The sequence below is a fragment of the Camellia sinensis genome, chromosome 3 (genome assembly GCF_055761805.1).
Source record: "Camellia sinensis isolate YWXY chromosome 3, ASM5576180v1, whole genome shotgun sequence".
Lineage (NCBI taxonomy): Eukaryota > Viridiplantae > Streptophyta > Magnoliopsida > Ericales > Theaceae > Camellia > Camellia sinensis.
In genome coordinates, this window is record NC_138963.1 from 186,159,139 (window position 1) to 186,231,227 (window position 72,089).

The 72,089-nt window shown below is 36.5% G+C and overlaps 3 protein-coding genes and 2 long non-coding RNA genes across 18 annotated transcripts; 3 read left to right on the forward strand and 2 right to left on the reverse strand.

The window, feature by feature from the left end:
- The first annotated feature begins 12,372 nt into the window (after window positions 1-12,372).
- Window positions 12,373-14,168, forward strand: LOC145820869 (uncharacterized). Its single transcript, XR_014362908.1, has 2 exons — window positions 12,373-13,050; window positions 13,098-14,168. It is a non-coding gene; the product is annotated as an uncharacterized LOC145820869 (long non-coding RNA).
- A 790-nt stretch (window positions 14,169-14,958) lies between these two features.
- On the forward strand, window positions 14,959-15,372 carry LOC114268424 (uncharacterized). The gene has a single exon (XM_028209599.2). The coding sequence runs from the start codon at window positions 14,959-14,961 to the stop codon at window positions 15,370-15,372; it is 414 nt and encodes a 137-aa protein (XP_028065400.2).
- Window positions 15,373-19,340: 3,968 nt separating this feature from the next.
- Window positions 19,341-20,860, reverse strand: LOC114283876 (VQ motif-containing protein). The gene has a single exon (XM_028226744.2). It carries the CDS (start codon window positions 20,628-20,630, stop codon window positions 19,746-19,748), a length of 885 nt encoding a protein of 294 aa, XP_028082545.2. The 5' UTR covers window positions 20,631-20,860; the 3' UTR covers window positions 19,341-19,745.
- A 9,658-nt stretch (window positions 20,861-30,518) lies between these two features.
- LOC114283875 (mediator of RNA polymerase II transcription subunit 15a) lies at window positions 30,519-40,548 on the forward strand. 14 transcript variants are annotated; one of them, XM_028226738.2, is made up of 7 exons: window positions 30,519-30,720; window positions 30,814-30,883; window positions 31,012-31,113; window positions 34,704-34,815; window positions 35,084-35,204; window positions 39,839-39,873; window positions 40,357-40,548. In XM_028226738.2, the coding sequence occupies exons 2-6, from the start codon at window positions 30,843-30,845 to the stop codon at window positions 39,865-39,867; spliced, it is 405 nt and encodes a 134-aa protein (XP_028082539.1). In that variant the 5' UTR covers window positions 30,519-30,720; window positions 30,814-30,842; the 3' UTR covers window positions 39,868-39,873; window positions 40,357-40,548. The 14 variants fall into 14 exon arrangements, with proteins under 14 accessions (XP_028082539.1, XP_028082541.1, XP_028082542.1 ...); XM_028226739.2 differs by having other exon boundaries at window positions 30,578-30,720; window positions 31,015-31,113; XM_028226742.2 differs by having other exon boundaries at window positions 30,583-30,720; window positions 35,114-35,204.
- On the reverse strand, window positions 37,802-38,976 carry LOC145820872 (uncharacterized). Its single transcript, XR_014362909.1, has 2 exons — window positions 38,844-38,976; window positions 37,802-37,879 (listed from the first exon to the last, which is right to left on the reverse strand). It is a non-coding gene; the product is annotated as an uncharacterized LOC145820872 (long non-coding RNA).
- Window positions 40,549-72,089: the final 31,541 nt, after the last annotated feature.

Here is a 72,089-nt window from a genome sequence, read left to right on the forward strand (position 1 = left end):
TTGCACCTGCATCCGAAGCGATTCGCAGACATACCATAGAAATAGCCTAAGAAGAAGCTGCGAATGTTAGGGTGGATCCACTTGGTGATGATGATGCAGTGGAGTTAGCACAGCAATATAGGATGGAGAGGGTGGGGGAGTCGATGGTACAATCCCATGGTTCCACCATGATAGCAGCTCCAAAGCCAATCAGCCAGGCAGAACCAGATCACTGGCATACAAAAGCAGATAGATCAACGGTTACTGCAGCGGATTTGGAGGCTATTCGCGAAAATACTAGGTGCTAGCTGAAATAGAGTTATTGTTGCCGATGTCGACGGAGAGGCCATTCGACGCCAGGCCAGGAGAGTTTGCCCTTTATGAGGAAGCATTGAAGGGAGGACTGAGGCTACCCCTACCGCAAGTGGTGATACATGTCCTGAACCGTTTGGAGGTAGCGCCGGGCCAACTAATGCCCAATGCGTGGAAGATCTTACTGGCCTGTGCAAGTGCATGGCCGAAGGCGAACGAAAGGGCGGCTATGACAGCAGACGAATTCTTCGCATGTTACAAGGCCTCAGGGCAGTAAGAGACTTGGGTCACTCTGCAGGCAGCAGCAGGGAAAGGGCTGGTGGCGGGGCTGCCGTCGTCGATCAAGGAGTGGAGACCACGGTGGTTCTATGTGTCTGCCAGTGAAGGGGTTGGAGTGCGCACCATTTGGAAAGTGTCCACCAAGTCTGTGGAGCCAAAGCTGGGAGTAGCAGCAGCAGAGAAGATGGTGAAGAGGGTAAAGGAATGGAGGGAAAAGGAAGGGGCCAGATGGGACGAGCTCGTTCAGCCGTCGGCTTTGTTTGAGGCAGGGTTGGGTACACAGCCGAGTGGTAGGGACCTCGACCGAACGGAGTTGGAAGCAAGAAGAAAGGCTCAAAAGGCGGAGGACCAGACCATCTTGGCCAAAGCCCAAAAATTCAAAGAGTCGCAGGCAGATCGACCGCCAAAGCCGGTTGCGAGGGAGAGGATCCGACCTCGCCTCAAACCCTTGGGAAAAAAAGAATTAAGTGAATTTGTGCCACGACCGCCCCCAACAGATCCCTTGAAGGAGAGAGCTTTGAAGGAGATGGAGGTGGGGGGCGTAATGAAGAAGAAGAGGAGAGTGAGGAGAAGTGAAGAAGAGCCTACCTTGAAGAGAATGAGGGAAGTAAGGGCAGAAGAGACCAGTGTGGCCAAGGAGGCAGAGAGGGGGGGAGTGGAGGAGACCCTAGGAAGGGTGGCCGTCCCAGAATTGGTGGACATCGCGTCGGAGGGGATGGAGGTCGTCCCAGCAGTGGTGGGGATCGCCATAGAGGAAACGAGGGCCGCCTCCGAAGTGCAAGTAGAAGGTGGGGCAACTGGCCCTGAGCCAAGGATGAGAGAACAGCCCCAGGGGGGTCCTGCACCCCAAAGAAGGGGAGTCAGTCTGACTACTGCGATCTACCACGCTCGTGCAGTGGCTGGGCAGCTAGAGGGAGAAGAAGGCCCAACCAAGGCAGGGGCAGACCGCCTTATGGGGATTGTGGAAGAGGCAGCCTTGCGCTCAGCAGCCAAATTCAATGAGGCTGAGCTGCTGAGGGGGTTATGCTCTGCTCAAATTGAGGTAACCACCTTAGTAGGGGCTCTGCTGAGAAAGGCGGGGGCTGCAAAACTCAAGGCAGATGAGGCCAAGGCTCAACTTGCAAGGTTGAAGAAGGAGAGTGTAAACTGGGAGAGTGCCCATGCTGAGCTGCGAGCGGTCAAGTTGGAGCTGGAGAACGAACGCCGCCAGGTTGTGTCGCTCGAGTTCCACCAGGTTGGCAAGCAGAGGAAGCTGGAGAAGGCCCAAAAAGCCTGCGCGGTCGCGCTCGAACAGCATGAAGAGGCGATGACCAGTAATGAAGAGCTGGTTAAACAAAAGGATGCGGCAAACGTGAAGATTGACGGTCTGCAGAGGGAGTTGGAGGGAGAGCACACGAAGGCAATGGAGGAGAGGGACGACCTACAAAAGGAGTTGGAGAAGGAGAGGACCAAGGCATCTGCTGAGAGGGCGAGCGTGCTGAGAGAGTTGGCTGAAAAGAGGGCCAAGGCAGCCTCTGAAATGGCGACCCTACAGAAGTAGTTGGAGGAAGAGAGGGCTAAGGCGGCCTCTGAAAGGGCGACCCTGCAAAAGGATCTGGACAAAGAGAGGGCCAAAGCAGCCTCTGAAAGGGCGGCATACCCCGATCTATGCATTGCAGCAGTGGATCAGTTCAAGGGGTCTACTGAATTTCAGATGGCAGTTGATGCCGCCATCGCCAGCAGCTTGGCGAGGGAGGAGTCTGGGGGGGCGAGCCCATCGAGGACGACCGCTGGGGGCAGGACTGAGTCGGAAGTGATTGAGAGCTTTCGGAGGTCAGACTTTTAAAAACACGAAATGGCTGAGTTCTGGGACAGTGGTTGGAAGATGTTCAAGAGTAAAGCTGAGGAGCTGTTCCCAGACTTGGACCTGAGTAGTGTGAAAATTGATGACGACGATGTGGCCCAGACCAGACCCCCCTGGATGAGGGTATTGAAGAAGAAGACCTTGTGTCCAGCGAAGATGAGTAATTGAAGAAGAAGAAGAAGACCTTGCACAGACATTGTGTGGTTATTTTTGTTTTGTTTTGTTTTGTTTGTGTTTTTTTTTTTTTTTTGAATTGCTGTAATGAACTTATGTACAAAGTTGTTAATAAATAAAATTTCAGTTGTGTTTTGCATTTGATTGTTTTTGCTTGTGCATCTGAAATGGATGAGAATGGTGGCTTGTGTGTGGAGCTTGTGTATGAATCATTGTGAAGTGTAGAGTAGAGTTAGACTTGTAATAAAAACTGAATTTAGGAATTCCTCAAGACAGAGTGGGATTGAAGTTGTAATAAAAACTCAATGCAGAGTAAAGTTAGGAACTCCTCAATGCAGAGTGAAATTGAACTTGTAATAAAAACTCAATGCAGAGTAAAGTTAGGAACTCCTCAATGCAAAGTGAAATTGAAGTTGTAATAAAAACTCAATGCAGAGTAAAGTTAGGAACTCCTCAATACAGAGTGAAATTTAAAATGTAATAAAATTATAAGTTGGTGTTTGCCACGCTGCTCAAGTAGGTTAGTGGTTTTTGGAGTGAGGCTTGGCTTGTAAGGAAAGAGGCTGACTTGTAAGAGTTTGATTGAGAAGAAAATAACCTGACTTGTAAAGAAGACGTGTAAGAACGTCTTTGGAATTTGACTGAGCAAAGAGTGGTGTAAAGACTTGGAGCTGGAATTGTGACTAAGTGTGTCTACTAATTCCACAAGCATGAAGTTTGCATGGGTGGCCTTGACCGAGCCCTGCATGCGTGCTCAGTTGGGGCTAAGCTATGATTCACTGACGTTGTAAGTAACTCAGTCTGAACCTGAAATTGTGGCGTTCAGTCTTGGCGGAGACTTGTTATGCTTAGGCTGGCTGAGGTTTGGTCTGGCCGAGTGCTTCATGCTCAATCGGGCTGAGACTTTTTGGCACTCTTCTGGACGAGGCTGTTGGTGCTCAATCTAGCTAAGGCTTGTGGTGCTCAGACTGGTTGAAGCTTTTTGGTGCTGAGTCTGGCTGAGGCTTGTTGTGCTGAGTCTGGCTGAGGCTTCTGGTGTTCAGTCTGGCTGAGGCTTGCTGTGCTCAGTCTGACTGAGGCTTGTTGTGCTCAGTCTGGCTGAGGCTTTTAGTGCTCAGTCTAGCTGAGGCTTCTGGTGCTCAGTCTGGCTGAGGCTGTTAATAAATACTGCCAATGAAAATGTTATTGAGACAACACACAGATAGCTAAGATATAAAATTGTTGTCATGGACAGTGTAGTCCAGTCGATCAAAGTTTACATTATACATCAAAAAGAAAATACAACAACTGAGCAATACAACAGTAGGAATTTATTGAAAGTAGCGCTTCAAGTGTTCAGTGTTCCAGGGGTGGGGAAGGTCTCGACCTTCCATGTCCTGAAGTCGGTAGATGCCCGGACGTGGTCGGGCTTGCACAACATAAGGTCCCTCCCATTTGGCTGCTAGTTTACCCTCAGTCGGATTTTTGGTGGCAAGAGTTGCTTCTCTCAAGACAAGGTCCCCTACAGCGAACTCCCTTGGTCGGACTTTGCGGTTGTAGTGTGTTCTCATCTTCTGTTGGTATGAGGCCAGTCTGACAGCAGTGGTCTCTCTGAGTTCTTCAATTAGATCCAAGTCTGCCCGACGGAGCCCTTCCGTTAGTGCTAGATCCAGATGTAAAACCCTAGGAGTAAGCAGACTGACTTCCACCGGAATAACCGCCTCAGCGCCGTATGTTAAGCGGAAATGGGTTTCTCCAGTGGGAGTCCGAGCTGTAGTTCGGTAAGCCCAGAGTACATTTGGTAGTTCTTCAGCCCAAAGTCCCTTAGTAGCTTCTAGCTTGGTTTTGACGATCTTCAGAAGAGAACGGTTAGTGACCTCAACTTGGCCATTAGCTTGGGGATGACCGGGGGAAGAGAAACATGGTTGAATCTGGAGGTCTGCACAGAACTTCCTGTACTTGGCGTTGTCGAATTGTTTGCCGTTGTCGGAGACGATGGCTTGGGGGATGCCAAACCTGCAAACGATCGACTGTCAGATGAACTTGGTTGTTTTCCGCTCGGTAATGGTGGCAAGGGGTTTTGCCTCTACCCACTTAGTGAAATAATCAATGGCAACAATGGCAAATTTGGTCTGGCCTCAGCCGGTGGGTAAAGGACCAACTAGGTCGATCCCCCATTTGGCGAACGGGTACGGGCTGCAAAGTGTGATCAATTCAGTAGGAGGAGCATGGGGGATGTTGGCAAAACACTAACACTTATCACATTTGATCACGAAGTCAGTCACATCTTGGTTGAGAGTAGGCCAGAAATATCCAGTGCGAAGTATCTTGTGGGCCAGGGACCTGCCGCCTGAGTGATTGTCGCAGATACCCTCATGAATTTCTTGTATCACATAGGTTGCGTAAGCCGGATTAAGGCACCGTAGATAGGGGCGTGAGAAACTACATTTGTACAAAATGCCATTGACGAGGATGTAATTGGACGACCGGGCCCTGACTTTGGCGGCTTGCTGTTGGTCGTCTGGAAGTTCTCCCGTTATTAGAAATAGCAAGATGTCCGACGCCTAAGAGATGGGTTCATTTTGGAGGAATTGTATTTCGTGCTGGTCGGGGGAAATGGCGGGATGGGTTAGGTGTTCGAGGCGGACACCACGGCTGAGGTCGGACTAGTCTGCGGAAGCCAACTGAGCCATCTCATCTGCCTTAGAGTTTTCCGCCCGAGGAATGTGCTTGATGTAGAAGGTATTGTAGAGGCGAACAAGGGGAAGTGCAATGTCCTTGTAAGCCCGCATTGTGTCCTCCTTGGCATCGAATTCTCTCATGATTTGTCCGACGATGAGCTGGGAGTCGCTGAACACTCGGATGTGGCTGACACCAATATCCCTAGCTAGGCAAAGACCTGCTATCAATGTCTCGTATTCGGTCTCATTGTTACTGGCCTCAAGCAAGAAACGGAGAGCACATTTGAAATAACCACCCTCAGGGGCGGTGAGGATGAGGCCAGCCCCACTACTTTCCCTGTGGGATGATCCGTCGACGTTGAGAGTCCAAGAATGAGGGTCTTCTGGCTCGATGGGAGCTGGTGGGGGTGGAGAGGCAGTGGTTGGGGTAGGATTAGTGAATTCCAGGATAAAATCGGCGATAGCCTGTCCCTTAATTGCTGTTCGAGGCCGGTAAAAGATGTCAAACTAGCTGAGTTCCACTGACCACATAAGTCTGCCAGAAAGTTTTGGTTACTGCATGACCTTCTTCAAGGGGTGGTCAGTGAGGACCACTATGGAGTGGGCTTGGAAGTAAGGACGGAGTCGTCTGGAGGCGGTGACCAAGGCCAAAGACAATTTTTCTAACAGTGGGTAGTTATGCTCCGCTTCCCTGAGCGCCCGACTAATGTAGTAGACCGGTCGTTGGACAGAGCTGTCTTTCCTAATAAGAGCTGCACTGACAGCGATGCTTGATACGGCTAAATAGAGGAAGAGGGGCTCGCCCGTAATTGCCTGTGAAATGAGGGGGGTTGGCCATGCACTGCTTCAACTGTTGAAAAGCCTCTTTGGATTCAGCCGTCTATTCAAAAGTTTGCCGAAGAACTTTGAAGAATGGTAGGCACTTATCCGTTGCGTGGGAAATGAAGCGATTGAGGGCTGCAACTCGGCCAGTGAGTCTTTGAACCTCCTTAACTGTTCTGGGTGACTGCATCTCGATCAAGGCCTTGATCTTTTCAGGGTTAGCTTCAATGCCCGCTGACTGACCATAAAACCCAAAAACTTCCCAGATCCTACGCTGAAGGCGTACTTCTCTGGGTTGAGCTTCATTTGGTACTTGCGTAGGGTGGCGAAGGTCTCTCGCAGGTCGATCAGATGATCAGTGGAGAGTTTGCTCTTGACTAGCATGTCGTCGACATATACTTCCATATTCTGACCTATCTGGTGATGAAAAACAGCATTAACCAATCGTTGGTAGGTGGCCCTAGCGTTCTTCAATCCGAATGGCATCACACGGTAGTGGTAGATACCTCGGTCAGTAATGAAGGATGTATGTTCTCGATCGGACGGGTGCATCAGGATTTGGTTGTAACCAGAGAAAGCATCCATGACGCTGAGCATTTGATGACCGGCCGTGGCGTCGACCAACAGATCTATGCGGGGAAGAGGATAGCTGTCTTTGGGGCAAGCTCGGTTCAGGTTAGAGTAATCGACACAGAGTCGCCATTTGCCATTGTTCTTGTGGACTAGGACCACGTTTGACAACCATTTAGGGTAGTCTACGTTTTTGATGAATTGGGCCTCAAGGAGCTTGTCAACCTCTGCGGCTATAAGAGTATTGCGCTCTGGATGAAAGATGCACTGCTTCTGGCGGTAAGGTCGGAAATGGGGTTCAATACTGAGGCGGTGAGTTATGAAAGAGGGGTCGATGCCTGCCATGTCTGAATGAGTCCAGGCAAATACATCATTGTGCTCGGTCAGAAGGGCAGTGAGGTCGGCCTTAGCTTAGGGGGATAGTTAGCTGCCGATCTTGGCAGTTTTCATTGGGTTGGTGGGATCGATGGGAATCTCAACGAGCTCTTTCACCGGTTCTCCTCTGACCAGCTCGTCCTCATCTCGGACGTCAAGTCCTTCAATGATCATGGCCTCCTTCAGCTTGACTTCCTTGAGTGAGGCGACATAACATTCCCTGGCTACGATCTGCTCTCCCCTTACTGTCCCGACGCCCAGGTCGGTAGGGAACTTTATGGCGAGGTGGTAGGTTGAAGTGATAGCTTGGAAAGCGTTGAGGGCAGTGCGACCAAGGATGATGTTGTAGACAGAGGAACAGTCGACTACAAGGAAAGTGAGCAACCCGGTAGTCTGCCGTGGGTATTCGCCGATAGTGATGGAGAGATCGATGGAGCCGATGGAGGTCACCCAGTCGCCAGTGAAACCGACCAAAGGGGTTTAGAGGGGGGACAGACTTTCTTCCCCAATTTTGAGCTGGCGGAAGCAGTTGAGGAATATGATGTCTGAAGAACTGTCGTTGTCGATGAGAACCCGTCTGACCTTATAGTTGGAGAGGAGGGCAGAAATGACGAGAGGGTCATCATGAGGATAACGGATGCCTGTACAGTCGGCGTTCGTGAAGCTGATGGGCTCTGTCCACTGCTTGGGATGTTTGAAGGGTCGGTCTACCGTGGCAACTGCTTTGTCTGAGCCTTGCTTTATCTTTCTGAGTTCTGCCTTCTAAGCCGAGCGGGATGGTCCCCCATAAGCAAGGCCACCTAAAATGACTCGGATTTCACCAACTGGCGGAGGGGGATTACCTGGCGGCCGAGGCTGTTGTGGAGGGTGATCATGGCCTTGGTTAGGTTGGGCTGGCTGCCGAGGTGGGGTACACCGGCGGTTGTTTCTGAGGGGCTCGGTTCTTTGCCTCTGCTGAGGGCGGGTGTCCGTGAACCGGCTGAGACGCCCTTGACGTATTTGGGTCTCGACCTGATCCTTGAGGTTGATGCAGTCATCAGTGTTATGGCCATGGTCCTGGTGGAAACGACAATATTTGGACTGGTCTTTCCGATTAGAAGGGGTCCGTGAAGGTATGGGCCATTTGAGGGGGTAGTCCCGTTGAATCTGGTTGAGGACTTGTTCCATGGGAGAATTAAGGGGGGTGTATCGCTCGAACCGACCGGGCAGTCGGGCTGGTGCCGACCAGTCAGCGCGGGGAGATCGGTCTGTATAGTGGGGTGTTTGGCTATTATACTGGGTGTTTCTGGGTTCTGAGTCTTTTCTCTTTTCTCTGGGGGTTGGGTTTTTAGCTATTGGATCTTGCCGAACAGCTAGTGAATCTTCAGCATTCATATATTTCTGGGTTTTGGAGAGTAGGGCTGCCATAGAGGTCGGGGGGTTTTTGGAGAGGAAGAAGAGGAAATCGGACGATCGTAGCCCGGCCATGAAAGCCATGAGGATGACCTTGTCATCGTTTTCCACTACTTGCAGGGCTTCGGTGTTGAAGCGAGTAACGAAACTGCGCAGCAACTCCCCCTCGGTCTGACGGATGTTGAGGAGTTGGGTTGCCGAGCGGCGTTGGCGCTAGGCTCCAATGAAATGGCTAAGGAATGAGTCGCTGAGGTGTTGGAAAGTGGAGACAGAGTCTGCTGGTAACTGGCTGAACCATAGTCGAGCTGACCCCTTCAGTGTCACGGGAAAGCCCGACACACGATCTTGTCAGGGAAGGCATGGAGGATCATGAGGGTTCGGTAGGTCTCCAGATGGTCGACTGGGTCCGTCATACCGTCAAAAGAGTCAATGGTGGGCATCTTGAACTTGGCGGGCAGAGGTTTGTCCCGGATAGAGGCAACAAATGGTGAGTTTGCCGTGGTAGAGGGCTTATACTGAATGTTCTGCATGACCCCTTAGAGTTGGAGCTTCATTGCTCGGAATTCAGCGTCCTAGAGGGGAATGTTGTCATCACGGTCAGTCAATGGGGGCTGGACGCTGCTGGCTTCCCCTTTAGGGGTTGGTGCCACGACCGACGGGTGTGGGGGTGGAGGTGGTAGATTTATATATGGGGGAGGAGGTTGCAAACCTTCCAAGTTGGGTGGATAGGGTTACAGAGCAGTATGGCTCGGGGCTCTTTCTTGGTTGGGTGGAATATCTGGAGGTGGTGGAGGAGGCATCGGAAGGTTTCTTTGGAGTAAAGCATTTATCAGGGCTTGGTTTTGCTCGACCATGCGGTTAATGCTGTTGGTAAGCTCGATAAAATACTGTGGTGGGTTGTTTGGATTGGGGGGGTTGGCCTGATGGTTGGCAGCATTATTGTGAGAAGCCATAGATCTAGTCGTGACCATACACTTTGATGGGTAGGAGGAAGAGTTTGTTGGGATAGGGTCTCCGGAGACAATGAGCATAACTGGCGCGCGGAGCAAAGTCTTTCCCACAGACAGCGCCAACTGATGATACAATTCAGATTGACAATACATTTTTTTTGGACAAATTACACTAATGATCCTTATAGTTGGATCTTGTATCACTTTGATCTCTAACTTTTCAATTGTGACGCATTTGACCTTGAATTTTGAATCTTGTTCCAAATAAGACGATTGAAGATTTCATTGCTCAATTTCAAATTTCAAGAGTAAAGTAGTTAATTTGATAAAATATAAACTACTTTGACAAAAATAAATGTCAAAAAAATATTTTTAAATTTTTAAAAATTATTCCTACCTACTAAAGATAAAATTATGTAAAATTAATAAATCTTTTAGACATTTATTTATTTTATCAAATTAATTTTTTTTATGTGTTTGGATGATAATCATGTAATGGGTAGTTGTTTTATTTTCATTAAATTAGTTTCTATTTTTCCAAAAGTCAAATATTGCGACAATTTTGATATCATTATTAAACCAATCCATTAAATCAAAAAATTCAAAACTAAAAATATTTCATATATTAAATATATCGATTACATATTAAAAGCCTAACAACCACCCATTCTATAATTATCATCCAAACACATAATTAATTTGGTAAAAAAAATAAATAAATGACTAAAAGATTTATCATTTTTACATAATTTTATTTTTGGAGGGTAGAAAATATTTTTAAAATTTTAAAAATATTTTTTTGACATTTATTTTTTCGAATTAATTTATGTTTTATTGAATTGATTATTTTACCTTTGAAATTAAGCAATAGTATTTTCAATTGTCCTTATTTAAAATAAAATTTAAAATTCAAAATCAAATATGTCACAATTAAAAAATTAAATACCAAAGTAATACGAGTCCTAAATTATAAAAACTGTTAATATAATTAACCTAATATGAGCAATGGCTGACTAGGGATCTACATTACATTTTAATCTTTACATGTTTGCATATGTTTTTCTACATGATGTTTTGAGAAGTTGGTAAAAAATTAATTTTTAATTTTTTGAGCGAAAAAAATTATCTTTTTAAATAATGACTTGAGTAAAAAAATTAACATTTTTAGTTAAAAAAATTAAAAATTGACTTTTAACTTGCCAAAACTAAGTTCACCAAATCTTACTATTTATGATTTGAAAAAGGGATAATTTTGATTAGGAAAATGGGCCCTAGTTTTCCAAAATTCTCATGCCATGCTATCTTATTTCCATTAACTGTGTCTAGTAAAATTCGAAAATGATCCAGAGCTCGAAACTCTACGGCTCGAAACGGCTCGAAATTTTGTTTCCCTTTTCAAGCAAAGGAGCTCTACACAAACAGAGGGAAGAGGAGAGGAGAAAAAGGGAGAGAAGAGAGGAAGAAGAGAGGAAGAAGAGAGGAAAAGAGAAAGAGGAGGAGGCAGCACCACCGCCGTCGCAGTCGCCTCGCCGCCGTCGTCGCAGCACCACCTCCTCACCTCCTCGCCGATCGTCGCACCACCGCCTCGCCGATCGTCGCAGTCGCAGTCGCAACCCCCTCCTGTCCAGTTCGTCGCAGCAGCTAGCTCGGCGCAGCTCCGCCTCCTCCTCCAGCCCGATTTTTATGGCCCCCTCCCCTCCCTCCTTCCTCCTCCTCCCGATCTTCTTCTCCACCCTTCTTCTTCTCCCTTCCTTTTCTTCTTCCTTTTCTTCTTCTTCTCCATTCTCCTTCTCTGCAAACAACACAGGAAAAAAAAAAAAAAAAAAAAAAGACACCAAAACGACATTGTTTTGGTGTCGAGTTAAATTCGTACCAAAAAAATTTCGAGCTACGTGGGGTCGAGTAAAATTAAAAAAAAAAGCCTATTGTAGTTGGTTTCTGTCATTATGGTGAGAGCTTGACAGGCATATCTATCTAGGAATTCCTAGTGTAATGTGTGACATTATTGTCATCTGTGTTTGGAACCTGTCTCTGTCACCTTATCTATAAAAACAAGATGCACAAGAGAAATCACATATTGCTTCTTGTTAAAGACAGTTTTTATTTTAATCTTATTATATTTGTTGTTAAGTTATTGTGAGCAGTTGCTACTTAAATATAGGTAAATTATAATTATATTCCTTACAATTTGTTTAAAGTACAAATTATCTCTTATAATTTGCAAAATTATAAATATCTTTTTGTTAAATTTTTTTTATCTAATATAACTAACTAAAAAAATAAAATTCATAATTATTCTTTTATATAATAATAAAATTATATAAATTATTAATCGAAACATATTTTTAATATCATTAAAAATTATTAATTGACTTAATAATTTATTAATAAAATGAACAATTTATTATAAAATTAAAAATCCCAAAAGGTGGCATGTAATTTCAAATCTCAGGGTGCATTTGTAACTTATCCTTAAATATAATTAGAAAGTTATTTCGAACAGTTGGCAACACGTGATTGGTTCCTTAAAGATTGAATAGGAAGGTCTGTATGGTACATTGAATTGGGATAGGATTATTTATTATTATTATTATTTGTTTTTTTTTTGAACAGAATTGGGATAGGATTGACGAGGTGAAGTTGGCAGCTTCTTTAGGATGTGTTTGGATTTTGATAGGGATTTGTGAGGGGAAAAGCAACAACAAAAAAAAATGTGGCAAAATTTAGGGTTGGTTTGGGATGTTTTAAAAAATATACTTTTTGATTTATTAGTTTATATGGGTTGGATTTGGGTTGGATTTGATGTGATGTATTAGAGAAGTGATGTGATTTAAATAAGATAATATGACTTAAATAAGATAATGAATTTTTAACTTTTTATATTATTTAAATTATGTCAAACTTGACCTTAGTTTAATTGGTGTTGTCAGGATGCGAGTCTGGAATGTTCTGTTGGCTTTTTAGTTGGCCGAGAAGATTTTTTTTCTTCTTATATATATAAAACAAATCATTTGGTAACATAGAAAGTCATGTTTCTATTGCATTAAACAATATCTAACTAAAACCCTTCTTCAAAACATCCTTTTGCCAAAAAAAAATTAAAAAAATGCATTAAGATCAAATGGGCTCTATGCGGTGTGCACTTACAGGTAACAGATCATTCACAACTGCACAATACAGTATGCACTTGCAGGTAAACAGATCACTCAAAACTGTCTTCAATGAATTTTTAAATGTTTTACATATATATTTTTTTTAGAACATAGACATATGTTAAAATAGATGTATTATTGATTGATTTATTGATTCTTGATTCTGTTACAATTGATTGATTATATAGATGTAGGTTAGGTGGTGGTAGGTGAGGAGTAGGTGAGTGTAGTAGGTGAGTGTGTGGTAGGTGATGGTAAGTGTGTGGTAGGTGATGGTAAATTCTAACAACCCCCGCAAACTCAAGGAGGATAGAAACTAACCAACTTGAGTTTGAAGAGAGGAACAAAACAAGAAAATACATAAAAATAAACAAGAAAATACATAAAAATAAAAAAGGATAGGAGACACTGTATGGTCGTGTCAGACCATTGGTGAAGACACTGAATGGTGGTGTCATAACGTTGTAGAGGACACTGTATGGTGGTGTCAAACCGATGTAGAAGACAGTTTATGGGGTCATGTCGGACCGTTGTAGAAGACAGTTTATGGGGTCATGTCGGACCGTTGTAGCAGACAATGCTGTGACAGTTGTTGTGACAGTTTACGGAGTCTTGCTGGACCCTTGTAGAAACTAACCGGAATCAATGTCGGGACAGTTTACAGAGTCTTGTCGGACCCATAAAGGAGCTAACCGGAATCAATGTCGGGACAGTTTATAGAGTCTTGTCGGACCCTTGTAGAAACTAACCGGAATCAATGTCGGGACAGTTTACAGAGTCTTGTCGGACCCATAAAGGAGCTAACCGGAATCAATGTCGGGACAGTTTATAGGGTCATGTCGGACCGTTGAAAAAGTTGCACCCTCAAAAGGTGTGCCCAATTTTGTCAAAAGGCGTGCCATCAAAAGGCGTGCCCAATTCATCAAAAGGTGTGCCGGATATGATGGCGAGGCACGTGGGCGCCTTGGCTTGCGTGCCCGGTTGTCGGCTGGTGGCAAGAGGCGCGCGATGCGCGTGGCTGCCTTGGCTATTTAACCAAGGTTGATGCTGAGGCTGAGGCAGAGAAAAGCTGCGAAAAACCTCTGAAAAAAAAAACTTCGTTGTGCTGAGAGAGAGTCTGAAAAACTCTTCGTTGTGCTGAGAGAGAGAGTCTGTAACACTCTGTTGCGAGAGATATTCTGTAACACTCTGTTGCCCAGAAAATGGCCTCGTCCTCGTCTTCCCGTGGACTGCTCACCCTCTTTCCCGACCTCAACGAGTCAACGAGAGAGAGAACTGGTGCGGTGGCACTGGAAACTCAACCAAGCGCCCCGGAGTTTGCTCCGTTGAACTTTCCGATGCGGTCGGTGGAGCAAAGAATGGCAGTGCAGTCGGATGTGGAGGCCAATCAGTATACTCTGAAGGCATGTGTGGAAAGCATGACGGCGGTCACAAACTTGTCGAACCGGCTGCAGAGTAGGACAAATGAGGTGCAGCATTTAAACTCCCAGCTGGCTCTGCTCCAACGCATGTATAAGGATGCGCGAGCAGAGATAAGCGTGCTAAGGGCAGAAAACAAGGAGCTGAAGCGGAAGGCCACCGTGATGTTCCGATTTGGAGGGCCGCCATATGCTGCAGTGGAGGAGTATGGGGGAGTGAACGTGCTCGGCGGCGTGGGAAACACGGAGGCAGCACCGGCAAGGGCTGTCCAGGACGGAGGCAAGAAGAAGAGACCTGCAGCAGAGTAGAGAAGAAAAATCCCACTGTGGGTGTGGGTGTGGGTGTTGTGTTTGTTTTTTTTTTTTTTTTTGGTGTGGTTGTAAAATGGTGATCAGGGTGAGCCCCAACATGAATAAAATGAGTGTGGTAGCAGTTCTTCTTCTTCTGCTGTTTTTTGGTGTTTTGTTTTTGTGCCATCAACATGAATTTTGGTGTTTTGTTTTTGTGCCATCAACATGAATAAAATGATTTTGATTTTTTTTTAATGTAAAAAATAAATAAATAAATAAGATAAAAGAAAGAAAGTGGAGTGTATTGAGTGGTGTCTGCCAGCTGGGGTAGGAGCACATGCATAAAGAATTATACAGATAGATATATATAGATAAAAGATAAAGAGGGTTTGGTCGGTTGATTAAAAAAAGAATGTGTGGGTTTGATTATTAGAGAGAGAGAGAGAGTGACAGTGTAAAGAGGGTTTGGTCGGTTGATTAAAAAAAGAATGTGTGGGTTTGATTATTAGAGAGAGAGAATGACAGTGTGTGCCATGTCCCCCCCTGTGTGATCTAACCCGAAGGAGAGTACAGTGGATCAACTAGTGAATATCGTTTGAATCCGTCTGGCTCAAGTATCGAACAAACCACTCGAGAAATGGAGATGGGAAAGATGAAGAAAAACAGTCGTGGTCGCAGCGGAAGCTCATGAAAACTGATACCCTGCTGGAAAGAGAGTGAGAGCTGTGGAGAGTTCCGTCAATGGCGGATTTTCGCAGTTGCAGAGTTGTGGAGATAGCAGCGAAGAAGAGCTCTCTGTTCTGCCACGTCATACCACGTCACACCAAGGTCGTTGTGACTGGTAACAACCGGACCAAGTCGGTGCTCGTTGGTCTCCGAGGCGTGGTTCTTACAAATGGCATAGAGGTAAAGCTACAAAGGAAGGCCCTTAGTGTGATTGAAGCTCCTACTGGTAATGAGGATGATGATGACCTTGAATTTGAGAATGTGCAGTGGAATGGCTCAGATTTGGGCGAGTTAGCATCCGATGATACTCAAAAGTCCTACAGATCAAGGCATCGCATGCATAAATTATCATGGTCGTCCCACAAGACTACGAGCAGGTCCCTCTCTTGTGAATCACAATCAAAGGGATCATCTGTGTCTACTCCTTAGGGGTCCACGAAGGTTGACCTAAATCTTCGAACATGTGACCTGAGGCATTTGAAGTACATCCAAAGCCACATTGGCTCCTCGGTCGCCGTGTGAGGACCATCCCATAAACCCATCTGGGTGTCGAGACCGAGAAACGCAGGGGTTCGAGTGGTGTGGAGTGAGAGAGGCGGCGAAGCCGTGGTAGGCGGTGGTGATTTTTGTTGATGAGCTGGAAGATGCAGGAAAGTGAAGGTATGTGTAAAAACAATAAGCGGATTAGGTTGAGGTCCGGCGGGCGACCAAGGCGAGGTTGCCGCCCGCCGGTGAAGCGAAAAAAAATACTAAGTTCTTAACCTTGCTCTGATACCATGTTAAAATAGATGTATTATTGATTGATGAATTGATTTATTGATTCTTGATTCTGTTACAATTGATTGATTATATAGATGTAGGTTAGGTGGTGGTAGGTGAGGAGTAGGTGAGTAGTGAGTGGTGGAGGTAGGTTTGGTGGAGTGGGTTAGGTTTAGTGGGTTTAACAGCCCCCCTCAAACTCAAGGAGGTTAGACACAAACCAACTTGAGTTTGGAGAGAGTTACAAAACAGAAAAATAAACTGAAAAATTGGGACACTTTTTAGACACTTCTAAATTGGGACCTCTGAAAAATTCTAAAAATTAAATTTGGAAAAGTCCAATTATGACCCCCAAGTCGAACTCCTTTTCTATTAGAAGGCCTCTAGCATTTTTACAGACTCTGGAAATCAATCATAAAACATTTTAATAAACTGCTTACGGTATTGAATGTGTCAAATGAAATGTCAAAACTCAAAACCAAATGTTAACCTATTAAGTACTCGAAATATTAAAATTTGGAAACTTTACCTCAATAATTAAAATATAATTTTGTTAAAAAGTTAAATATAAATAAGATTTAAGGACCCATCAAGAAAAAGGAAGCTCTTATCAACATTTAACAATTAATCAAATCTTATGTCATATAAGACATAGCAATGTCCAAATTTAACTGCTTTACCTGCCATTAGAACTCTTCTTTTTGCCCAAGTTATTATATTATAGCAATGACAACTAATATACCGAGTTTGATTTTGAATGAAACACAAGTTTGATTCAAAAAGTAAAGTTAATACATTTTCTTGAATATAGGGTTTACAATTTTAGACTAAATAGATTTTATGCTATGTTCACATACTCCCAAAATGTGTGGACAAATTTAAATTCCTAGTATAGTTACTGCATTTGAGAGGCTTTTATGCTGTGTTTGGTTGAGGGATTTAAGGAGGGATTTGGAAAGGGAAATGGAAAAAGTAGGTGAAATGTGAATAAATCATGCCTATATTTCACATAATTTCACACACCTTTTCCCTTTTCCTTTCCAAATCTCTCTCCAAATCCTCTAACCAAACACAGCATTAGACATTTTTGAATTAGTTTCATGCTTTCCATTTCCAGAAACCAGGATACTTTGAACCCAACCCTCTACGCTGTGTTTGGTAGGGGGATTTGAGGAGGGAATTGGAAAGGGAAAGAGAAAAGTTAGGTGAAATGTGAATAAAATATATCTACATTTCACCTAATTTCACACATATTTTCTTTTTTCCTTTCTAAATCCCTCCCCAAATCTCCCAACTAAACACAGCACTAGAGTAAATCTTGGACACAAACAATCGCGAACCACATCTATCAAGGCCGAGCACATCATCAAAAAAGATTGCCCAAAGTCGCTATGGAGGCCTTGACAACTGGACCACCCATGGGAGGTAGTAATAAGAATTTCCAACACATTCCACTCCTACGCGTGACCTCTGAGAAAAAAAAGTCACGGTGGCCAATGGATTGTCTATAAACCACGTGTAAGAAACAAAGGAAAACTCAGGGCGGACTTATCATCTGGAATTTTCTGAATAGTAGGGAATTGTATGATGAAAATTAAATTTATATAATGTTAGGTCTATGTGTAAAATAAATCTGAATTATAAGATGAAGATTTTGGATTGATAAGGGTAGATTTGTAGTATTACTCAGAAAGAAAATACTGACACTAAGGCTTGAGAAGTTGATTAAAAATCACTTTTTGACTTTTATACTCTTTTAAATCACATTAACTCTATTTTTTTACATATTTTGTCCAAAAAAAAATATCAAAAAATTAATTTTTAACTTACTTCCCAAAATAACCCAAACACAACCAACCACAACATTTATTTTTTTTTACACATAATATATCTAATGCAAGTTTCTTATAAACAAATGAACCAAGGATATTAGTTAACAATGTTTAAAATGATTAGTAATTTTTTTTTTATATAAAAAGCTGAAAATAAAAAAATAAAGAAAAAAGAAAAAAGAAAAAGAATACCAGAATCCATATAAAATACTTTAAAAAGATTCTCTACGCCAACTGGCGTTTAAAATCAAACCTCTCAGTTTGTCTGGAAGAAACTTTGGCAAAGTCATCCAATAGATTCCAAGTTGGACCAGAAACTAAACGAAAAACTAAAGATTATGATTCAGATTGAGAAGTCACCAGGGATTTAGACCATTCCAACTGCTTGATGATGTAGATGCATACGTGCAAAGTTATCTCCAACCCAAAAAAAAGTGCCAAGGCCAACAGCATCAACCTTTTAACCCCACTGGAGGAATGATGCACCATATCATGTAAAAAGCCCTCAAAGAAACTAGAGGGTTTGGTTACATACGAAAATCAATCTGCCCCCACCACCATAAAAATAAAAATAAAAATAAAAAAGACATGATAGATAAATGCATGAAGTGGCTTGAATCATACACTTCTCATCCATTTCTCCTAGAAATATAGTTTTCCATTAACAAACAACATAGAGGACAAAAATGCTTTTCTTTCTAATTGATTGTTTTAAAAATGGCATTCGTGAGTTAATAAAAGCTGGATAATCTTTGTAAATGAACACTTCCATCAATCAAGAACTTCAATAAGAAAAGATCAGACTCGACTCCTAGTTAAGTAATATACAATCCTATTATCACTTGCACACAGTTTAGATCCAATTATGCGCAAGCATGTCATATAGGAGTGCAAGAAGGGAAAGTCTCTAACAACCTATAAAACAGAGTCAAGTATTCATATGCACACCTTAGAAAAAGCTATAGCACACATTTCATACTCAACAAAGCTATCTCAAAATAAAAGAAAGGTTTTTTTTCCTCCGATTCAAGTAATACCAGTAATATAACATAGCCAAAGATATCGACAATAATAAATCCTTGCTGCAGAATGGTGAGGTCCATAAGCTCCCATATCAGGAGACTAGAATTGCAATTTCAGAAAAAAGTATCATATAGTATACAAGTTTCTTGCAGCTAAAGCACTCTGTGACTTCATCAAAACCTAACTAAGGCATGTTTTCAATATTTCAAAATTAAAACAATCACATAGTATACAAGTTTCTTGCAGCTAGAGCACTCTGACTTCATCAAAACCTAACTAAGGCACATTTTCAACGTTTCAAAATTACAACAGTCCCACCTACAACGACAATTTACAAATAATCAATGGCTAAACTGGATCCCCGACAAATTTTGTGAACTAAAATCTTCACATTTTCATGAAAGGCTTAACCAATTTAACAAGTTTCATCTCGACCCCAACTACACACGTAAGTCTTCTACAGGCACTGGATAAGAATAACTAAAAACAAAAAGTTTCCACGAACTATATAACACATTGTTCTCTCATAGCATCCACCTGCAATGTGTAATTTAACATAGTAATACACACATCAAGAACTACAATCACTAATACATGTGAGCAGCACATCCACTTGCTTCACGGAGATGCACATCTATCTTGTAATGTAATGAGCGACCAGTCTGTAGTGGTTCTTCTACATGCTTCAAGAACCCAAATCCAAAACCCCCAAGTTTTACAAGCTAATAAAGACAAGACAAATCCAAAACTTGTACAAAGAAATCAAAAATGCAATGTAGCTAATTTATCAAATAGCTTTTAGGCATGTATGTCTATATTAATAGGCAAATATATAAAGAGAACTACTACAAGTTTATATATCTATTTCACTACCGCATCCCAACAAAACAGAAGAATTCCAATTACTGTCTACTCCAAATTTGAATCAAGAAACAAAAAAGAAAGAACAAACCCAGGATCCTTTTCTAAACATTTCTAGCTGTAATGTAAAAACAACCAACAACCATTTACAGTACAAACACTCTAATTAACCAGGTCAGGTGTCAGCTATCAATTTCTCCAACAACTGGCCATTGAATTTAAACCCCCACCATGTATATATATATATATACACACATATGTATAACCCTTACAAACCCTAAAAAGACTTTCCTTTCCAACTCTTGGAGTGTGGAGTTCTACACCATTTCAAAGATCTTTCCACCTAGGGCTCGGAACTGGTAGAGTTGGCGACAGAGGAAACGGTTGAAACCCTAATTGACCGGTCGTCGAAGGCGAAATCAGATGATATGGAGACCGCGGCGAAGGAAAGCAACCGAAAGGCAGGGGCGAAAAGGGCATCGGAAAGGGTGATTGAGCCATGGAACCTGATGTCGGTGGCGGAAGAACGTGCTCCTGCTGTGGCGGCGGCTGAGGGAGATTGTTCCATCGGGGAGAAACCAGGGGGGCTAGAGGCGAGAGTCCAGGGAATCTCTTCGGATCGGAATCGAATGAGCTCTGAAGGAAGCGCATGTAGGCGGAGATCGGCGATTCAGCCGCCGCGTGCACAGCCGGGAACGGCGGAAGAGGCGAGAGAGGCGCCAGCTGGCTCTGAGTTGGTGGTGGTGGTTGTGGGGGGACGGCGTTGTTTAGCAAGGGAGGGGGGCGATTGGTAATTGGGGCGAGAGGGGGAGGGCGGATTCGCTGGAGACGAGAGCTAGGAGGCTTGGGTGGGTGAATAGGGGGAGGAGTAGAGAAACGCTCGTGAGACGGAGACCCAGTGAGCTTCTGAACCACATCTCTGAAATCGCTCTTCTTGATGTTGTACACCGGCGGCTGCTGCGGTAGATTCTGCGTCTGCTGCTGCGGCGGTGGCGGTGGCGGTGGTTGTTGAATAACATCATCCTGCTGCTGCTGCTGCTGCTGCTGCTGGTGATCAAAAGTGGGTCTCCTGGTGGGTTTAGAGATCCTGTGAGAGATTTTGTTGAGATGTCTGATGTATTGATCTCTGTTATTGTTGTTGTTGGAGTTGGTGGTGGTGGTGTTACTGCTACTAGTAGAGTCACCAGAGGAATGACAGCTTTTATCCATCATCTCTCAGCTTCTCTCACTCCCCCAGATCTTATCACTTCTCTCTCTGTTTGTGGATATTTTTGTGGTGTGTAAAGTGAGGAAGTCGGAAGTCCAAGTCCTTTTCTTCTTCCTTGTTATTTTGCAGACTTGAAGGGTCGGGGGGTGAGTACGGACAAACGACCGGTCAAAATGTCTTCACTGCTTATATACTATTTTAGCGACAAATTATTGGTTGATTAAAAGAGAACGTTACGTTACGTGATATTTTGGCAGAAGGGAAAAATTTATTATTTTTAAGTTAAGTAATTGAAAAGTATAAAAAAAATATGATAATTTATAATTGGTCTGAAATGTAATTCTTTAAAATCAACTGATAATTTTTTATTTTAACAGTCTCTCGTAATAATTACACAAAGAAAAATGTCTCGTAACTCAAATTTTGTGACTCAAATATTTATGTTGTTCTGTACTCAAAACGACGTCGTTTTGGCCATTTGAGCCACTTTTGAGCCACAAAATTTGAGTTACGTAGCATTGTCGTTACACAAATTACTTATTTTAAATAATAGACATTAATGATTTTACCATTATAAAAAATAAAAAATTAAATCATCAAAAAGTGAATTTTATTAAATAATTTTAAAAACTACACAATTTTATTTTTTGAATTAAAGTGATTTTTATAAATTAATATTGCTGTTAAAAATATATTTAAAACTTACTTCAATAACTTTAATTGTCAAGATTTTACTGTCTATATATGTATAATTAATAATAATTTTTTTAGATGAATTACGTTAGTAGTCCTATATTTTGTTCCTTTATATTGGCACTGTTTTTTTTTTTCATAAATTGTTTTCTAATTTTTTTTGAAAAAATAGAAAATAGTTTAATAACAATATACACCAAAAAGTTTTTGTTTTTTTGTATTTTAAGAAATTATTTCTATCCTCCTAAAATATAAAATTATATGAAAATGATGAGCATTTTTAATTTTTTTCATCAAATTAAATTTTAATTTTTTAAAAAGATTTGTGAAAATATATAATGATAATTAAACCAAACATAACCATTATTTTGGTCTAATTGATAACTTCTATTAGAGTTTTTAATTATTTTTTTATAAAAATAATATAAAAAGAAAGACGCACACAATACATTTGTTGTTCTTTTTAGTGATAAAATGATAAATTTACTTTTATTCTATTTAACTTAGCAATATCAAATTGATACAAAAATTTAAATTAAAGTAATTAAACTTGGGAAGCTATTGGGTACTCTTAAAATACAGTCACATGACCATTAAAATTATATAAACTAAAATAATATAGAAAAAATTAATGCAAAAAATAAAGTGTAAAAATTATGAGCGTAATTTGCCAAAAAAACAATTCTAAATAATAATAAAAAGGTGTACAAATTCTTAAAAAAAGATAGACAATCAAAGCTCTCATGCCCCCAAGGGATGGTTGGGTTCATGAAAATCACTGACTATTATTAGCCCATTCGTCTGATTAGTATGTTTGTTACAAACAAATAAATTGAGTCAAGCCGGGTTTGTAGGATTGTTGGTTTGTTTATTGAGCTAAATTATTTAACGACAATGCTACGTAGCTCAAATTTTGTGGTTCAAAAGTGGTTCAAATGGCCAAAACGACGTCGTTTTGAGTACAGAACAACATAAAAATGGCCAAAATGACGTCGTTTTGACCATTTGAGCCACTTTTGAGCCACAAAATTTGAGCTACGAGACATTTTCCATTATTTAATTTGAGTTCGGTTTGATATTTTTTGAGGGAAAATGATTGGTGGCCCTAAAAAATTTGCCCCTAATGCCCCTAATTTCCATTTTTAGAAACTGTTTTCTTTTTTCTTTCTTTTTTCCTTTTTTTTTTTTTTTTTTTACCTAAAGTGGAATTTTCGGGGCATTCGAGCCCCGAAATTCGGGCCCTCAAGCAGCGCCCTTTTTTGAGTTTGATTCGACTCGTTAATATTAATCAAATTCGAATTCCGCTATAAGCTTGATAGTATTTTTTTATTTACATTATTTAAATAAAAATAATATTTAATATATATCATATATGTATACTATTATTCATAATATTTATATTTATTCTATAATTTAAATAAAAATGAACTAATCGAGTTTAATCAAATTTGAACTTAGTTCGTTTACTAAACGAATCAAAAATTTAAGCCCAAATTCATTTATTTATTTATTTAACGAATTAAACTCAGTTCAAACACATAATAAATAAATAAGTAAATAAAACAAAACAAAAATAAAAAACAAAAGAGCGGAGTTAATAGCTTGCAAACAATTCGATTGATTTCCAATCCCACTGATAAGGGATTGCGTCAACAAAGTTTATGTTGTTGTTCACAAAGCCAAGATTGGAAGAGACTCATAAAAAATGTCTTATGACTTTAGTTGTCACTTTCACACTAAGATGTCATAAAATGAAACAAAACGTTGCATTATTTTTAAAATTATGGACAAATTACACTTTGTGCCTCCTTAATTATGGATCAATTCTCACTTTACACCATTAACTAAAAATCATTACATTTTACGTTTGTTTTAATTTAGGCCTATTTTGAGAAGATAGTAAAAAGTAATTTTTTAGTTTTTAATCAAGTTTTTGACTTTTTTAGGCAAATGATTTGAAAAGTTGGTAAAAAGTGACTTTTGACTTTTTTTATTAATATTTGTTTATAATGTCAAATCATAATAAAATGACCAAACTACCCCTATTTAGTTTAAAATAATTACAACTTCACCCATATAATAGAATTATAATTTCATTATTGACTAAAAACCAACTTTCCAAATGAAAAAAAATTCAAAAAAATTAACTTTTAACTTTTATTACAAACCAAAAAAAATGACTAAAAGCCAACCTCCCAAAATAAGCTTTAAACACTTTCGGTTGACTCCATTAACTCACTGACAAACCCTAGTCCTGTTTGCATCACCTACTAACAACCCGAAGTGACGAAAATGATTAAGCACCAATTTTTGATTGTCCTCCAATTAGCAACAATGATTGATCAGCTGCGTAGTAGAAAATATAGGTTTATTTTGATAATTAGGTTAAAAGTTAATTTCTGATTTTTTTTTTTTTTAAGTCACATCATTTCTTTATGTTTTTTTTTATATATTTTTTTTAAAAAAAGAATAAAAAAAATTAAAAAAAAAATTACTTGTAGCTTATTTTTCAAAGTGAGTGTTTGGAAAGTGGGTTTTTTTAGTTGTAGGATATTATTGGAGAAAAAAATTTTGTGTTTGGAAAGATAGTTAGGTTTTTTTGTAATTAGATGTAATGTTTGTGAGAGAAAAAGTAAACTGATTATAGAGTTTGATATGATATTTTGTTTAGATTTGTTTTTTTAATTATTCTGTAATCAATTTGTCTTTTAATGAAAAAAAACAGTAACAAAAAAACAAATAAACCTCCTTTCCAAACACCGCCAAAATGTGCCACGGTGGATGAAAGAGAGCAGTGGTCCATGACCATGGTGGCGTAGTAAGAAATGATGGAAGAGACTAGTGGCCGGTGGTGCCTTTATGTTCTTCACTTGTAGGGTTTATAATCTTTGAGATATTCATCTGTCTAATTTTGATTGAGATAGAATAAAATTATAAGAGAGAGGAAAACATATGCAATAATTAGTAAATTTGGTATTTCAATAAGTAATTGCTTACATCAACAATTTTTTATGAGTTTGACCTTAATTGATTAACAAATGGAACATTTTGCAATGTGATTATAAATTTAAGGGGTGTAGTGTAATTTTATTAACATAATCTATAGTAAACCAAACCTCAATATGTAGTGTAATTTTATTAACATAATCTATCTTTGTTTAGGATGTGAATTGACTTTTTAGTTTTTAGACTATTTTTGTTTAGGGTTAAAAAGTTTCGTTTGGGATGGACTTTTTAACTTTTTTAATTTTTGTAAGAGAAAAAATAAAATGATTATAATTTAAATGTGACATTTTGTTTTATTAATTTATTAATTTTTTTTTTGGACTAAAAAAAAAAAAAAACTTATGCCAAACATAAGAAACTAAGGCCAAGTTTGGCATCTACTAAATAATAAAGTCACTATCCTATTTAAGTCACACCATCTTATTTAAATCACATCACCTCTCTAGTACATCACATCAAATCCAACCCAAATCCAACCCATATAAGTCAATAAGTAAAAAAGTACACTTTTTTAGAACATTCCAAACCAACCCTAAATCTCAACATATAGCGATGTACTTTATGCAAAAACTAACCACTTTTAAGTTGATCCTTGGTAATGTGGACTGTTGCATATTATTGATTTATTAAAAAAATTAACTAATTACATTTTAACTATTTTCCATATAATATGGATAAATTTAAAAATAATTGTGTTATCAACGTATGAAATGTTTATAAAATAAAACATAGGTGAGACAAAAAGTGATACTGTTTACTCTTTCATCACTCAAGTCTCGTTGTTCAGTTTGATTTTAGTGTTATTTTAGTTAAAAAATTAAAATTTTAAATAGGTTATTAAAAAAATTTAAAATTATTTTAAAAAATTAAACGTCACAGTAATACATTATTTTTTTTAATACAGTTAAATAAAGTTATTTTAAAAAATATTAACATTTTTGTCACCTCATAAAAAGTCAAAAAGTTTTAAAAAATCATTAAAAAATTCAATTCTTAAACAAGACCTCAATATGTATAACTTATTTGTTAGGTTTTAACGAAAAGACATGTAAATAAGTAATGAAGTAATATGATAGAAATGAGTAGTTATTAAGTGCTCTTGCAACACGATTACGTTATACTTAAAGTTGTTATAATTGGTGAAAAATGTAGAACTCATAATTTTGTATTGAGTAATTGAGAAACATAAAGAGGCATATGATGATTAGTCCTAGAGCATGAACACATGATATTCTAAGAGTATTGAATAGTTTTTCAGTAGGAATAAGCTAATAAGTTAATAATATATGAAATAATCTATAAATAAGTATATTTTTTAAAATTTTTACAAAAAAATATGTAAAAAAATGATATAACTCAAATAAATGCACTTAAATAAGTTATATTGCCTCTCAAAATCCCCAAAAAATATATATATATTTACCTTGTTTGGTTTTAATTAATGTTTTGAAATTTGAGTTTTTTTTTTTTTTTTAGTGAATTTTTTAAAATATTTTGAGTAAATTCTTTATTTTCTAAATGCCACATAATTTAGATACACCTAAAAACTAAAATATTTATGAAAAATATTAAAAATTTCAATAAATATGTAAGAATAGAAAAATACTGAATTTTTATATTTGATAAATTTTTAAATTTCAATAATAAATATTTATATTTTAAGTGTATCATTTAAAAATATTAACATTTTTGATAAACAACAAAAAAAATAAAAAACTCGAAGTGTGTGACACAATTTTTTTTCTTTTTATCTGTAAATAAGGGGTACTTGTTAGTGATATCATTGTAACCCTTACCAGACTTATGCCAATCCAAAGAAAGGGACCAGATAAAAGAGGAATGCACCAACCTAGCACAAGTAGTAATGTCACAATTGACATACAACATAATCAATTTTATCGTTTAAAAAACGAACTGTTAGTCGCACCCAATAAGCCCTATTCAATCATGTAGAATGGTGACACATTTCGACTTCACCGCCACCCCTGTGGTACATAACACACTTGTTGGGCAGAAGTCAAATTGCGCGACACACTTGTTGGGCACCACATATGTGACACACTTGTTAGGCACAAACTCAAATTGTGTGACACACTTGTTGGGCACCACATAGAGTTGGTTTGGGATATAGGTTAACTTTTGAACTTTTTAATTTTTTAACTATTTTAGTTTGGGGTTAAAAAATCTCGTTTAGAATAGGTTTTTTTGGTTTTTTTTTTTTTTTACTTTTGTGAGAGAAAAAATGAAATGATTATGAATTGAATATGACATTTTATATATAGTTATTTTAGCCCAAATTTACTTCTCAAACGGACCCATAATATGCCAAGATCCCACATAAGAAACTCAAAGTGTATGACACTTGTTGGGCAATGAGCAACACATAATTTTTCAAACGAAAATTGCTTTATAGCTTGAAAATTTGGAGGCTCAAGTGGCCTGAATGCTCTTTTTTTCCTTCTCTTTTCTCTTTGAAATAGAGAGGCGAGATAAGAAAGAGAGAGGGAACAGAGAGAAAATGAAAGAAGAGAGAAGAAGAAAAGAAGAAAGGGGAAACAGAGAGAGAGAGATATATACAAAGATCTATGTGTGTATACACACAAAGGAGGGTTGCGATGGGCGACGTTGATGGCAGCGCTGGTGGGGGAAGGGTTTGCGACAGTGATGGCGACGCCTGTAGGTAGGAGTTCTGGCTGTCTCTCTCTTTTTCTCTCTCTCCCTGTTCATTTCTCTTCTCTCTTTTTCTGTTCCCCCTCCATCTTCTCTATTTATTCTCTCTTCCTTCATATTCTCTCATTCTCTCTTTTTCCTCTTTTCATTTTTCTTTCTGTTTCAGAGAGAAAACATATAGAAAAGTTAGGAGGGAAAAAGAAAAGAAAATGAAAAAAAAAAAAAGTACCAAAATGACGTTGTTTTAGCACCTCGAGCCATTCGAGCCACAAGTTATTCGAACTACATAGCGGGATTGTTTTTCAAACACACACACCCTATAAAATTTCAAACTAGTGGTGAAAATTACCAATTGCGTCGATATCAGCAAAACCCCTCTCTCTCTCTCTCTCTAGGTTTCTCTATCAAGGTAATTCGTCTTTCTTTGCCCCCCCTCTCTCTCTCTCTCAGTGGCAAAATGGAATCGATCTAACAGCTCTTCTTCCTTTTCATGTAGCAAAAATTTGTTGATCGACCTCTATATACATGGTCTTCAGCTTCCGATCAGCTAGCAATTCTGAGTTTCAACATCCGAATTTGATTATTGAGTTTCTAGGGTTTTTTTAATTTTTTTATTGTGTTTGGTTTTAATTAATGTTTTGAAATTTGAGTTTATTCTTTATTTTTTTAACGTATTTTTTCAAATATTTTAAGCGAATTTTTTATTTTCTAAATGCCACATAATTTAGATACACCTAAAAACTAAAATATTTGTGAAAAATATTTTAAAAATTCAATAAATATACAATAATAGAAAAATATACTGAATTTTTATATTTGATGATTTTTTAAATTTTTTTTTTCACAAATATTTGTATTTTTAAGTGTATCATTTAAAAATATTTTCATTTTTGATAAAATACCAAAAAATAAAAAAATCAAAGTGTATGACACACTTCCTTTTTTTTCTTTTCTTTTTTTAATTTGTAAGAAAGGATACTTATTGGTGATATCATTGTAACCCTTACCAGACTTACACCAATTCAAAGGAAGGGGCTAACACTAAGGTAAAAGATGAATGTATCAACCTAACACAAGAGGTAAAGTCACAATAGAAATGCAACATAGGGCTCGTTTGGCATGCTCCTTGGGGCTAAAATAGCCATATAAAACAAAATAGATTATTTTAGCTAAATAGGACAAAGTGCCTGTTTGGCAGAACTTAAAAGCAGCTTATTTCAGCTTTCAGCTTAATTTAAGCTATTTTGATGTGTTTGGTTTAGCTTATAGCTTATAGCTTATAGGTTTTTGGAAGTCAGAAATCAGCTTATTCTTTGAGTGGGGCAGAAGATGCTTAATTTATAAGTCAGAAATCAGCTTATGTTCATAATTATAACCTATAAGCTGTTTAGGCATAAGCTATAAGCACTTTCCCACAGCTCTACCAAACAGGGCTAAAATGTTACATTCAACCCATAATTATTTCATTTTTTCTCTCACAAAAGTCAAAAAACTATCACAAACGAGACTTTTTAGCCACAAACTAAAATAATCAAAAAAAATAAAAAGCTAAAAGTCAACCCACATCTTAAACGAACTCATAATCAACTTTATCGTTTAAAAAACGAACGGTTAGTCACACCCAAAAATTAAGCCCTACTTAATTATGTAGAAAGGTGACACATTTCGACTCCACCACCACCCCAGCAATACATGACACATTTGTTGGGCAGAACTCAAATTGCATGACACACTTGTTGGCCACTACGTATGTGATACACTTGTTAGGTACAACTCAAATTGTGTAACACACTTGTTGGGCACCACATAGAATTTGTTTGGGATGTGAGTTAACTTTTTTATTTTTTAGTTTTTTAATTATTTTAGTTTTGGGTTAAAAAATTTCGTTTGGGATTGATTTTTTTGACTTTTGTGAGAGAAAAAATAAAATAATTATAGGTTAGATGTGACATTTTATCATATTTAGCTAAAATGATCTATTTTGTCCTTGGGAAGTAAGTTTATGGGTTTTTTTGGCTATTTTAGCCACAAAAGACAAAATAGGCTATTTTAGCCATAACAAACAAAAATCACATCCAACCCATAATCATTACACTCTTCTCTCACAAAAAAAGTCAAAAAGCCAAAAAGCCCTTCCCAAACCAAGCTTTTTAGCCCAGGCTAAAATAGCCAAAAAAGCCAAAAAGTCAAAAAGCCAACCCACTTCCCAAACGGAGGCATAATTATTCAATCGTGTTACGTAGCTCGAAAAATCAAGTCTCGAATGACCCGATTTTTTTTCCTTTTTCCTTTTCCTTTCTTGCCTTCTACACAGTTTCCCCCCCTCTCTCTCAAACAGAATTCCACATAGTTTCCTTTCCTTGCCTTGATTTTTTTGTTTTGTGCTTCGATAAAGTAGATACAAAATGAGGGAACAAAATGGGTTTGAGTTTTGAACAAAATAATCCCAAAATCACTATCCAAATCCACAGAATCAAAATCAAAATCAATCTACAGAATCAAAAACACCAAACCCAAAAATCAAGATCTAGCTTCGGCCTCTCTTTCAGCCTTTTTGTCTATGGCAATCTCTGTCCTCTGTTCCTCTACTGGCGCCGATCACTGTCTCCTCTGTGTATACACACATATTTGTTCTTTTCTCTTTTTCTCTTCCTCATCTTTCTCTCATTTTCTCCTTCTTCTCTTCTCTTCTCTATCTTCTCTTCTTCTTCTCCTTCTTTTATTCTTATTCTTCTGTCTGTTCTATAGAGAAAACAAAGGGAAAGAGGAAGGGAAAAAAAAAAAAAAATCCAAAATGACATTGTTTTGGATAATCGCACCATTCAAACTAATTTTTTTCAAACTACCAAGCTTTATTCATAATTATGTTAGTCCAAATTTACTTGCCAAACGAATCCATAAGAACATTCACAATGGGATAGCTAAATTGTTTGTTAAAGTGTGTTATATGACAAAAAGTGATAAAAGTGGAGCCCAAAAATATGTTAAGGTGTGTTAAGAGTTTGTTAATTTTAGAGAGTGAGTGGTGGTAAAATCGATGTGCTAAGGTGTGTGTTAAGATATATATTAACTGTATATACATATAAATAGTAAATAAATATATATATATATAACCATGACGATGGATCGAATATTATATATATATAAATAACTCCATACATGTCTTCTTCTTTAGAGCTCTTTTGATAGATCGAATATATTATATATATATGTATATATAAATAACTTCCTACCGGTCTTCTTCTTCCCTCCAATTTTTTTTTTTTATTTGGTTCGGGCGTCCAGACATTCGGAGGGATGACCGGCCGGATGACCCCATGGTACTTCCTACGTCCCCTCTCTTTCTCATTCGCTGGCTAAAATGCTAACCACAGTTAATACACAAAACTAATAATTGACACTAACAGACCATTTAGCTAGTCCATTACAACACAAAATAGTATTTTGAACTAATTAAAAATTAGCAACTGACGCTAACACAATATTTAGCTACTCCATACAACATTTAGCTACTCCATTACTGTGCTCTAATATGCTAAGATCACCAAATAAAAACTAAAAACTCCTGTGTGTGACACTTGTTGGGCAATGGGCAGCACATAATTTTTCACACACAGCCACCCTATAAAATTCCAAACAAGTGAAAATTACCAATTGCGTCGATATCAAGCAAAACCCCTCTCTCTCTTTCTCTGTCTCTCTCCCTCTCTAGGTTTCTCTGTCAAGGTAATTCTTCTTCCTTCGCCCCCCCCTCTCTCTCTCTCTCTCTCTCTCGGCAAAATCGATTCAATCTAACAGCTCTTCGTCCTTTTCATGTAGCAAAAATTTGTTGATCGACCTCTATATACATGGTCTTCAGCTTCCGATCAGCCCGTAGTTCTGAGTTTCGGTATCCGAATTTGATTATCGAGTTTCTAGGGTTTTTTGGAAATTACTTTTTGTTATTGTGTTTAATTAAGGAGTGTGGTCTGGGTGTGTTTGATTAATTGGTTTTGTAATTGTGATGGATACCATCAGCAGGAGGAGGACTGCTCAAGGCTGCTCTCAACCCACCATGGACGCGGGTGATTGGAGGACCCAATTGCGACCCGATTCTCGACAAAGGATTGTCAATAAGATGTGAGCTTTTCTTCCCCTTTTCTACTTTTAATTTTGTAAATAACAGTTTAAGATTGTGTTGGATTGTGATTTTGTGTTGGGAATTGTAAGAAAAAAAAGGGGGGAAATTACAAATAATAGTGTTACTCTAAATTTTTAGTTTTTGTCAATTTAAATCCTAATTTTTTGATTTGTTTTTAATTGAAATTATTTGTCTATTTTTATTAAGTAAAATTCACGGAAAAAAGTGATATTTTAGTGATTAAACTCAGCGGAAAATGTTATTTAAAACATTTTATGTAAACTAAATTGTGTTTAATAATTAAAATACTATTTTTGTGCGAGTTTACTTAACAAAAATAGACAAATGATTTAAATTAAAAATAAATTAAAAAAATAAAAATTCCGAGTTTATTTTATTACAAAGGTGAAACCGTAGTTTTTATTTTTGTTTTTGTTTTTTTTTTTTTTTGTAATTAACCCAAAAAATGAAGGAAGAAAAAAGTGGATGAAGTATATGGTAATGTTATGGTACACATCCCTCAAAAGGTGTGTACCATATGCATGCATTTTTGTGGTATATGTTACGTATTTTTGTAATAAATGTCAAGTATTTTTTCTGGTAGAGTTACATCAATTTGTGGCAGAGTTATGTCAATGTTACGTATTTTTCTGGTAGAGTTCCATCAATTTCTGGGCAATGACACATCAAGTTGCCACAAAATGTGTAACTTTATTTTTGAATCACAAATTGCCGTAACTCTATCAAAAAATTACATAACATTTACTACAAAAATACATAATGTGTTGCATATTGTACTCACCATTTATATATATATATATATATATTCCGAGTTTCCTTTTTTTTTTTATTCCACAAACTCAAGATCCAAGCACAACATAAAGGAATTCATAATTGAGATGTGAGTGTGTTTATGCTGGGATTTTTTTTTGGATACTGAGTTGAAGCATTGCATTGAGTCTTCTTTACTATTTTTGTTGCCAATTTTGGTCTTTCCCCCTTATTACTACTTTCAAGTTTTTATGTTGACAATGTTACCATTTTGTAATACAGTTAGTCTTTGTTGCTTATGGTCAAACTATCTTATTCATTTTTCTTTCATTTTGTGGCTAATAGTGGTTGCTATTTGTGCAAATAATGTCAAAAGGGTTAGTTAAGTACTCAATCAATCCTCCGAACCCGAACCCTATCCAATGAGGACTGAATTGTGCGTCCTTCACTTTGTTTGATCATATATCCATCTCAACATTCCCATTTCACCCAAGCTAGTTTTATTAACATGTTTCTTACTTGTTTGACATTGTGTCCCATATGGTATGTTGTAAAGCTTATATCATAAAATTTTTCTTTCTACTTTGTTGGTTTACATTCTTCACTAAATACTATTGAGGCATAACACTCTACTTAACCATCCTTTTTTTCAAAACAATGAATGATATCTCCAATTTTTTTCCTCCCTGAATAATTGAGTTTAGTATGAAAATTGTTCACTCTTTGGTTTTTGTTATTCTTAAAACTTTATCTACTTGTATTTCTAGCTTTAGTCAATTTAAAAACTATGCAAGAGTATTTTAGCTTTGGATGAAATATTCATATATATGGTATGTAAATATATTGTGTTCTACATTTTAAAAAAATGGTTATGTTAGTGTGTCTGTGTTTCTTAGTGCATTATTGTAGTTGTTGTGATCAACAATTTTCATCCCCTAAACACTTCCTAGCCTCAATAAGATTATTTTCAGATCATAAAAGCTTCTATGTGCTTCTTACTCAATACAATTCTTATTTTGCATACCCTAATTTCATGAAGGAATTTGTTATCTCCAGTCTCTATATGGTCGTTATAAACTTAAGGTTTCCAAATGATTTTCCTCCAACAAGCAGCTTCTCCAACTCTCTTTCATTTCCTTACCTACATATCATTGTTTTTATACACTTCTCCTTTGGCTTAGCAAGTCTACACATTCTTTTCTCCATCCTTTTTATCTAGCTTGGTATATGAATTTTCATATCTCATATGCTTTAAAATTAATGACTCTTACTATCTTTCTGTTTTTTTTTTTAATACACATTTGTGGCTTCTAAAATTCTCCTTATTTGTACTTTCTTGAAGCTTTCATAACAGTAAACAGGTCCTTTTTACTTGTCAAAAAAGTGGGGGAATATATATATATATATAACCTTGTGTTTTCACTACGACTTCGACTTCGGCTTTGACTTCCACTTCACTACCTGATTTCCATTGAGAACATTACTCCTTCCCTGTTAAATTACCAAGAAATTCATTTCCCATTCTTGTAACACATGCAACCATCCTAGCATTATATTCCTAGAATCGTAATCCCGCTGCACTTATTTTGACATTTTATCTTTAAACAACTATGGCCATGTTTGGTTTGTATTTGTGAAACAATTTTGAAAAATAATTTTCTAGAAAGAGTTTACAAAATTTGAAAATTTCTTTGGTTGTATGTTTTGAAAATAGTTTTGGAGTTTGGGATGATTTATTTATGTTTTTGTAGTTGAATAGATGTGTGTGAGAGAAAAAATGATTGATTGATGTGTAGTAGAAATAAAAGTGATTTTGGAATTTTTTTTTTTAAAAATTTTCAAACAACAAAATTTTGAAATTTTTTCTCAAAAATTGTCTCTCAAGAGACAAACCAAACAAGGCTCATATTTTTTGTCCTGCTGCCACTTGGTTTGTAGGGCTCTAATCTCTTTTGTCTTTCTTGCTTTATCCCCCCTGAACCCTTCTCGTAGAATCACTTTGTAATCTTTGTATATTAGTCTTTCCACTTTTCTAGTGAATAAAAACTATATGACTCTTAAATATGTGAACAAATTCATGCCTATATATGGATATGGACATATATGTTGGTGTATTTGTTAATTTGTTTGAATTATATGCTGTTGCCGTTTGAAAAAAGAAAGGACATGTACATTAATAACAGATCCCAAATGCCCTGGTCTGCTCATCTCCAACTTCTGTATGGTTGGGTTGTTCAAATTTCTTGCTTTCAAATTCTAGATTTTATTGAATTTGAATATTGCTCTATGCAGAACTTGAGTGGAAACTGGCTACAATGTATGGTGCTGCTATAATCACTCTCATATCATTTTATGATCTGCCCTGTGATAATCGGAGATCCACTAAAAGATTGGCTGTGGATTCACTCATAATTCTAAAATTTGTAAATGGAGAGTATGACTGATGGCCCTACATTGGTGAATTAATGGAATTATATTATCTATATATTATGGTCTAAAAGAGATTAATGTTCAATTCCTGAGACACTGTTAAATTTTTCTGAGCTCGAGGAATATTGAATGAAGTCTCTTGTTTGAGGCTTGAAGGCATTATTAGGGTCTAAATAATAACATGTTTTTCTTGGATCAAGCTTTTAATTTCTTATTATTTATTCTATGTATTTTAAATTTGAGAATGTTGTCCACACTTTAAATTGTTGTATTCTATGTATGCTTTTTATTCTATGTATTGGATCAAGCTACTTCATTTTTTTTATTCGATAACTGCATGGTCGGTTAACCATTTCATGTGGGCATGTGAACCATTTCATGTGGGCAGAATGGACACTTTGAAGAGGCATCTTCCCTTTACTGGAGAAGAGGGACTGCTTGAACTCAGGAAGATTGCTGTAAGGTTTGAGGAGAAGATCTACACTGCTGCCACAAGCCAGGTATATCCATCATTTTGGGCATCTTTTGATTCTTTTTATGTATATGATATGTAGCATTTGTTCATTTGTTTCTTTGTAAATTTGTAAAATTTAGACTTCGCCTTCTATATTTGTATGAAGAAGAAATGGTCTGTTGGTTTTGTATAGAAATGAAGAAGAAGAAGAAGAAGAAGAAGAAGAAAAAGAAAGATCTGCATTTTACCTTCTATATTTGTATAGAAATGGTCAGTTGGTTTTTTGGCTTTATTTTCTTGATTTCTAACTGCAGTCTGATTATCTGCGGAAAATATCTCTGAAGATGCTGACGATGGAGAACAAACATCAGAATTTTGTTGCCAGCTCTCCACCGTTGAATGCTGCCAGTAATATCACAAAGCCTCCACATACAGGTAATAGCATGAAAGATTTATTTGTTTTCGTGCTAACATGAACTGAAGTATACTTTTCTTTTTCAGCAAATACATGTGGTAGATATCTGGTATTCTGGATGTCATATTGTTTTGATACCTCACATTGTTGTGTTTTTCTGTCTCATCTTTTTTCGTGGAGGAGTTTGCTCTTCTTTTTCCCATTCTTGCTTATGTATATTGGTGAGCAGTCCTGGGGAAAATATTTATTTTCTAGTTGTAATTGGCTGCTGCAGTTTTGCATCATCACAATCATCACAATTACCACCTCAAACACCACCATCATTATACTACTTTCATTTTATTTATTTCCTTATATATATATATAAAGATTCTAAGCCTTTGTACAATAGGTATGTAATTACATAAAGCTCAAGCAATACTCTACAATGATCAAAATTTATAAAAAAGCTCAACACGAATGTTTTCTCCTCTAAAATCAGCAAGAGCTCAAAGGTGATTCACACAAAGACCCTTTACACCAAAAATGAAAGCTATGCCAGACATGTCTTGGAACTTTTGCAACCCCAACTCAGTTTCCTTAAAAGGCAGTGTTTGGCAACCTGTTGGTCAGGCTATTTTAGCCTCTTTTACGAAAAAAGCCATGTAGCCTGACTGTAGCTGAGGTACCAAGCTTCTATCCAGCTGGATGTCACTATGTTGGTAGAAACTAGAAAGACATTTTTCCCTTTGTGTAGCTCATATCCAAGCTGCTGTCCAGCGTGATGTCACCAACTGAATTCATTTATTACAAACAAATTTGTGAACCTAAGTCAACAAAGGTTGGATGGTGGCAGTGGCATTACTGCCTTTTGTATTTTATTGTTTTTTGTATGGCAGTTTGGTCATTTTACATTACATAGTCATTTCAAACACATTTTTCAATACAACAACTCAAATAAAAATTCATCCCATCTTCCCAAACACAAAAACTAAAATAGCCTACTAAAATAGTCAAATAGCCAAAAAGCCCTATGAAGCACGGACACTTCTCCGAGGGCTTCGTACCAATGTCGGACACGCGTCGGACACGCGGTGGACACGTGTCCGACCGCGTGTCCGACACGTAGCAGAGAGTGTCCCCTTTTTTTTTTAATTTTTTTACATCCGGACACGTTCCGGACACGTTATAGACACTTTCAAGACACGTTCGGAGGGTAATTTCACAATTTACAAAACTTTTTTGGGGCAATTTGTAAATAAGTAAAACAGAAATATCTGCCCTAATTCGATTAGCACAGAATCTAAGGGAGAACATAAGAGAAAGGAAGAGACAGGGAGGACCTGGTTGCTCGTCGGTTGTCTCTGCTCCTCGTTGATCGTCGCTCCTCGTCGGTCGTCACTCGTGTCTTGTCGTCGCTCGTCGTTAATGTGCACACTGCTCTTCTTCATTCTTCTTCGTCGATCTTCTTCTTCGTTCTTCCTGTTCTTCGATCTTCTCAGTTGCTGTCTCTCTCTCTCTCTCTCTCTCTCGCACCCTTTTCTCACTCTCTCTGTTTGATTTCTTTTCTTTTATTTTTTTATTTTATATAATGAGTTAATGAGTTATTTTTTCTTTTATGTATACTGATCCCTCTCTCTATCTTTTTTTTTTTTTTTTTCTATTTTCTTTTTTCTCTCAATTGTGCCTCTATTATTTGAGTATATAATATTTTTTTTTGGATTAGTTTTATTAATTTTAATAATGTATGCTTATTAATTTTATTATAGGAACCAATTTTAATAGTGTTATTTTGTATATTTTATTACATTTTAATGATTTTTTTATAATTTTATGACATATAATAAATAAAATTAATTATATATATATTGAACGTGTCCTAGCGTGTCGTGTCCTCCATTTTTTGAAAATTTGCGTGTCGGTGTCATGTTCGTGTCGTGTCGCGTGTCCGTGCCTGTGCTTTATAGAAGAAGCCTAAAAAATAGTCACTTCCCAAACACCCACGTGCATTTGGTCTTTTCTCTTCTTGAACACCCCGTGATACTCAAGACATATATGATTTCTTATTGCTCTTCCCCTTCCCCCCCGTTGGACCCAAAAAGAAAACACTCTTCAGGCTGACATTACCTTTTGGACCTAAAAATGCTCAAAAACAAGCTCAATAACTCCATTGCCACCCTGCTATGAATCAACAAATGATCTATAATTTCTTTTGCTTTGCGGAATACGCAACACCAATTAGAGTCTAAAGCCTATCTCTTGTTCAAATTATCACTGGTAAGAATGGAATCTAAAAATTTTATCCGATCAAAAAATACCGCCTTAGTTGGCACACTCCCAAATCTTAAACAATCATTGAAGAAAATGAACTCCTCCTTACCTCTCCAATAATAAGATAATGGAAGGATCTCATTGTGAAAATCCCGTTGCCATGATTCCACCTCAACCAGTCCACCCCCGTTCCTTGGTATTGTAACCCCATAAAGCTGCTCAAAGAACTCATTTATTGCATCAACTTCTCAAATGGATCCGTCTAATAAAGAAGGGTTTCTCACCATACTACAATATGGAACCCTCAATAATTTGCAGCTACAGCAGTACTAGCAGCAACACTATCACTACTAGAAAAGAGGCTATTTGTGTTGACTTGATGACAAAACACAGACACAAATCATCTTTAAAGAGGAATTATTTACGATGGTAGCTCTACTGTTGCCTATGAAGCACCGACACGTCCCTAGGCCTCACGTACGAGTGTCGGACACGGATACGCGTCGGACACGCAGTAGACACGTGTCCGACACTCTCTCTAATGTATCCCCCCTTTTTTTTTGAAATTTTCCAGTCGGACACGCCATGGACGCGCCGGGACACTCTCTAGACACGCGTGAGTGGATTGAAGAAGCCCTAACTGTTGCAGAGGAGACAGAGGAAGAGAGAAGGAGATCGATGGAGACAAAGGAAGAGAGAAACCCTAATTGTTGCAGAGGAGACAGAGAAAGAGAGAAAGAGATCGAAGGAGACAGAGAGAGAGAGAGAGAGAGATCGAGGGAGGAGATGAGACAGAGAAAGAGGGAAAGAGAGAAAGAGATTGAGGGAGAAAGAAGCCTAACCTGTCAATCGAAGAAGCTGAGGTGATATTCTCCTTCTTCTTCTATTCGTCTTCCTCCCTTTCGTCTTTGCTTTTCTTCTCCTCCCTTTCGTCTCTGCTTTTCTGACTCTCTCTCTCGCTCTGGTCTTTGCTGATCCCTCTCTCTCTGTCCTTTTTTTTTTTTTTTTTCTATTTTCTCTTCCCTCTTATTACCATGTCTGTCTCTCCCCACTTATTCTTTTTATTCTTTTTTTCTTTTTTACGTCTTTCTTTTGTAAATAAATAATATAAATAAATACAAATAATATATTTATTTTTTAATTTTACATATAATAAATAAAATAAATAAATAAAATTAGTATATTTTTTTTAATTTTACGTATAATAAATAAAATAAATAAATAAAAATAGTATATATTTTTTAATTTTACATATAATATATAAAAAATATATATATATATATATATTAAACGTGTCCCCAGCGTGTCGTGTCCCCTATTTTTTAAAAATTTGCATTTTTGCATGTCCGTATCGTGTCCGTATCGTGTCGCGTGTCGCGTGTCCGTGTCCGTGCTACATAGACTGTTGCAAATAGTAAAGTTTTTTGAGACAACATATTATGGCCATTGCAAATTTGTATTTTTTGTTGTATATGTATATATAAAGTTGTATTTGTTGAAAATTGTTACAGATTTTCTTATATGAAATTCCATTTATATCATCTAAAAGTAATACCAAAAATAAAAAATCCACCATTCATGACGGAGGACCAAATGAAATTATGGGCTAGTAGATCTTCCATTGTTTTTATTTGTGGCATAGTAATTGATTATTGCTCTAATCTGTTTTTCTGGTCATGATCAATGATGATTCAGCCAGCTATTTCACTTGCGCCTAAACTACACTTTTTAACATATCCATCCACTAACATGTTATTTACATGATTCCATGACTTTGATAATGGAAAAGTAGCTTGTTAGTTGGAGATCAGTGTAATTAGGCACAAAGAGAAGCAAGCAACCACCAACATGTTCTGCCAAAGTGCTGCCCATGAGGATCATCTGGAGCTAAATTAAGTTCATATGCCTTTCCGAGGAGTGTTTCTACCTATTTTTCCTTGGTTGATTCATGACGCTTGCCACACTTCACTGTTTTAATCTCGTGCATAATCCTCCTGAGCACATTCAAATTTGTATCGAGATTTGTTTTCATGGTAATGTCTTCATTGTTGTCCCAATGAAACATTTACAAAGAGACTCTTTTATGTTTTTCCATGGCTGATATCAGAAATTAGAGTATATGTGCCAATAGTAACCCATTTGTCCCCAACTTTTATTGCGTGAGATATGTTGATTTAAGACTAAAAACCAGAATTTGGTTCATGACTTGATTATGAAAAATTTGGATTCTAGTCACGTAGGACAATGTAGATATCATAATAGGATTAGTAGTAGGTAGATTAGCTTTTTTTTGAGGTACATGTAGTCAGTAAATTATCACTTCCCACACCCTATAATTTCTTTGCTTTAAATGTCTGGGCTTTCGGCTCCTCTTCTAAGCTTGGTGTCTTTCTTTTTGTTCCAGGAAAAGTGCACTGCGGCTCTAAAATTTGACCACCTGTAATGTTTTTATGCTCCTCTTCTTCTTTTTGTTTTTTGTTTTTTTAAGCAGATATGCTTAATTTTCATATCATTTTTTTTAAAGAAAAAAACTTCGATGAATAAAATCACTTTAGATTGGTAATCAGATGATAGCTATGATTTGTTGACACAATTATATCTTGGTTTGTTTAATTGTTCGAAGATCAATGCTTGCCTTATATGGTGGTGCTTTGGACTATATCCTCATCCAGGGTGGGGGGAAGATTGTAAATATAATTGATGTAACTGAAAGTTAATCAAATTTTTGTTTCATTCTTGTCATAAAATTTGAATTCTTATTAGTTGTTAATTTCTGTGGTTTTTAATATATCTCTAGACTTTCTCCATCCATTTTGTTTGGCGGACATTTGATGTATATTTATTTATTGTCGGCTTTTTTCACTTTTTATATTATATGTGTCATATAATTATCATATCTCAAACTCTCCTCTTTTTGTTCAGGTGCTGCAGAAAGTTGAGCTGATGTTGGGATGTGATGGATTTTTGTTCATAAGATATGATGGCTTGTTGGACATTTTCCTATTTGTTTATGATTTTACTGCTGTCTGAACATGAATGTTGGATAATATGAACATACTGTTTGCATAATCATATATATATATATATAGTATTAAAAGTAGAGTTTATTCTAAATTTTTTTCTTCTCTTATGTGGCATTCTATAGGGCACTCGAACCAAAAGTCTAAAATTGGATTTCTTTTGTCCAAAAATTCATGCGCTAAATAATAATGTCTAAAAGGACATGCTCTTATAAAATGACTAAACTATCCCTCCATATCTTCTATCCATCCTACACGTTGATATTATCTGTCTCTCACATCAGTCTCTCTTTTCTTCTTAGACCCCTCTCTCTCCCCCCCTCCCCCACTTTTTGCGTCTTCATCTTCGTAGTTGAGCCATTGCACTGTTGCCGATCTTGCCATATGACCCAGCCTTAATTCATCTTTCTCCACTGAATCACTAATCTTCTCTGCCAATTAGTTGTCGTCGGAGCTCCTTTCTACCATGATCATCATGGTATCTCTAATTATAAGGCCTTAGGGTTATAACTTTTTACAACAACTTAAGAGAGAGAGAGAGAGAGGGGCAATCACAATGTCTTCATTGTTGTCGTTGCTGTTTGTTGTCCTCTCCAGATCTGGTCATGTCTCTAAGGCTAGTTACCTTCGAGCGATGCAGAGTTCCAGATCTGGTCATTTCTCAGCTTAGAGACGTGTATACCTCCTCACCTGGATGTTGCTGCATCATCATCTTCGTCTCGGCCCAGATCTGGTTGTCGTATTCATCTCGGCCAAGCGAGTTCGTCGAACTCAAGAAATGCCTCGCGGAGAGAGAGGGAGAGAGATCGATCTGAAAGCTTTGATCTCTTTGCTTTGGTTTATCACGTTTTGGCCTCCCCAACTTTGCAAAGCTTCAATCACGTCCTTCCAAATCTAGGTCTCTCTCTCTCTCTTCGATGTGACCACTCCTCCGATCTCTTCCTTTGATTTCCTTATTGCCTCTGTAAGTCCTAGTGGGTTCTCCACCGTCGATGCGATATGTAGTGTTGTCAGATCCAATGACGCTCGCATTCTCTTGCTCTGAGTCTGGATGGTCGAATTCACCAAACAACTTACTTGAGAGTAATATGGTGCTTATCTTAAAGGGTGAATTTCAACAGATTAGTAGTTTTGATGTATGATAGAATGCTAGTTAAGAGGAATATGGTGCTTTGCTTTGTTATTATTGTCTCTGTGATTGTATGTGGTACATGTCCAATTCTCAAGCTTGAAGGAGTATTTTTTGGTTTTGTAGTTAAGGTGACTGACAGAATGTCTAGCTAAGAGAAATATTTTTCCTGTTCTTGAATTTCTTTCATTGTGCTGGTTGTTGTTGTTGTTGATGGCGATGATGATGATGAAGAAGAAACAGATTGCAGATAGGACATATGTGTTCAAAATTTTAACAGATAGAGGTTTAGTGTATTTCAATCACAAAGATTTAAATTTTAATAGATAAAAAAATATATAAAATGACTATTCACAAATAAAAAAGTAAACAAATAAGAAAAAATAGGCTTGCGAAATTCAACAGATAGGGAAAAATAAGTTTGAATTTCAACAGATAAAAAAATTAGAACAAAAATTTTATGATAGGATAAGAATTTCAACAGATAGGAAAAAATAAGACAAGAATTTAAAGAGATAGATTTTTTTTTTTTGAACAAATAGATATAATTTGAATAAATAGTTAACAAAAAATCAACAGATAAACTGTTAGGTTTTATTTCTTGGCAATCCCGTTTGACAAAACTCCTTTCAGTTGTATTTATTTTCGCACTTTTATGTCAGTGAGGCTATGAGTGTTTAGATGCGAATCCAACCCGAATTGTGCCATTTCAGAGAAGTTTGTGATGATAAAGCGTTCAAGATTGCCACTTCGCTGATTATGACGGGGATCGAGCTGCCCGGTCAGCTCGCGGGGGTCCAGGGGGCAGCGCCCCTTGGCGGGTCCGGGGCAGCGCCACGGCGGGGTCGAGGGGCAGCGCCCCCGAAGCAAAATGCAAAAATGCATTCAAAGTTGCCTGTTCGATCATGTTTTATTTTTCCAGATTTTCCAGTTTTGGCCTGTCCGCTCGAGCGGGACATCGGGCGCTCGAGCGTGAATTGGAAGTTCTCAGCATCTCTGCAGTCGCCTGTAAAAATACTGGAAGGTGTGATTGTACGCTCGAGCGGATTCTCCTACGCTCGAGCGCATCTCAGTTTGTTCGCACGCAGTTTTTGGTCAGTCCGCTCGAGCGGGCTGTGTTGAGCTCGAGCGGAGATCGCGGGACAGATTCTATAAATTCGCGTATTGGGTCAGATTTTGAAGGATAACTTCTCCAGATCTTCTTTTTGGTTTCTAGGGTTTATATCTGGGGATACTTTGGGAGTTTTCTTTGATGTTTTTATTGAGTATTCAACTCATGATCTAAAGAGAGTACATCAAAGGTTTGTTTGTTATATACAAAAGAGAGTGTTGTTCTTCAGTTGTGTATTCTGAAGAATTCGAGCCTGAAGCTGTGGTGGAATCCAGAGTGGCTCATCAGAAAGACAATTCCGTGGTGAAGATGGGGTTGGAAGAGGCACATAGAGGTTGGTTCAATTAGGCGTTGTGGATTCGCTAGGTAATTGAGAGTATACCTGTGTAATTCCTTTAATTCTTCTTAGTGGATTGTTCTTGTGGCTGTTGCCCGTGGTTTTTTGATCACAGTTGGAGGTGTTCAATTGTGGTTTTTTCCACGTTAAATCGCTGTGTCTCTTTGTCTTGATTGTTTGATTGTTTGATTGGGATTGTTATATTCTGCTTAAAAATTGATAAATAATCACAAATCAACATCTAGGGGTTTTCTAGATTTTTCAATTGGTATCAGAGCAGGTCGTTCTATTTTTTTTTTTAAAAAAAAAATATTTTCTTTTAGAACGAGATCTTGTTTGATTTGTGATAATGGATACAATTCGTGAAGGAAATTCTATGGTTCGACCACCCCTACTTGACGGATCCAATTATCCTTTTTGGAAAGCTCGGATGAGATCTTTTTTAAAATCTATTGATGAAAAAGTTTGGCAATCCGTCATGAATGGGTGGACTGAACCAACAATTACTGTTGATGGAGTTACAATTCCCAAACCAATTGATCAGTGGGACACAACTGATTACCAAAATAGTAGCTGGAATAGTAAAGCTATCAATTCTCTCTTTTGCGCTGTCACACCTGAAGAATTTAGTCGTATTTGTAATTGTGAAGTCGCAAAAGAGGCTTGGGATATCTTACAAACTATTCATGAGGGCACTCCTTCTGTTAAACGCTCAAAACTTCAAAGGCTCACATCTAGTTTCGAAAACCTTTCAATGAAAGATAGTGAGACCTTTGATGAATTTTATGCGAAGTTGAGTGACATTGTAAATTCCAGCTTCAATTTAGGTGAAAAAATTCCAGAATCCAAAGTTGTGGGAAAAATTTTGAGATCCTTGCCCGATCGGTTCCAACCAAAAGTTACGGCTATTGAGGAGGCTCAAGATGATGACAACCTCAAGCTGGATCAGTTGGTTGGAAACCTTCAAACTTATGAAGCACATAGGAATTTCAAAAAGAAACAAAAAGATATTGCTTTTAGTAGTGCTCATAAAGTTAGAGAGGATTCTGATGAGGATTGTGATATTGATTCCAAGATTATGGCTGCTTTTGTTAAACAATTTAAAAAATCTTTTTTGAAAAAGAATCCTAATCTTTTGGAATCTACTCATTCTCATAAATCTAAAGGCAAAGATAAACTCAAAATTAATTCTATAGCCAAGAAGGAGAAAGGAAAGATACAAGGGAACTCTGAAAGACTCCAATGCTATGAATGCCAAGGATTTGGCCATTTTGCTCAAGAATGCCCCACTCGTTTGAAGAAGAAGAAAGCCCTTGCCATCACTTGGGATGATGAATCTGAATCTGATGAAGATGAAAGTGACAATGAAGGTCAAGGCGAAGAGGGTCATAAACAATTTCTTGCTTTCATGGCGGCTTCTGAAGCTGAAGGACAAACAGATTCTCCAAAGAGGTCAGTTGAGAATATCACTGATGATGAATCCTCGGAGAGCGATCATGAAGAGCTTGAGCAAGCCTATGAAAAGTTGTATAAGGAGTCTCTTAAGTTATTCAAATTGAATGACAAACTCACAAAGAAACTCAAAGCATGTGAATGTGAGAATGTCAAACTTAAGGAGGAGATTTCCGAGGCCAGGATTAATGCCATCAAGGTAGCTGATGATCGACAAGTTCTTTGTGCAAAATTGTTGACTTGTGAGACAGAGAGGAATGAGCTACTGCAAACCCATGCCATGTATGAAGAAAAGATTGAATCTCTCGAGATGTCACAAGTTGCTTTGGAAGAACTAATGATCAAGAAAGAGGAAGAGCTCAAGTGTGCTATGGCTACAATTGGTCTTTGGAACAAAGGATCAAAGACATTGGAGGATATCATTGGGTCTCAACAAACAAGTTGTGACAAGAGTGGCATTGGCTTTGGTGGTAAGAAAGAGCAAAAACAGAGTGCTTCAACTTCTCATGATACAAGAACTCAAGGAAAGGGGGGACAAAAGATTCAACAAGAGAAAAGACTTCTCAAACTCCCTAGAGTTGGTAAGGTAAAAGAAAAGAAGGTACACCCTGTTTTTATTTGTCATCATTGTGGTATGCATGGTCATATTCGCCCTTATTGTTATAAGTTGCATGGGAGAGTGCCTCAGAAGGGTAGAAATTCGACTTACATGTCTAGGCGGAATACCAAGATTCATGCGGGTGTTCACTACACCACGACACTTACCAAGACCGCTAGACCTGATTTTGTTAAGACCAAAAAGATTTGGGTGAGAAAAGTTGACTTGTGTTAATTTGTTTGGTCGTTTTAGTTTATAGGTTTTTGTGTGTTTTTTTCGGGTCTTTTAATGTGTGCTTGTTTGTTTTTTGTCTTGCTTTGGTTAAGAAAAAAAAAAAAAAATTCCAAAAAGATTTTCTTAGTATGGTTTTACAAGCTTGAAATTTTTGAGTGGTCCTTGGTACATATTGGAATTGATGAGAAAACCTATTACATGTTAATATGTGTGTGCTTTCTGTGGTCATTACTCATTTTGGAGTGTGTGTTCTTTGATTAGTATGTCTCATTCTGTACACACTCTTGGATTAGCAAATTTTGGAGTCTTCCGCCTTAGTGATTATTTTTTCTCTATGGACTTCTGTCATTGTATCTTTTGCTTTTCTAGAGGAATTGACCTATACTAGCATATCTTGGGTGATGTTGAGTCTCTTAACCACCTACCATCTTTTTGCACCTCCATGGCTTTCCCCTCTATTCTTTGCAGTCTAGCCATGAGGAAAAGGCTACCTCAGAGCCACCAACCAGGCCATCCTTATTATATCCATGCTTCTCTGGTTCGGTTTCCATACTCTTGAGCGTGTCAGCCACCAATGATTGTGCAAAAGGAAAAGAAAAAGAAAAAGAAAAAGAAAAAAAAAAATATGTAAAAGAAAGAAAAAAAATGTGCAAAAGAAAGAAAGAAAAAAAAAAAGATTCATTGATTGAGGGGGAGCCTCCGCCTTTACTCACCAAATACCCCTTGATTCCTAGTGGTTTGACTTTCCTTTGTCGTGCTTAAGATTCTCTTGTCGGAGGTCCGGCTTTCATATCACTACCAGGATTGAATCTAGTGTTTGTCGAACTCCAAGAGTCACACACACACTTTTTATCATGGGATCTATGCTTTTCAGTTTATGCATCACTTTCTTTCATGAGGAATTTTCTACAGACTGTGCACATTGTGTTTACTAGTAATTGTGCTTCTTGGATAATCTTGTGTGTTTTAAGGTACAAATCTGAAATTCCTTGCTTGCTCCTCCATATTTTTTTTATCGTTTTCTTCTTGTTCACTGTTTTCAGTGTTTGTGGTTGATTTTAGTGAGGGGGAGTTTGGTTCATCTTGATTTGGGTTGGTAAGGGAGTTTGGTTTTTCTTTGCAAGAGTTGTTTAGCATGAACACTTTGATATGTTGGCTTCTGAGATTGGCTATATGTTTTGCATGTTGCTTTACACTATTTGCCCTTCTTGTCTGCTCCTGATATTTACATTGTCATATCATTGCTTGTGTGGTTTATGATCTTGCTTGTGTTGTTTGAGAGTTGTTTTTCATGAGTCTTAGTTTTCATCTATTCATGTTTTCCATCTCATGTTACAAGTTAATCGTGTCATAAGTCTATTGCTTTTTCATATACTCTTGTGGGACTAATAGTTTGTTTTGGAGATTGTGGCACTAATAACTGTTTTGCAGATCATGACCTTGAGAAAGAAGTTGGCTTTTGTTGGCTGTAATGGGTTGGGGTGTTTAGGATTTTATTTGTTAGGTGTGTTTTGTCACGGCATTGCCAAAGGGGGAGATTGTTAGGTTTTATTTCTTGGCAATCCCGTTTGACAAAACTCCTTTCAGTTGTATTTATTTTCGCACTTTTATGTCAGTGAGGCTATGAGTGTTTAGATGCGAATCCAACCCGAATTGTGCCATTTCAGAGAAGTTTGTGATGATAAAGCGTTCAAGATTGCCACTTCGCTGATTATGACGGGGATCGAGCTGCCCGGTCAGCTCGCGGGGGTCCAGGGGGCAGCGCCCCTTGGCGGGTCCGGGGCAGCGCCACGGCGGGGTCGAGGGGCAGCGCCCCCGAAGCAAAATGCAAAAATGCATTCAAAGTTGCCTGTTCGATCATGTTTTATTTTTCCAGATTTTCCAGTTTTGGCCTGTCCGCTCGAGCGGGACATCGGGCGCTCGAGCGTGAATTGGAAGTTCTCAGCATCTCTGCAGTCGCCTGTAAAAATACTGGAAGGTGTGATTGTACGCTCGAGCGGATTCTCCTACGCTCGAGCGCATCTCAGTTTGTTCGCACGCAGTTTTTGGTCAGTCCGCTCGAGCGGGCTGTGTTGAGCTCGAGCGGAGATCGCGGGACAGATTCTATAAATTCGCGTATTGGGTCAGATTTTGAAGGATAACTTCTCCAGATCTTCTTTTTGGTTTCTAGGGTTTATATCTGGGGATACTTTGGGAGTTTTCTTTGATGTTTTTATTGAGTATTCAACTCATGATCTAAAGAGAGTACATCAAAGGTTTGTTTGTTATATACAAAAGAGAGTGTTGTTCTTCAGTTGTGTATTCTGAAGAATTCGAGCCTGAAGCTGTGGTGGAATCCAGAGTGGCTCATCAGAAAGACAATTCCGTGGTGAAGATGGGGTTGGAAGAGGCACATAGAGGTTGGTTCAATTAGGCGTTGTGGATTCGCTAGGTAATTGAGAGTATACCTGTGTAATTCCTTTAATTCTTCTTAGTGGATTGTTCTTGTGGCTGTTGCCCGTGGTTTTTTGATCACAGTTGGAGGTGTCCAATTGTGGTTTTTTCCACGTTAAATCGCTGTGTCTCTTTGTCTTGATTGTTTGATTGTTTGATTGGGATTGTTATATTCTGCTTAAAAATTGATAAATAATCACAAATCAACATCTAGGGGTTTTCTAGATTTTTCATAAACTAAGCGGTAAAATTAGAAATAAAATGTCTTCTAAAACCAACGAAAGGACTTATCACCGAACAACTTCAAAAAGGGTGAACCTTTCACTACTAAAAAATATTTACTAAACTTAATGTCTTATATTTTTCTTAGATTGGATTTATCACTAATTTTTTCCATTCTATGTAGTGTTATATTGAAATTTTATAGTTTTATATTTTAAAATATGATATCATGAGAGTATCAAAATTGGCCCATTATTTTCATTTATTTATTATCAAATAAGTTTCTTATTCACATAAAATTGTAATACAATGTTCTTAAAAAATAAAAAAATAAATTGTAATATAATATATCTCATAAAAAAGAATTCATCAATTAATCTAGCTTTTTCCTTGTTTACCAAACAACATATCAAATTTAAAAAAAAAAATTATTTCTTTTTCTTTTAAAATATTTACATTTGAATTTTTTTTTTGAGGAAGTAATAACATTTGAATTGTTAAGTTAAAAATTAAGGTACTATTTTCTATTCAACATATTTTTTATTCCACACCCACAACATTTTTTCTATTTGACATTTTAAAATAATATTTGTATAGCTTCGGTTTTCACATATTTTAAAAATATTATTATATTAAAATAAAATGTCTTAATTCAGCCATAGAAAATTAGGAAAATTATTTTTAAAAAAATATTAGTGTTTGATCTTTGTAACAAAACAAATTTTTAATTTTGTCAATTTAAATTCTAATTTTTTGATTTGTTTTCACTCTATATCATTTGTTTATTTCTCTGAAGTAAAATCGATGAAAAATAAAGTATTATAATTATTAAACTTAATGAAAAACAATATTTTAGACATTTGACATAGACCTACATAAGTTTAATATCTAATGCAAATTATTTAAATTGATAAAGTAAAAAATTTAGGATTTATTTTGTTGAAAGGTTTAACCTCTAGTTTTTTTTTTTTTTTTTTAAAAAAAAAAAATTTCCTAGAAATTTTGTATAATTTTACTCTAAATATTGTTGTTCCAAATTTATGAGTGTAATAAAGAAAGACAGTGAGCTCAGCACCAGGTTGCAACTTGCACGTATGACTGAAGGTCAGCTCTTTTTTTCCAAAACTTTTACAAATTTTTATATATTACTGGTTCGGCAAGTGATATATGATTTTTTTATTATCAATTATTAGTATTGTAATTAAGAATGTTTCTTAAATTAGTATGTAATATGTATACAAATTATGAAAATTTATATAGATAAATTGATTTGTATTCAAAATATAACTAAGTAATAAATAATTACAAACTTGGTTGAAATATAACCAAACTAAGTCAAACCAAGTCTTAAGTCCTATCAAATGGGGTCGGCCTGCATGAATCATTCTTCTCTACTAGGCTCTATCCAAAGTCATTTTGTTAGTCAAATTAAGGAGGTTCTTATCTCTATTTATTACACTAGTTCACGTCAATCTAGGTTTACACCTTCCCCTAACACTACCATCTACTGTCACTGTATCGCATCTCTTTACTATTGTTTCTGTTGAATATGATCAAAACATATCAATCTATTCTTTCTCAACTTATCGTCTATTGGTACTACTCTACCCATTCTCGAATATACTTATTCATAACTGTCTTTTCTAGTCTTGCCACATATTCACCTTAGCAATCCTTATTTCAGCAATACTCATCTTATCTACATGTTGTTTCTTAATTGTCCAATATTTTCGTCCTATACAATATCGCTGGTCTAATAGCCGTTTTATAGAACTTTTCTTTTAGTCTAATGAGTACTTGTTTATCGCACAGTACTTTAGTCGCACTCATCCACTTAAACCACTCCCCTTTAATTCTATAGACTACATCTGTTCCAATCTCCCCAATTTTTGTTAAATGATAAATGAGAAATTTTATAAATATAAATATTAATTTATAGTTAGATTGTCGAGATCACAATCTCATCTGAAATAATAAACAATAAACAGGTTCTTTAAATATATAGTATTACACAAATATTTTTCTATCAACTTTCTACTTTAATTTTTCATAATCTGTACCTATAATACAATTGAATGTATGAAATTAACTACATAATTACACAATTTTGTTTAATAGTTCATATCACAATACAAATTCATTGAACCCACTATTGCATATTATTTACATACTATTAGTGTAAAAATGCATTACATCGCGACCCAACCCTGGTTGCTTAGAGTTGGGATCGTAACTTGCTAATTAATTCTAATTTTACAATATATATATATATATACACAAATTATTCACAATTTCCTTTCAATTTTTATGTGAATTTAATAATCTAATTGAAAAATGGAGCATACACAAAAATATAACACTAAACATCTATATTATGACTAACTATTTAATTATGAATAATCGACTTTTCATTGTTACCTGTATTATATTGTTGAAAAAGATTTTACATATTATTTTGTGATATCTTATATATATTAATGTCTACATATATAAATATATTAAAAAAATATAAATGTAAATTTATATATATTTCTGTATTCATACATTGTCAATTTGTAATGCTTAATTACCATCGGATACGTTAATTTTCTAACATATATCACTTTAATAATATAGTTATATTTACTAAAAAAAAATTTATGAAATTGTGTATTGTTCTCATATCAACTTATGTTCAATACATATTGTCACAACCCAAACCCGGCCCTATGGGTTTAGCACCGTAACCGGCCAGTAATCCGAGATTACCAAAGGCCTGCAGAACAGTAACACAGTAAAACAGAGTACAGGGCCTGGTGGAAGCCAATACAGTAAATAAACAATGCCCGATGAGCTGTGACAGTCTGTATGCAAAAAGACTTTTCATACATCATACGTAACCAGTACAGAACAGTATGCACAATAGTTACAATCATTCCGACCAGGGACTCAACCCTATTAAACAGTACGGTAAACATTCAGTCTATACAAAACAGTGAGACGGTGCAGAAGGGGGAATTGTAAAACACCCCTAAGCCTTAACACGATAGGCTCGGAACCTCGCAGTGAGGCACATAGGCTGGCTTGACAAAACTGGAGTTACTCTGACGCTCCTAGCTCCGATCTGGTGGCTGAGCACCTACATATATATATAAACAGTGAGCTAAAGCCCAGTGAATAACATAGTGCGTAAAGAGGTTATGAATGAAATGTCCTTACAGTAATGAAATCAGTTCATTAAACAATACTTCAGTCTTTCAGTCAGAACAGTTATTCAGTCGTATGTGGTACATCCATGTCACGACCCAAACCCGGCCCTATGGGTTTAGCACCGTAACCGGCCAGTAATCCGAGATTACCGAAGGCCTGCTTAACAGAAATACAGTAAAATAGAGTACAGGGCCTGGCGGAAGCCAATACAGTAAATAAACAATGTCCAATGAGCTGTGACAGTCTGTATGCAAAAGATTTTTCCATGCATTCATACATAAACGGTACAGAACAGTATGAACAGTATTCACATCCATTCAAACTAGGGACTCAACCCTACATAACAGTACAGAAAACATTCCGTCTGTACAAAACAGTACGGTCTATACAAAATTTACAGTCACACCGTACAGGGACCTAATCCCTGTATAACAGTACAGTAAACAGTCAGTCTATACAGAACAGTTAGACAGTACAGAAGACAGGCGGGGGAAACAACCAAAACACCCCCAAGCCATAGCATGGCAACTCGGAACCTCGCAGTGAGGCGCAAGGGCTGGCTTGACAAAACTGGAGTAACCCTGACGCTCCTAGCTCCGATCTGGTGCCTGTACACCTACATATATATATGAGCAGTGAGCTAAAGCCCAGTGAATAACATAAAGCGTAAAGGGGTTTAGAACGAATGTCCTTACAGTAATGAAAACAGTTCAATTCAATCAGTATTTCGGTCGTTCAGTACAGTAAACAGTCATATGTGGTACATCCATTAGCATAACAGTAACAGTAGGTCTTAAAAGACCGAACAGTAATGATGGCCATCAGTCAGTAAACAGTAGTGGCTCCACGAGGGAACCAACAGAGATCTCTGTAACAGTAACAGTAACAGTAAACAGTGGGTACTAAGGATGCCACAGTACAGTTCAAAAATAAAGGACATACATTCATTCAGTAATACCAGTTCAGTAAACAGTTCAGTTCAGTATTCAAAAGATAATCAGTTGAACATATCTTTACACAATTGTTACTCACAGAGTTCTGGGCTACAGTATGCTAGAGCGTGTCTCCCCAGTTGCCAACCCTACACAGTTCACAGGTTGAACACACTAAGCTACACAGTTGGGAAATCTCATAACTTAATCCCTAATTTGCCTTGGTGTGTTCTACAATGATATCCTCATCAAGATGCCTTAAACTAGGCCTAAGAATGCCTAGGATGGGATGAGGATGCAAAAATACACTTAGAAAATATTTCACAAAGTTTGCTGAAAATAGGAGCCTCGCTCGAGCGAGACTTTCTACGCTCGAGCGTAAGTCCAAAATCAAAGGCTTCGCTCGAGCGAGGAATCCTTCGCTCGAGCGGTCTGCAAAACAGTAAAAGTACTGGATGTTGAAATTTTACGCGCGATCGTCGCTCGATGGTCGCTCGAGCGGAGCCCTGGACAAAGGTGCTCGCTCGAGCGGGGAATCCTTCGCTCGAGCGAGGAAGCCAAATCTGGAATTTCCAGATCTGCCTCCCAAGCTCAAACCAAGCATTCTACCACTCCAAACTCGACCTCTTGGGCCCAAATTCTGGAAAACATCATTAAATTCAATATATAACAAGTTTCAAAGCTCAATTTATGAATTCAAGCCCCAAAGGTGAGTCAATTAAAACCACATTCAAACCCATTTTCAAGAACAACATTCAAACATGTCATGCATGAGTTTTAAACCAAATTAAAGCTCCAAAGCTTGATCAAATGAGCTCATTTCTTTTCAAATCAGATGGAAACATGGTCTATAACAACAATATGAGCATGCATGCACTAATGTCCATGTAATCAACCTCAAAATGCAACAATACCAACATGCATGCAAGAAATGATCTTCAATCCATCATTAATGAACCAAATCATGACTTAGCTCTACAAATTAACATGAATTATGCAAGAATGAACTCAAGAACAGCAACAAGAAGATGGATGTCCTACCTTAGTCTTGTAGAATTAGGAGTGAGGGAGCTCAAATATGCAAATACACTTCAATTACCAAGCAATTCTACCAAGTTCCAAGCAATGCAAGATGAAACTCACTCTCTCCCTCTCAAGGTCGGCTAAAGCAAGGAAAATGGCTGATCAAAATGTGTTTTGATTCAAGTATAAGGCTCAAGTGTGTGTATATGAGATAGTGGCAAAATGGTAAATATGGCAAACTCTATAATTGGCTTATTTTAATCTAATTTAATCATACTTAATCAGTTTTCATATAAATATACCATAAAATCACATTAATTATGAGGGTCACGGAACATCAATCGGTTTCTAATTCGGCCGCCGATAAGGCCTTCAATTAGCAGTTTAAACATATAAACATGAACAGATAATCATACAGTCAAACAGATATAATGCAATTTAACTAACATATACCCAATCAATTCGGTTTCCAGTTTCAGTCAGTCAGTTCAGTACTTTTAATCAGTTCAATTATCAGTCAGTTATCAGTCATTATCCGTTTCGTTTAACAGTAATCGGTGATTATCGGTAATCAATCAGTCCTTAATCAGTAAACAGTATGAGGGTTGTTACAATCCATTAGCATAGCAGTAAACAGTAGGTCTTAAAGACCGAACAGTAATGATGGCCATCAGTCAGTAAACAGTAGTGGTTCCACGAGGGAACCGACAGAGATCTCTGTAACAGTAACAGTAACAGTAAACAGTAGGTGCTAAGGATGCCACAATACAGTTCAGAAGATAGGACATACATTCATTCAGTAAACAATATTAGTTCAGTAAACAGTTCAGTTCAGTATTCAGAAGATAATCATTTGAACATATCTTTACACAATTGTTACTCACAGAGTTTGGGCTACAGTAGGCTAGAGCGCGTCTCCCCAGTCGCCAACCCTACACAGTTAACAGATTGAACACACACTAAGCTACACAGCTGGGAAAGATAATAACTTAATCCCTAATTTGCCTCGGTGTGTTCTACATCTATATCCTCAACAAGGTGTCTTAAACTAGGCCTAAGAATGCCTAGGATGAGATGAGGATGCAAAGATGTACTCAAAAAGCAATTTCAGAAGAACAGAGTCCCGCTCGAGCGCAGGTTTCCCCGCTCGAGCGGTAATGCAACAAAGGTACACGCTCGAGCGTAAACTTTCCCGCTCGAGCGTACTGTAAAAGTACTGGATGGGTGAAATCTCCGCTCGATGCCCGCTCGAGCTTGAGACATGACTCCGCTCGAGCGCCCAATGCTCCGCTCGAGCGGATTGTAAAACAGTGCAGAGATACTGGATGCTCGGATTCCACGCTCGAGCGCCAATTTCCACGCTCGAGCGGAAGTGCAAAATCTGGAAAACCCAGATTGCACCTCCAAGCTCAGACTCAAGTTCAAATGCATCAAAACCGATCCTCTTGGGCCCATTTTCTGGAAAACATTTATAAACACATAGAATAACATGGTTCAAAGCTCAATTTGAGAAATCAAAGCCCAAGGGTGTTTAATTCAAACTCAATTTCAAACCATTTTCATGAACAAGAAGAACATGCAAACATGCATGGATTCAAATCATTTTGAAGCTCCAATTTGATGCTCTAAGGAACCAATTCTTTTCAAAACATGGTGAAACCACGGACTTAACATAATTATGAACATGCATGTAACATTTTCCATGAAAACAACTCAAACTTCTACATTACAAACATGCATGCAAGGATAGAGCTTCAATTCAACAGCAATGAACCAATTCATGACTTAGTTCTACAATAAAGTATGAATCATGCAAGAACAACTCAAAGACACCATTAAGATGATGAATGATCTACCTTAGGTGTAGAAGTCGAAGTAGAAGTGAAGGAGCTCAAATAGGCAGATACACTTCAATTTCAAGCAATTCTTCACGTTGACTAAGCCAAACCCCCAAGAACGATTCTATTCTCTCCCTCTCTCCCTCAAGGTCGGCAAGAACAAGAAGAAGGCTGAGGAAAATGTTTTTGGCTCAAGTATAATGAGCTCAAGGTGATGAGGTAGTGGCCCACTCAAGGGCAAAACGGTAATTAAGTCCAACTCTTTAATTAGCTTATTAAATCTAATTTACGCATACCTAATCAGTTTTCAGGTAAATATACCATAAAATCACATTAATTATGAGGATCATAAAACACTAACCAATTCCCGGTTCGGCCGCCGATAAGGCTTTCAATCAGCAGTTTAAACATAAAACATGAACAGATCAAACAAACAGTCAACAGATAGAATGCAATTCAAACAGATGTATTCAATCCATTCAGTTTCAATTTCGGTCAATCAGTTCAGTACTTTTAGTCAGTTCAATTATCAGTCATTAATCGGTAAACAGTATGAGGGTTGTTACACATATATACATACATGTCATACAAATAAGGCATCGTTTGACATGTGCATGTTTTAGTCTAAAAGTTAAAAAATTACTAAAAAAAATCAAAAAGTCTATAAGTTATACCCAAAAGTCAAAAATTTCATTTTCTCTCTACTTTTTGCACATCTTTTCGTAAAAAGTCAAAGTCCTCGTTTGGTTTTCTCAGTGGGGCTAAAAAAGCAAAAAAAAAAAAAAAACAAAAAACAAAATAGACTGTAGGCATAAGACAAAATACTACTTTTTACCCATAATCAATACATTTTTTCTCTCATAAAAGTAAAAAAAAAAACCCCAAAACAAAAACCAAATGAGGCTGAAAAAGCCAAGCTAAAAAAATCCCAACACAAAAAAATTGGCTATATTAGCCAATGCCAAACGAACCCTCATTCCAAATATACTATTTTTTTTTAGCTTATATTTTAGCTAAAAAGTTAAAAAGTTACTAAAATAGCTTGTTCCTAAACGAAGTCTAAGTGTCCACAACAAACACTTTTAATAACAAATCAAGATTTTGCAAAACACCTATATCACGACAATAATCGTACTTTTTATATTAATTTTTTTCAAGACAATTATATAACAATTATATATTAATGACTAATGTTATATTTTTTACTATGCAAAATATTCGTGGCACAAGAAATGAGACTTAACAACTTTTGATGTATAAGAATATATTACATATTGATATTAATGCGTGACACCTCAAATATTTAATTAAACACCATGTAAGAGATTAGTGAAGAAATTTATTTAAAAATAGAATTTTATAGGGTTTGGTTTGGTTTGTTTTGTTTTTTCAAACTTTTATTTTGAATTTTTTGATTTTTCATATTTTTTGTCTTTCACACTGTTTTTTTTAATACCCATTTATTGTTTTTTAGATTCACTTAATTTAATACTTTTTTATTTTTAGATTAGATTCACTTAATCTAAATACACTCAATAATTTGTTGTGTATTCTTTTTGGAAAAAATTAATAATAATAACAATAATAATAATAATAGTAATAACAAAAAAAATATAATAATAAAAAGTCAGTATATGTTTGAATTTATAATTTTTTTACAAACATTTTAATTTTTAATTCTATTTATATTATTAGATATTAGATTTTCATGTAAAAATATAATTTAAATATACAATATGAAGAAATTTCAGTATCTTTAATCATCAAAATTGAGAAAATATGAAAAATAAAAAACTGAAAAACAGATTTAAAAAATAAAACTAACGAAAGTGATTATTGTTTAGAATTGTGACATCATACATTGATTATTAAAGTACCATGTAAAATATTACAGTTCAAAATATATAATTCAAACATAAAAAAAGTATATGTAGATAACTTGCGAATTTTTGAGATGCAATAAATTTTTATTTTAAAAACGCAGGTGTTTTCCACTATCTAGATTCAAATGAATGCATACAACTTTAATATTCAACCAAAATTATTCATAATGATTTGATCAATGATGGACAATTATAAATATTATGTATATCAGTATAGAATCAGACACAGAAAATAAAAAAGAGTAATTATTTTTTGTTCTTCACTCATCATCAATGTAAAAAATAGGACGGTTTTTTTTATTTTTTATTTTTTATTTATTTTTTATTTTTTATAAGAAGGGGGACAGTTTATTTATATTTATATAGGACTCTTGAAAACAAATATATTATTTTTGAGTGTTCAACCTTAAAAATAAAGAGATAGTTAATTTATATAATACTTTTCATGATTTTTAAAAAAAACAATAGATTTGAGAGAATAAAATTAAGATTTTAAAAAATAAAAATATGACATACCTTTCACACTTTTGAATAGTAATAGTAATAGTAATAGATTTTAATATTTCGGTCGTTTACCAAGTTTATCTAATATTCTTAGCCCGCAGAATTGAAAAGCATCTTTTATTTTAACCCAAATAATTACAAAATAGAGTTTAAAAATATCATTTCGGTTTATCTTCATTTGCAAATTTTTTATTGAAGGAATACTTCAAGACCATGTGGTTGTCGCTATTATTTATTAATTATTTATGTGGGGGGAAAAACTATGGTATAAATTTTACATGCATCTTATAATTAAAAAAAAAAATATATATATATATATATATAATTTTATACTTTTTGAGTTAAATTATAAAAAAATAATAATAATAATAATCATAACCATACAATTCATGAGGCATAATTAAAAATCTCATGAATCATAACTATAACTAAAAAAGAAATTGATCATAACAAAAGAAAAAATAACATAATTTTAGGATGCATACAATTGGGGTGTGCATAATAAAATTTTCCATTTACATATTTTTGTTTTTATATAGGCCCTCAAGTGATAAATTCAAATTCAAAATTTTTTGTGTAAATGCGTACGGGTAAAACATTAGGGAAATTATACAATACTCCTAGAACTTCACGTGACTATGCTTCAAGTCAATCATCAATTACTTAGCTCCATGTTGTGCCCTTATTTCCAACATAAATTGTAACTCCTGACTCTACTAATCAAAATCTTATGGAGTATCACATGTCCATACTCCGTGAGGATTGAATAATCCCCAAAACATTATGTACATCATGACAAGTTTTTACAATATGATCAAAATACACATTCTCCTTGCTTATCCTCCACTCTCTGTACATATACGACATACCAAAACTCCTAAAAACCATTTCCCCAAAACCCCCCCCCCCCCTCTCTCTCTCTTCATCATCAGATGCCATGTTCAATGCCTTCGAACTTGTCGATCCTGTCCTCCAACAACCTCACGAAATCGATCACCTTCGAAATTAAGCTTTACGGTTTGACAAACTAGAGCGAAAGTGTCTTGTTCCTGATTGAAGGGCTATAAACAAGTGATTTAATTGAACCAACGACTCTGTGATTGGAATCTCCATGTAGAACGATCTACAGAACTTTCGCCGCCTTTCTCCGGGAAAATTTCGCCAACCGTTTGGCAGTGCTTGGCCGCCGTCGCTCTAGCTTCTTTTCCGCCGTCGCTGAAGTGGTGTTCGGGTGCTTCTTCGGACGCACCATCACTGGCGTGAGATCTAGATCCATTGACTCTTCATCCTCCTCCAAACCTCCACCTTCATTTCTCCCACAATCGTCAGGAGGCAGCGGCAGCGGTGGTGTTGTCGGACAAAATGCCTTGGAAAATGTGAAAACATCTGTGTGTTTGAGAATGAATATTTCTTTTGCTTAGAAAATGCCATTTGCTTCTTTGATTTCTGGTAGGTTAGAAAATACCTTTGATTTTTGCTTCTTTGGTTTTTGATGATCATCTGTGGATCATCTGTTGTTTGAAAATGTTTTTTTTTTACCGAATTCAACAGATCACAAGATTTGAACATATAGCTTTGTATTTTAATAGATCACGCTTTATTATCTGATTTGATTTGTGTGTTTGGTTGAACAGATAATCCCCACTCTCTCTTCTCTCCAATTTGCATAGATAAAAAATTAAAACATATAGAAAAAAAAAAAGTGGAAACATTTGAACAAGATATATTTAATTTGGAGAAAAAATTTAGATAGATAAAAATTAAAACAAGAATTTCAACAGATAGAATTTCTCACAGATCAAATTTCAACAGATAATAAAATTTACACAGATAAGAAGAAAAAATTGAACCAATAGTCAAAAATTTAAACAAATAAAAAAACATTTGAACAGATAATCAAACAAATTAAATAGATAGTTAAAAAAGGAGTAAAATTAGAAATAAAATGTCATTTAAAACAACAAAAGGACTTATCACCCAACTATTTTATAAATGGTGGACCTCTTTCAAAAAAAAAATATCTATTGGATCTAATGCTTTCTACCCTCCTTAAATTGGACTTTTTGACAATTTTCTCATTTTATATTTGCATTTTGAAAAGGACAAGTTAATTAATTTTTTGGACACACCATCCCCCCCTTTTTTTTTTTTGAGAAAAGGGTAAACTGCATTAATAATTGAATACAACAAGATCCCAAACTCGAAAGAAAGAAAATCGAAGAAACTATGGTTAAGATAGACATGCAAAGACGACACTAACAAAAGAACCTAAATCAGCCATAGTCCTAACCCAAGCAAAGAAACTTCATGACTGTAACTTGCAAAACATCGAACTCCTGCCAAGAAACCAGAAATCACATAATCATAAAAAATAACATAACATAAAATTGGTTAATGGAGTGAAAGAATTCGATATTGAAGAGATCTAAAAAGGCTTGAGTCATTAAAGCTGTCTTGAATACATGGCTCCCTCTTTCTCTTGTCAAGACCGTGGACATGGGAATGATTGGTTTCAGTGCCAATCTTACCTTGAAGACCCTTATTGTGGTGTCTGGGAACTAGGATGCGTTTTGAGCCTCCTCCACAAAATATGTGTTTGGTAACATTTACGTTTTCCGTTTATATTTATAAAAATTTTATAAATTGGTTTTTGATTATTTTTTGTTTATTTTTAGAAAAACATAAACTACAAACGTGTTTGGTAATTGACAAAATATTTAAAAAAATTTAAAAATATAAAAAAGAGTAAGAAATAGCAAACGGCGGCGGAAGACGGTGGTGGAAAGTGGTGACGGTGGGTGGTGGGTAGCTGGTGGTGGTAGGTGGGTGGTGGTGGTGGTGGTGGTAGTGGTGGTGGGTGGGTGGGTGGGTGACGGTGGCAGGTGGCAGCTAGTAGCGAGTGGGTGGTGGTGGTGGGTGGTGGGTGGTGGTGGCTGGTGGGTGGCGGATGGCGGATGGCGGGTGGTGGTGGTGGGTAAGTGGCGGGTGGTGGTGATGGGTGACGGTGGCGGGTGGTAGCGAGTGGGTAGTGGTGGCAAGTGGGTGGCGGATGGCGGGTGGTGGTGGGTGGGTGGTGGGTGAGTGGGTGACGGTGGCGGGTGGTGGGTGGTAACGAGTGGGTGGTGGTGGCGGCAGGTGGGTGGCAGGTGGTGGTGGTGGTGGTGGTGGTGGTGGGTGGGTGGGTGACGATGGCTGGTGGTCGGTGGTAGCTAGTGGGTAGTAGTGGTGGTGGTGGGTAGTGGGTGGTGGTTGCAGGTGGGTGGCGGGTGGTGGCGTGGCAGGTGGTGGTGGTGGTGGGTGGGTGGGTGACGATGGTTGGTGGTCGGTGGTAGCTAGTGGGTGGTGGTGGTGGTAGTGGGTGGTGGTGACAGGTGGGTGGTGGTGGCGGGTGGGTGGTAGTGGTGGGTGGCAGGTGATGAATGGTGGTGGCAGGTGGGTGGTAAGTGGTGGTGGCAAGTAGGTGGCGGGTGGTGGATGGTGGCGGGTGGATAGCAGGTGGGTGGTAGTAGTGGGTGGTGGTGGCAGGTGGGTGGTGGGTGGTGGTGGAGGAAGACGGTAATGGAAAATGGTGACCGGTGGTGGCTAGTGTTGGGTGGTAAAAAAAAAAAAACAGAAAAGTCAAAACGGAAACACATTTTTTGTGTTTTCATTTTTTGACTAAATTTATAAACTGAGACCACTGATTTATAAATAAAAAATTTTACCAAACAAGTTTTTATTTGAGTTTTTAAAATTTTTGTAAATATAAACAGAAAACTGAAAACGTAAGTGTTACCAAACGGCACCTTTACCTTTTGACTCTAAATCTAGAATTTGCTTCTGTTCTTCACAATCCATCGAAACTTGGGAATGTTGTTGCAACAATGAGAACCCATCTAATTGTTAAGGTGTTGGGTCAATGATGGTTGTTTGGGTGACATGTTCCTCAACTGCTAGTTTATGGTCATCCCCATTGATCAACTTGCATATCCGATTAATCAACTTCTTGGATATGTGACTGATCAACTTGCATATCTGACTATGATAGCTCTATTTTTCTTGATCTCAACAACCGACAAGCTCAACTTATGTAGGAATCTAAACTTACCTTCAGCTTGCAAGGTTTGGCATAGGTTATGATCAATAAGGAGAAAGTTTCTATTGGAAAAATGGTTTGTGAAATCATGATTTTGGGCTAACTTTGAGCCTAATTTGAGATGGCCTCCGAACACTAATTGAGGTGTGCCCAGGTGGGAACGTATTTTTTTCCGGGTCGTGATTCACTTCGTATATTTGATTGTTCAAACCATTTTTTGAGTGAATACGAAATTGACTCCGAAGAAGACTTCGGCAACACGGTAATTGAATGAATTCAAATTTGAATTCGTCTCTGGTTTTGTCCAGAAACTCCGGAGTGTCCTAATGGAAATTCAATTTGAATTGTGATTTGGTTTATTCTCCTTTTAAGAGCATCTATCAAATTCTTAATGGAGGTTCATATAGTGAAGGTCGGTTTTACAGCCGAATTTGGAATAATGTGTTCACCATGTTCCAGGCGTATTTTCGAAGATGAATCGCTGAAATTCGAACTGTTAGAAATTGGGCTGAGTATTGGATTCGAATTTGGGCGCCCATGTGGCATGACCTATGTTCCATTCAGATTACCCATATTAATTTGAATTTGAATTTAATGACTATCCTATTGGGATAACCCACTATCAATATCTATATCTATCATATCTTACCAAGAGATATAGATAGACGGTTAGATAGTCAGCCTATATATTTGATATGGTACATGGGACGAATCCAATAACGAATGATTTTTCCCATACTCTCTCTCTTACTCTCTCCCATTAGAATAACGATCAAGCCTTTACACTGTGACTAGTGTGGGTGATACTCATACTGTGGTATCACTCAATTGCTGAGTGTTTGTAGTTCGTGGTTTGTGAAGCACGTGATTTACCCACAAGGTTCTTCGTTTCGGATTTTATCAAACATGGTATGGTTTGAATCCTTTTATCTGCTACGTTATTTGTATCTTATACGAACAAATCTGAGGTTGTTCACACCACCATCTCAAGTCTATAAATACCCCACTCTTCCTAAGTTGTTGAATATAGAAATTCGTATAGAATTACAATCTAAATTAGAGCTATAGTTGTGTCGATTTTTCCGGAATTATTTTGCTATTTTTTTTTTTTCATCCTCACTTAGCATTCAGCATTAGAGTATATTTGAGTCTTGGGAGAGTACAACACAAGTTTGGTTCGCTATATCCGGGATCAATGTGCTGCTGTCTTGGATTCTAATCATTGTATCTTGGGAGGTTGACGCCAATAACCTGAGCAGCTTGGTGGAGGCAAATTAGACCTTAAGGAAATTATGTCCAACACAAGTCTCGATGAATTTTGGTATTGTATTGTTTTATGTTACAATTTCTAGTTTAATTTTCAGTAAATTCTTATTGCATATTTTATGTTTGATGTATGGATTGCTTTATTTATCTCGTAAATAATTTTGTTTTTTCCTTTCTACTATGCTTTGATTACAAATTAAATCCACAATCATCTTTGTGCCCACTTTGCAAGTGAATTAATTATATTATTTGAAATAACTTCCTAACAGTTTCTGTCTATAATCACATTTTTCCTTTGAATCTTATTAAGAGTATCACCCAATTTTGAATCCTTATTAATCCCATCATTACAAGTTGCAGATGGATCCTTACCTTGTGAAGGAACCTCCATTCCAAAATCAGTTCTTATTCCAAATTTCTCTGAGGAAGGTTTTAGAAATGTTGGAACACCATCAACAACAACATATATTCCATACCAAGATCAACATTATATGCTTTGCCTTATTTTGCCCAATTGAAGAGTCATCCTTAAGATAAAGGCCTTCTAGCCGATTTAGAGTTAAGAAGAAACCCCTTTTCAGCATAATTATTGTTAGAACAATCTTTTGTGTAAAATAAATAATTTGAAACTAAATCAAATAAACAAAAATAAATTACTTACAGAATTTATTTTATCGAACCGATTAAAACTTTAAAAGATCAATTCGAGTGTGTGACACTCTGTCCTGAAGACAAATTCACTCCGTTACGGTGCTTACGGATAAAAGATGTCTATCTCCCAGTATACAATGATCTTCACAAATTATAGTAACACTCCAAACAATTTGTACGGCAAACAAAAACTTGTATTTTATTCTCTCTGAATTTTTCTCTAAAACTATAATGAAGAACAATGCAGTGAAAAAGCAAAATCGAGAAGGGGACAAATTTTTCTGGATGTTTTTTATCATAAAAATCTGTTGGAACACTCCTGGAACAAGTCTGAATTTCAAACCGAACAGGTAGGTTTTGAATTCAACAAGTGCAGTAGCTGTTGGAACAGATAACTGCTGGGCAATTTCTATCTGTTTGAAACTGCTGGCAGGGTTGAATCTGTCTGGGCAGTTTAAATTTGTTCTGTGTAGAAACTGTATCTGTCCAGGAACAACAGATTTGAAAAACTGTTTGGACAGTTTAATCTGTTTGGAAAAATTGGACTAGAGGAGGTAATAATCGATAGGAAATTAAATTCAAGTTTGAATTAATTTTGTTAAGAATTTTTGGAAAAAATTCAAATAAATTTTATCCAAAAAATTAATATTAGAACCGATCCGACCCATAACCTACAACTCACACTTGCGCTTGGTAATACTCGGTTTTGCCAGAAGGCAGCGGCTCGCGCGTGCGTGCGTAGTGGTTTGAGCCAAGGTTCAATTTGTCCATAACTTCTTTCTTCTACAAACTTGGGGTGTCCCTTGGGGCCTAACCCAAGTGTTGCCACCTAGAACTTATATACACACATAAGTCCTTTTAAGTTTCCAATATGGGATAACTATTTCAAGAAAACCCACATTTTACTTCTTTAATAGCCCATTCCATGAACCCGAAAACGATGTCAAGTTCCCATTCACTCATAAATGGTTTTGACGAACCGTCTTCACCGCGTAACCATGCGGCAAGGAACACGTCATCTCTTTGGATCCACCTCCAAAACGTGTGGGACGTACTCAATTTGGGCTCAAAGTTGGCCCAAAATAAGCTTATAAAAACCAAATTTCCAATAATCCCCCACATGAATGGAATTTGACGGAGAGAAAATGCAACAACATGATCTAATTACAGAGAGTACAGAAATTGAGAATATTCTGCAAAGGACAGGTAGCTTTTGGCATTGAGCCTTCCCTCGTGAGACACTATCGGATTTACTAGCTAAGCAGTGAACATGATGTCTTGAACTGTTCAGTCATTTGTGTAAACTAAGACAATATAATTCACACAGTATATCACAAGACACAATTTAGTTCTCATTATTATGTTCATTTTGGCCCTGAACAACCTGGTCTTTCATGAGTACTCTAGAGAATTGTAGCCCTTTACAAATCTCATAGAACCGGCCCAGTTCACACTTACATAGGTGATTCTTATGAAGATTATCCTGCCATACTCCACTAGGTTTACCTAGATATAAGAATCATTAAACTTTTACTTAACTTAAAACACTGCAGACATCACTATTTCATCATAGAAATGGGTAGGATTTTAACTCCCTAGTGATCCTTCTGAGTCATATACAACTCGATTGTTCCTTTGAACCTAGATCTTGGGATCTCTAGTCAATTAGGTTGGGATGTCGTTTTGGTAACTCTTATTTAATAGGCTTAAGTCCTATTCCTCTAGATGAATTATCAACTAACTCTCTTACTAACCTTTTGGTTAGTGGATTCGCTATGTTGTCTTTAGACTTCACATATTCAATGGAAATAATTCCATTAGAGAGTAGTTGTCTTACAGTGTTATGTCGACGACAAATGTGTCGCGACTTACCGTTATACATATGATTCTGTGCTTTACCTATTGCTGATTAACTATCACAATGTATGCATATAGTAGGCACTGGTTTTGGCTACATTGGAATATCTTCAATGAAGTGGCGAAGCTATTCTGCTTCTTACCCAATTTTATCTAAAGTTATGAATTCTGATTCCATAGTAGACCTAGCAATGCAAGTCTGTTTGGAAGATTTCCAAGATACAGCCACACCACCAAGAGTAAAGACATACCCACTGGTGGATTTTGAGTTTCTTGTATCCGATATCCAGTTTGCATCACAGTATCATTTAAGTACTGCTGGATATCTAGTATAATTAAGCTCAATGTTACGAGTAAATCAGAGATATCTTAGAACCCTTATAATTGCTTTCTAGTGTTTTACGCCTGGATTACTCATATATCTATTTAATTTACTTGCTGTATAGGCTATATCTGTGTGAGTGCAGTTCATCAAGTACATTAAGCTTCCAATAATTTGGGCATACTCTAATTAATAAATACTTTCCTGTATATTCTTAGAAAGAAACAAATTAACATCCACAGGTGTTCTAGCAAGATGATCATTATCTTTGCTGAATTTGTCAAGTATTGTCTCAATGTAATGAGATTGTGACAAAGTATAACCTTATGATGTTTTGTTAATTTCATACCAAGATTTGCATCAGCAATTCCCATGTTTTTCATGTCAAAATGTTTATTCAACATTTTCTTGGTAGTTTTAATCATATCATTATTACTACCTATGTTGAGCATACCATCTACATAAAGATATATTATTACATAACCTTTGTCTGTGTTTTTAATATAAACACATTTGTCATATTCATTAATTTTAAATCCATTTGACATCATTGCCTTGTCAAAATTTGCATGTCATTGCTTTGGTGCTTGTTTTAAACCATATAATGATTTAACTAATTCACACTTTCTTTACTTTTCCTGGAACAGAAAATCCTTCTGGTTGTTCTATGTAAATTTCTTCATCTAACTCACCATTTAAGAAAACGGTTTTTACATCCATTTGATGAACTTCTAGATTGTACAATGATGCAATAGCAATTAGCATTCTAATGGACGTTATTCTAGTAACCGGTTAGTATGTGTCAAAGTAATCAAGATCTTCTTTTTGTCTAAAACCTTTGACCACAAGTCTTGCCTTGTATTTGTCAATTGATCCATTCGTTTTCATTTTTCTTTTGAAAATCCACTTGTACCCAAGAGGTTTATAACCTAGTAGCAAATCAACCAATTTTCAAGTGTGATTTTGCAGGATGGATTCAACTTCGCTGTTTACAGCTTCTTTTTAAAAATGAGCCTCAGGACTGGACACAACTTCTTTAAAAGTTAAAGGCTCATTTTCTAACAAAAATGTTAGAAAATCTGGACCAAAAGATTTTGAGGTTTTAGCACGTTTACTACACCTAGGTTCATCTTCCTCATGTTAATCTATCTCTTGTTCTTGATCATATTTTTGATCTTGACTAGTAATAGCATCATGAGATCTTTTATTAGCACTAGTCTCTTGTCCAATTTTATTTGGAAACACATGTTCAAAGAAAGACGCATTCCGAGATTCAATAATAGTATTACATGCATTTTGGAATGTTTTGATTTATGAATCAAAAACCGTTATGTTATACTATTCTTGGCATAACCAATAAAAATACAATCAACTATTTTAGGACCTATTTTAGTCTTTTTAGGGCTAAGAATAGCCACTTTAGCCAAACACCTCCACACTTTTAAGTATTTGTAGGATGGTTTTTTTTCGTGCCAAATTTCATAAGGTGTTTGATTCGCTTTCTTTCAGGGTTCTTTATTAAGTATATAATTAACATAAAGTATTGTTTCCCCCTACAAGTTCTGAGGTAATCTAGAATTTATTAACATGGCATTCATCATTTCTTTTAAAGTCCTATTTTTCCTTTCAGCAATTCCATTTTGCTAAGATGAGTAAGGAGCAGTGGTTTGATAAATTATTCCATGTTCTTTACAAAATTCACCAAAAGATGATTCATATTCGCCACCTCTATCACTTCTAAGTTTCTTAATTTTCTTACCAAGTTGATTCTCAACTTCATTCTTATATTGAATGAAAGTTTCAAAGCTTCATCATTGGTTCGAATTAAATAAACATAACTATATCTAGTATAGTCATCTATAAAAGTGATAAAATATTTTTTTCACCTCTAGTTTGAATTGATTTAAAATCACAAATGTCACTATGAATTAATTCAAGTGGTTCCATACTTCTTTTAATTGAAAGGAATGGAGTTTTAGTTAATTTAGCCTCAACGCAAATTTCATATTTATGATTTAAATCAATGTCAAATTTAGGTAAACATTCCATATTAATTAATCTACGCAAAGATCTGTAATTAGCATGTCTTAGTCTACCATACCATAAATTTGAAGACTCAAGCAAGTAAGAAGAAGATATATTTTTATTAATAACAGAGGAAACAATAGTCATTATATTCATTTTGAAAAGGCCATCAGATATGTAACCTTTTCCTACATACATTCCGTTTTTGGTAAGTACAAACTTGTCACTTTCAAAAACTAGTCTAAACCCATTTTTTCTCAACAAAGATATAGAAACAAGGTTCTTGCGAATGTTCGGTACATGTAGTACATTGTTGAGAGTGAGTTCCTTTTTAGATGTCATCTTTAGAATAATCTTTCCTTGTCCTTGAACTTTGGAAGTTGAGGAGTTGACCATTAAAAGTTGTTCACTGTTATCCACTATAGAATAGGATGCAAACATCTTTTTGTCGGCACAGATGTGACGAGTAGCACCAGAGTCCACCCACCATTCCTTAGGATTTCAGACAAGGTTTGCCTCGGAAACAACTGCAAAAAAATTTATGTTATCTACACCATTGAAAATTTTGTCCACTTCGGTCATATTGGCCTGAGCAGACTTTTTTGCTTGATCTTCCGTTACCTTTGTGTTTGCTACGATAATCTTTGGCCCGATATCCCTCTTTGTTACAGATGTAACATTTGCCATTAAACTTGTACTTTTTATTTTCCCCTCCTTTAGAGCCTTGTGCGGAAATTTCTCTAGAAAACTTTCGTTTCTTTTCTTTTGGAGCATGTTCCACCATATTTGCCTTAGACTCCATTGGATGCTTACCAACTCGCTTTTCAGAATTGCGGTTGTCCTCCTCAATTTTCAAACGCACAATTAATTCTTCTAAAGTCATTTAAGATAGTTCTTGAATTCTTCTAGCTTTGTGGTAATTTCTCAATTAAGGCAGCAACTTGGAAGTATTCACTGAGACATGCCTTCTGCATGAATGTCATGTAGAATGAGTTGGAGATCTTGAACTTGGCTTATCACAGTCTTAGAATCAACCATCACAAAGTCTAGGAATTTGCTAACCACAAATTTCTTCGAGCCAACGTTTTCTGTTTTGTACTTTTTCTCCAAAGACTCCCAAAGTTCTTTTGCTATCTTGATAGGACTGTAGACATTGTATAATTTGTTGTCAAGTCCGTTCAAGATGTAGTTCCGGTAAAGAAAATCAACATGTTTCTAGGCATCGACCGCAGCAACCACTTGTCGGTCAGTTTCATCCTCTTTCACAGTAGGAGCATCCTCACGGAGAAAATGAGTCAGGTTGAGAGTAGTAAGATAAAATAATATTTTCTGCTACCATCTTTTAAAATCAGTTCCTGAAAACTTCTCTGGCTTCTCACCGTGATTGATTGGCACAGTCACAATAAGAGAAGGGGTAGGTGTAATTGTAGCCACCATACTAGTACTTGTTTGAGCATTAGTTTGACTAGTTTCAGTAGCTATAAATTCTAATTATAAAATAAAATTAGAATTAGAATTTTATACTACACATAAAATTTAAACCAAAGCTACAGAATTAAATTTTGTAAAATAAAAGAAAAAAGAATTGTAACTTTTATTTTCAATTAATTTGAAAATAAAATAAAATTTTATTTAACCAAATTAATTCCACACAGAAAATTAAATGTCTATAACACTTCAATAATTAAAATACAGAAACAGAATTTTAATTAATGAACACTCATAAATTATTTTTGAAAACCAAAATTAATTTCTGACAAATTTCGCAAATAAATATTCTGAATTGTTAATGATACCAGTATATTACTACTACATTGTTAAAGAATATAAACAGTATATTACTACTATTTGTTAAATAGTATATTACTACTATTTATTTTTCCAATCAGAATATTTCTTTGTAAAACCACAGAAAATAATTTCTGTAAGAAGAAGAAAGAAAATAGGAAACAAACGAAAAATTCTGTATAAACAGAATAATTCGAATCTGCCTTAAGATTGTTGGAACAATCTTCTGTGTAAAATAAATAATTTGAAACCAAATCAAATAAATAAAAATAAATCACTTACAAATTTTATTTTACCGAACCGAATAAAACTTTAAAAGATCAAGTCGAGTGTGTGACACTCTGTTCTTAAGACAGATTTGCCCCGCTACGGTACTTACAGATAAAAGGCGTCTATCTCCCAGGATACAATGATCTTCACAAATTGTAGTAGCATTCCAAACAATTTGTACGGCGAACAAAAACCTGTGTTTTATTCTCTCTGAATTTTTCTCTAAAACTAGAATGAAGAACAATGCAGTGAAAGAGAAAAACCGGGAAGGGGACATTTTTCTGGATGTTTTTTATCATAAAAATATGTTGGAACAGGCCTGGAATTTCCAGACTCGAATCGGTCTAAATTTCAAACCGAATAGGTAGGTTTTGAATTCAACAGGTGTAGTAACTGTTGGGCAGTTTCTATCTGTTTGAAATTGCTGGCAGATTTGAATCTGTCTAGGCCGTTTAAATCTGTTATGTGCAGAAACTGTATCTGTCTGGGTGCAACAGATTTGAAAAACTGTTTGGACAGTTTAATTTGTTTGGAAAAATTGGATTGGAGAAGGTAACGTTGGACAAGAAATTAAATTCAAGTTTAAATTAATTTCGTTAAGAATTTTTGGAAAAAATTCAAATAAATTTTCTCAAAAAAATTAATATTAGAATCGAACCGAGCTGACCCACAACCTACACTCGCGCTCGGCAGGGCTCGGTTCGGCTGGAAGGCGACGGCGACGGCGACGGCGACGGCGACGGCGACGGCGACGGCGGCGGGGGCGTTTGCACGTGTGTGGTAGTTTGAGCCAAGGTTCAATTTGTCCATAACTCTTCCTTCCTACAAACTTAGAGTGCCCCCAGGGCTGACCCTGAGATTTAGGGGGCCTAAGGCAAATTTCAAAAATGAGACTCTCTTATATTGAAAAAAAATAAAAATTCATAGATAAAATGATAAGTTACAACTTTTTATTTGTTTGTAACCACAAAAAAAATTTACTTGCACATATAATCATTAAAATTATAAATAAAAATTTACTTTCATATATTAAGATTGGAAGCAATCATTACAAATACTTAAAAAAAATAAAAATCTAGTCTTGTTACTTTTTTTTGAGCCCCATGTTCAATTGGGCTTATAGTATTTGGTCTTTTTTTTTAATCTACAATACCAAATTATATTTGGGGGCCCCTATTTTCAGCCCAAATTTGGGGGCCCAAGGCGTAGGCCTCTCTTGCCTTTCCTCAAAGCCGGCCCTAAGTTCCCCTTGGGGCCCAACTCAAATATTGCTACCTAGAACTTATATACACACATAAGTCCTCTTAAGTTTCCAATGTGGGATAACCATTTCAAGGAAACACATATTTTACTTCTTTAATAGTCTATTCCACAAATCAGAAAACGACGTCAAGTTCTCATTCACTCATAAATGGTTGTGACGAATCGTCTTCACCGTGTGACTTGCCATGTAGCAAGGAACACGTCACTTCTTTAGACCCACCTCAAATGACGTGTGGGATCCACTTAATTTTGGACTCAAAATTGATTCAAAATAAACCTATAAAAACCAAATTTCCAACAATTATAACCCAAAGAGCACAGTAAAAACAACCACAACTATAACTAGAGTAATAAAGATAGTGATTGTTGTTATTGTTGCACACCATCTTTTTTTCTAAGCAGCAAGATTAACATAATTTACTTTTACATATATTTTTTTTATTTTTTAATGGGGCGTATATAAAATTGTTTTCATTTTAAACTTATGCACAATCAGATCTCACCATCTCAATGAAAACCACAAATTGTAAGAAAACTTCTTTTTAAAACTAAAATTATGACTTATCAATAAAGGAAAATGTTATACCAATTAACAAAATTTTTACTCACTAACAGTAATGCAACAATAAAATTTAAAATTGAACCCACTACAATTATTATCATAATTGTCACGTTTGTTAATAAAAATACACTCCTTGAATTTATTTATTTTTAAATACGGATTATTTCTTATGATTTGAAATATTACAAATACTCCCTTATTATAATTTTATATTTAACAGAATTAACTGAAAAAATAAAATTTGTAATTGTTCACCTATACTGAATTATAAATTAAAAAAAATTTCTAACATAAATAAAAATTATTAATAAATTTAATGATTTATTAATAAAATAAATCATTTATTATAAACTTATAAATTTTAAAAAATAAAATATAATTTCTAAAATCATAGGAAGTATCTTCAATAAAAATATTGCACTTAAGAACCTAATGCAAAATTTTAAATGAGAACTGACGGGGGGGTTTATGTGAAGCTAGCTAGCAGTGGCAGACAAATGGAGGTTTTTTTTGTGGAGCAGGAGTCGGTAAAGGAGGTCAATGACAGTGGCATATTTGGTGTAAATGTTAAAATAAATTATAGATTATAATTAATAGATTATAAATTGATATTAATTAGAAATTGTTAATTTGTTTGATGTAGTTATTAGTTTATAAATTTAAGTTGTTGA

What these genes read in the sequence shown, in the direction of transcription:
- LOC114268424 (XM_028209599.2), top strand. Translation starts at nt 14,959, where the DNA reads ATGGCGGATTTTCGCAGTTGCAGAGTTGTGGAGATAGCAGCGAAGAAG.
- LOC114283876 (XM_028226744.2), bottom strand. Translation starts at nt 20,630, where the DNA reads ATGATGGATAAAAGCTGTCATTCCTCTGGTGACTCTACTAGTAGCAGT.
- LOC114283875 (XM_082917501.1), top strand. Translation starts at nt 30,843, where the DNA reads ATGGTCTTCAGCTTCCGATCAGCCCGTAGTTCTGAGTTTCG. An exon ending in CAAAGGATTGTCAATAAGAT is followed by an intron (nt 31,114 to 34,703) that starts GTGAGCTTTTCT and finishes TCATGTGGGCAG; the next exon opens with AATGGACACTTTGAAGAGGC. An exon ending in ACACTGCTGCCACAAGCCAG is followed by an intron (nt 34,816 to 35,083) that starts GTATATCCATCA and finishes TTCTAACTGCAG; the next exon opens with TCTGATTATCTGCGGAAAAT.